At 43.5% G+C, this 72,089-nt stretch overlaps 1 long non-coding RNA gene across 1 annotated transcript; it reads left to right on the plus strand.

The window, feature by feature from the left end:
* The first annotated feature begins 16,569 nt into the window (after window positions 1-16,569).
* On the plus strand, window positions 16,570-29,755 carry LOC140595287 (uncharacterized). The gene is made up of 3 exons (XR_011996786.1): window positions 16,570-16,695; window positions 27,070-27,302; window positions 29,096-29,755. It is a non-coding gene; the product is annotated as an uncharacterized lncRNA (long non-coding RNA).
* Window positions 29,756-72,089: the final 42,334 nt, after the last annotated feature.

The following is a 72,089-nucleotide window of genomic DNA, read 5'->3' on the forward strand; positions in this document are numbered from 1 at the left end:
CACTTAAGTCCAATATAAAACCAAGCCTTTTGAAAGCTGGGTTTTCTTTTTGCTTCAAGTGTTAGTTTTGCACTCCTATGTAGCAGCTTAAAATAACCCAAATGTATTAGCTCACGGTTGGTATGGGTCAGAAGGCTGGTATAGCTTCAGTGGATTCTCAGCTCAGGCTCTCACCAGGCTAATATTAGAGTCAGCAGAGCTATTATTCTCATTTGGTGCTCAGGGTCCTCTTCTAAACTCACCAGTGGTTGGTAGAATTTATTTCCTTATGGTTGTTGGATGGAAATCCCTGTTTTCTTGCTGGCCATGAGCCAGTGGCCACTCTCTGCTCCTAGAGGCCGCCCACATTCCCTACAGCATGGATCCCTCCCCTTTTAAGTTAGCAATGCTGCACTGAATCCTTTTTTATGATTTTACTTATTTATTTGAGAGAAAGAGAGCGAGAGAGCGAGAGAGAGCATGTGTGTGCATGCACGTGTGAGAGAGAAGAGATAGAACAAGAACACAGGAATAAGGGAAGGGGTAGGGGCAGAGAAAGACGCAGACTCCCTGATAAGCAGGAAGCCCAAGGTGGGGCTAAATCCCCAGACCCCAGGATCACTACCCCAGATGAAGCAGTTGTTTAACCAACTGAGAGCCACCCAGGCGCCCCTGCACTGAATCCTTCTTGTGCTTCAAATCTCCAACTTCCTCTTCCATGATGCTGGAGTAAACACTGTTTTTAAATGGCTTGTGTGACTAGGTCAGGCTCATTGGATAATTTCTCGATTGACTAATACAGGACCTTGATTACACCATCTGCAAAATCTGCAAAAATAGCTTTACAGAAGTGACTAAATTAGTGTTTGATTGAATGACTTAGAGTAGGTACATATCAGGGGCCAGAGATCTTGGGGGGCCAGCATAGATTTCTGCCTTGCACTCCTTCTCAGAGCATTCCAAAATGTGGATTTCAGAGAGAACATGTAAGCTGCTTTTCTACACTTGCCCTGAGTTTTCTCTTGTGTATAGTGGTTTTCTACAATCTTTGCCTAAATGTCCCACAGGCATGTTGACGTCAGCATGTTCTCATTTCAGCTGTGTGCTACAGTAGAATGAGATGAATTTGGAGAGACAAGGCAGATATAGCAGAGCCACGCTGGCCATATCAGATTGCACCTATGTTGTACTGGGATGGTATTAAAGGGTTTCAGGTAGGCATGTAATGTGGGAGGTAGCCATACCATAATCAGGTGTGCTGGGAAGGAGAATAAGTGCATGTGAAGAGGTCAGTGTGGAACTGTCACGGTGCCTAGGTAAGAACTGATGGTGACCCTAAATTAGGGTGGTGTCGGTAGAGCAGGAAAGAGTCCTTTCCTGCTGGTACAGCCTAACTAGACATTCACCTGGCATTCTCTACACTCCTCTTTCGTGTTACTCATTACATTATTTGGAAGTGTTGCTTAGCTTGTCTTTCTCCCTCTCCTGACTGCACTGTATCCCTGACACGGTGTCAGGCACATGTAGGCGATCAATAATGGTCCTGAATCATCTAATATGTCCTCTATACCATAGCGAATCCCAGCCCAAAATTCAACTGCCTCCCCTTGAAAACCTCTGCTGGCCGTGCTCCTGCTCTCTCTGCCTCAGTTCCAGGGGTGTGCTCAGCCTGACCCAGTAGGAGCTGCATTTCCCTCTCTTTCCCTAGTGTAGAGGGCTAGCCCATTCAACCCAGATTAGAGTTCTCTCCTCCCGGCTCATGGTGGCTCTTGTTCACTCTCCAGGACTGGACAAGCTTCATCACACCTCTGGCTTAACCGAATATTTTATTGTCTCCCGGTCCCCCAGAGGTTGTATCACAGAGACCACTTTGCTCCACGTTCCTGGTATCTGTATCCACTTTTTCCCCAATGCGCCATGCATCGTTGGCAACACTGCCTCTCTTAGCCTTCTGAACCAGCTCACCAACAAATAGTGGCAGGAGTTTCCATAGCCCCAGAATCACCAGGACAGAATATTTCCATTTAATAGACCACTGCTATCCTATCCCAAACACACCCTTGTGAGTTCTGACGAGTCCAGCTGGAAGTGCTTCCCCTGTCCAATCCTCGATAGGACTGCTCCTCTCTGCTGGGTAAGTCCTGTGAAAATTACTTTACTCATAGACTTAATTGACTTCACTTGGGTTTTGCTTTCAGTCCTATTAGAAGACAAGCCATTTGCTCCCACACTCTATACCCCACCCCCTTTGAATGAGTGTCAAGGGGACTGTTTGTGTTTTGTTAGTAAGAGTGTTGTTGAACTTCAGGCTCCAGTAAGAGCAAGACCCTCTTGAGTCTTGGTAACCAAATCCCACATGGCCTCACTCCGTTGGTTTTGTCCTCACAGCTCTGTTCCCTGGTGGACAATTTGTAAAATTAGGAAATTAAGAAAACAGAGACTGAAAAAGACCTGGGAAATGCTTAGTAAGGAAAATCCCTTCATAGAGATGAAGCCTCAACAGCAAATTTGCTGAGGGAATTTGAACTGTAGGCTCTCATCGAGGGTGCTATAAACAATGAACGTTCTCCCCCCAACACACACACACCCTCTCTCTTCCTACAAAACACAGTAGATGCTAGGTGAACATTCATTTATTTTCCCTAGATGCTTGGGAGAGTAAAAGTACCTTTGAGTTCAAAATGACAATTTATGGATGAATGGCTTCCACAAAAGACTGGGACTCAGCTGGAGAATTGATCCAAGCTCTTTTTTGCTGTGAGTTTTCTTAGAAACCCATATCATACTCAATCCTTCCCTTTTCTGGGTTCACGGATTTCAAACTCCCAATCACAGAAATATGAGGCCTATTGCTCAAACGAGGTGGAAGATACCTCTCTTCATGCCATTGATATGATCCTTCTTTCCACGTGTGAAATATCACACTTGTAAACATTTTATCCACAGGTTTATTTGAAAGGAGAAACTCTTTTCAGGAGACAAGATGAGGCCCTGGTTCTGATTTTCTCCATGAATGTTCTGAGTCAGCCAAAAGGATACCTATACCCAATGGGCATCAAGAATGGGAGAGAAAGGAATTCCATATAAACGTTTCTAAGGCAAAACACAAAGACGGGTTGTATCTTCAGTGTGACCACAACTTTCACTTTAAATAAGTTTTACTTAAATCACAGCGTTTGAAATTTACATCCAGGGTCTGCCAGGCATTAAGGCTCTCTGATTTTATAGGAAGACAGTTCCCTCTTAACTGGCTCACGGGGTACAAAGGGAGGCATCTGGGCACCATGTGAGGCATAGACACCCTTTAATGTCACCTCTCCCGGGCTGAGAAGTCAGCTCTGCACTCTGGCACGGGTCTTGATTCCACCTCCTTGGCTGTGAGCTAAAGAAAGAGGGATCACAAATTGCTCCCAGTCTGTGGCCTCAAAGAGACCATGAGCTCTTTCAAGGCAGAAGGTTGTATCTTATTTGGTTGTATTCCTTGGCCTTGTCCCCATTGTCTAGAACTAGGGCACAGAGACCAATAATGAGAGAGAGAGAGAAGAGAGAAGAGACAGAGAAAGGGGGAGGGAGGGAGAGGAAGAAGGCAGCAGGGAGGAGAGGGAAGAAGAGAAGAAAGAGAATGTGAAGGTTAAGGAAGAGAGGGAGAGAGGCAAGAAATAGAGACAGAGACAGAGAAAATCCCTGCAGAACATGCCACTGTAGAGGATGTGAAAGTAAGAAAGGCACAAAAACAACCTCAAATATGAAATTCCCTAAATCTCCAGCAATATGTTGCTTCCTTTCTTTAAGCAAATCGGCTAGAGGGGGACTGTCACTAGTAAAGCCATGGGACCTACCCTCCTTTCCTTGTCACTAGACGTACCCCGAGGTCAGAGGAGGCCCATAGATCATCACCACCTCCTCCACCGCAGAGGCAGGGGCAGTGAGAGCTGAGCCTGTTACTTCAGGGGGAAAGCAGCGATAAAGGAGTGATTATGTATGTATGTATGAAACGTATGAAATGTAATTGTGCATTTAGGGAACAAATTTGAGACTTCACATATTTTGTTAATTTTTGCAACTTATTCTGAGAGTTGAGATTGAGATGTTTTGTGGACATTTTACGGAGCATGACCATAAACAGCTCCCATCAAAAATACCATTATTCAAGCAAAAGGTCCTTAGGTCTCCAGAAAGACTTCAGGTACTTATCCTAAGTTCCCAGGCAGCACCCTCATAGGGAAGAGTGGATTTGAGCTATTGGTGCTACGTGGAATCCAACAAGTTATCTTCAGAGTGTGTTTTATGGGCTGGGCACTATGCCAAAGCCTCCCGCCCCCCTTCTTTTCTACACTAGATCACTGGACATACCCAAGAAACCTATTTTCACACTCAAGTGCCTGGATCCAATTTAAAGATGAGAAAAGAGATATTAACTACTTAGTTCTGGTAAAGCTGGTATTTGAAATTAGGTCTATCTGCTTTCAAAGCTCATTCTCTTTCTATCATACCAGGCAACTAAAAATAACCAATTGGAACTTAATTAGGTTGTGCTTTTACATGACCCAGTAGTGACAAAGACTGTTCTGGAGACAGGGACTTAGAAATTCTGAAAGTGCTAAAAATGTTGATCATCCTAGATGATTGAACTTCTTGTTCACAGGCCCATGATGTCACTGCTGGCATGGCCAGTGTGTACTGTGAGAACCACTATTCCTCTGCATAATGCAGTAGAAACTCAACATGGGAGCCTAGGAGTAGAACTGATCTTGATGCAAAGTGATCCTGAGACAAAAATAACTATCTCCTCACCAGCTTCATTTTCCTTTTCCTTCCTTTCTTTTTTCTTCTGCCTCCTCTTCCACTTATCCCCCTCCTCATCTTCATCCCCTCCTTCTTCTCCTCTCTACATCCTTTGCTTCTCCCTGTACTGGTTGCTTTGCCTCCTCCAGCTAACTTCCTCCATTTATTTAGACAAGAGAGAAACCAAAATGGCTACAGAATGCTCCAGACTTATGTCACGCCAGCCTTGCAATGGCAGAAGATGGAGACATTTCATTCTTCTATTATCAATACAGGAAATCTTCTGGAATTATCTCGATGGATCCTTTTGGATCAGAGGCTCACCCTACGTACTGATCTCTGTGGATAAGGTCTATGACTAGCGGCCCACTCTTGTGGTCTACAGCAGTCGGAACATGTGACTTGTCATTTCCATCAGAGCCATATGGAAAAGAAGAACGGTTCTATCTCAGGAGGGAAGGTAGGCTTTTACCATAAAAAGGGATGAAGGGGTTAAAAGCAGAAGGTAATTGACAAATATCCACAAAGATTCATTTTGACCTAACCTCACTTAAATTCCCAGAAACATGTGTCCTTCTCTTCTTCCTTGATTTCCAAAATTTCTAGTTCTCTTCCAACTTTGGAATTATTCCTTATAACTTATTCTAATATCATCTTCTTATAGCTGATACTAAAACATTGACGTACAAACTGTCTAACAAGCCATGGAGGCCCTCACTATTTGACTAGCGGTCACAATGATAACGACGAAAATGGTCACAGATACCCCTTACTGAGCGCCTTCGATGTGGTAATGAATCTGGACTCTGAAGTCATAGGTAGATAAGGCTGGTTTCAAACCAACTAATCACAAGTTGTGGGATCTTATCGCTGAATTTCAGTTTCCTCATTGGCAATATGGTGGAAGGGGTGATAGTAGCATTTCCCTTGGAGCACTTCAGTCAAATTTAATGAGAAATGTGCCCATAAGAGCGTCGGACACAGTGCTTGGCATGTAGGAAGTATATCAATTAACCACAGCTACTATTTGTATGTCCCAGCCACAGCTCTGGACACTTTATTTGATCCTCAACAGTTGAGGAGAAGGGAACTTATTGCCTAACGGTATCCCACAGGTGAGAAAACAGAGGTTCAGCCAGAACTGGATTATTTGCTCAAACACCCGTAGCTCATGAGTGACAGCCTGGGATTTGAAGACAACTCTCAGGCTTCAAAGCCTTAACCATTAACTGAACCATTTTGGTTCACTTTTGAGCCAAAATTCAGGTCACAATCTGGTAAGGGACAAAACATTTGAAGCTGGTTCTGTACCTGAATATCCAGAGTGCCCAGCGGCCGGGCTAGATGGCGGGAGTCCCTGCAGGGCTGTGCACGGCTCCCCTGGCACTGTCTCACCCTCCCTCCTTCTGTAATGTTCCACTGCTCATCCCATAGGCAGCCTACAGGGTGGTTTCGGAACTGCTGCCAGGCGGTTGCTGCCCAGAGGCTCTGGGAAGCAACGGAGCTGCTGCCCGGTGGTGTTATGTCTTTGACACTCCGGGAGCATTTTGCAGGACGGGAGGATTGAGAGGAGGACCCAGGCCAGAGGCCTGTCAGAGAGGAGCTCGGTGGGGTGCTCAGCTGCGGGGGATGCTGCTGCTGAAAACAATTCTGTTGAGCAGAACCCGGAGCAGGGGCCGGGCCGCCTCCATTCTCCTTCTACCGCCCTTCCAATTTACGTCCGATCCCAGGGTAAGTGTTCCCATCTGTGTTATTCTATTAACTGAAAAGGAAGGAATTAGCGCATGAACTTGTCACATCTTGTGACCTGTTGAGCGCTGAGATGGGAGGTGGGGCAGAGCAAACAACATTCTTTCTCTCAGCGCCTTTCAGGCTCTTGGAGGAAGAGCCGAAGGGCCCTTCTGCCTCCACGAGACACCCCAGCATCACCCCTGCAGTCACACGAGGCCTGTCCAAGCCGCACCTTAGGGAGAGCCGAAGGGAAAGGGTGGCAGCACCTCAAAGGAAACTTCGCCCTCTCTGCCAAGCTGCAGGTGGAAGACCTGCCCATGGAAATGCTTGCTGGAGACGCTTGGCTGACACACAGCGCTGCCAAGGGGAAGGACCTCCTTTGTCACGGGGGCACCTAAGCCTGGGAAGGTGGCACAGGCCCTCTGGCTACATCCCTTGGTGGAAGGACCCTACGGGAGGGTCTCAGGGAAGTTCTGACCTGGAGCTGGTGGTTGGCAAGGTGGCTCCTTGCGCAGAGCTTTTCAATGTGACATGACAACACTTTGAAGGTGTCTTTGATCCATGTTTTCTTTTCACAGGGCTTTTACAGGAATCCATGCCTGACTAAGTGTTGGATTCCGATTTAGGAAAAGAACACACTCGGGTATGAAGTGTTCAGGAGAACTGGGCTCCATCTCGAGATTTCCTGATGGCGTCGGTTTGTACCAGTTTGCCTTGGCAGAAGCTCAGTTGGGAAATGAGAGGAAGAGGGAAAAAATAGAAGAGAGAAATTCTTCTTTTTGAATTCAACCCAATGGTGCCCCCTGTGACTGGCAGAGACCAAGAGTCAGAACCATCATAGGTTCTCCCTCCAGAGAGGGCAAAGGACAGGACCTATCTCATGGGCGAATTGGTCAAGGCTGAGAGAAGAAGGCTCTGTAGGCCCCCAAAGAAGTTTTGCCCAGAAGAAGGGGCTCCCTGCCAACTCGGATTGCCACCAAGAGGCATTGTCTGCTTCCTACTTCCCATGTCCTCTCAAAAAAGAAACACTCTGCTACATGAAGACAAACATTGATTCCAGGATCTCACAGACCCAGCCTATGTCATGACCTCTAGAAATAATTTCCATCAGCAAGAATATAAAAATGCTTTTTTTTCTCTCTCTCTTGTTGATTTCCTCTGTTTTTTATAATTTTAAGGCACATACTGGGAGACACTGTTGAGGTAGTTCCAGGCAGGCTATTCTCTGCGTTACTCCTCACCAATAATAAGCCGTGAATCAGTAAGTCAGGGCTGAGACCAAGGAGTCTCATTTTCAAGAAACCTCTGATCTACAGGACTATCATGCAGATGGTACATGGGCCTGCTTTGAAACCCTTTGCACTGGGGACTCCATCTACCCCCAAACCCACAGATGATACCTGATTCAGACAAATCCTCCAAACCTCAACTTGAATCCTCCTGCTGAAAGGATATATTGGATCCCAACACCACTGATGATAGTAAACAAGACAGAAGAACATGCCATCCGCACCTTTGGGCTCCTTTGGTACATAATGTCCTCAATACCGAGGGCTGTTCTAGATTTTAGATAAGCAGTGATTAATTCAATAAGATTAATTCAAAGAACATTTTATCAAGCCCCCCCTTTTTTTTAATAAAATACTGTGATTGCCATTGGTAATATACAGATGATCACAATGAATGGTGGTCTAGAAGGAGTTACAGCCTTGTAATAAACAAATATTTTCAATTGAATATAATAAAGATATTAGATAATATCTATTAAGCTTTTAATATGACTCAGGGGCTGTAAATATATTAAAGCATTTCATCAACTGTATGAGATAGGTGCTGTTATTATCCACATTTTACTGATGAGGAAACTGAAGGTCCAGGAGGTTGGGTAATTTGCTCACGAATATTCTACTGGTGATGCTACACTGGTGCTCAACCACGCATCCAGCTCCAGAGGGCATATTCCTTAAATGTGGTTATAGTTCTCTGGGGAACTGATGAAGGTACAATGTATCTGACTGGGATGGAGAGGGCAAATTATGATAATTATCTCACACACTGCATTTTCCTCTATATATTATTTGGTCTCCACAAAGCCATGACCCGCAGGTTCACCTCTTCTGCCCGAGCTTCACTTACCATGCCCAATGTTCATTGCTCATCTGCACCCATAGGGCCAAAGCCACTAGGAAGCAAACACATCCCCACATAGACTAATTATCCTTTCCCCTAAATCTCTCTCTCTTCTTACACTTTCTGGCCAAGGAGACTTAGATTTTTCCTTGAAAAGGAAAATCGAGACTACCAGCTTTGGCCTATCTCCAGCCTGAAAATGAATACATCATAGGCTAGAGCATCAAGAAAAGGCATTACCATTCTTCCAATAAATTTTCAACTTACAATTGAAATAAAATAATCACACACACGTTTATTCATTTCAAGTCTGTTTGGTCTTGAAGGTAGGACTAGGCCTCGCTTTTCGCTATATCCACATACCTAGTATGGTGTCTTTAAAAACTTAATAAATATTGTGAAATCAATAAATGAATCCCTACACTGGATCCTGTATGTTTGTTGATTCTTCAAAAGTTGATGGAACACCTATGTACCAAGTGTTTTCTTGGTCTTGTGAATGTAGAGCCAAACAAGACAACAACCTATTCTTAAGAAGCTTATAGTTTTGAGGCACCTGGGTGACTCATTCTGTTCAGCATCTGCCTTCAGCTCAGGTCATGATCTCAGGGTCCTGGGAACAAGCCCCACATTGGGTCTCCCTCCCCTTTTGCCCCTCCCTCCACTTGTTCTTTCCCTTTCTCTCTCTCAAATAAATAAATAAAATCTTAAAAAAAAAAAAAAAAAAGCTTATAGCTTTGGAAAGCCACAGTGGTCTTTTAAATCCTAGATCAACTTTCTGGTCTGGCTGAGACTCTCCAGTGGCTCCCCATTTTAAGTATGAGTAACATCTGAATTCTTGCATGGTCTACAAGGTTCTCTCTGACCTGGTGTATGCTCCGTACCTCATGCTGCCTTCCTTTTTGTTGAAAATGTGCAAGCTACATTGATTGGACTTTTGATCTTTTTCTACCTTGAACCTGCTAAGCTCATCCCCCACTTTGGGGCTTTGCATCAGCTGCCTCCCTGAATTCTCCTTTCCTGATCTTCACCTGCCTCTGTCCTTTCGGCCATTCATTGCTCAGCCTTAGTAACTGATCCTTGGAGAAGCCTTCCTAGATGATCCAGCTAAACTGGTCCGCTAGCTCTTTCCTTTTTTTATTATTTTTTTTAATTTTTAATTTTTAAATTTTTTATTATTTTTTTCCCTAGCTCTTTCCTACCATCCTGTGTTAATTCCTTGTATAGGGCTCCTGGATAGCTACTATCTTCTTGTGTATTTATAAGTTTATACTCTGTCTCTCCTGTTAGCATGTATACTGTAATAAAAGTAACACCCTCTGACTTGTTCACTACTATATCCCATTATTAGAATAGGACCAGATACTTTGTGGATACCCAATAAATAAGAAACAAAGAATTGAATTTTTGAATAAAATAAACTTCCAGCCGAGGTGCTGGACATGGCCTTCCCTTTCATCCTATAGCAGGTTAAAGGAGTTTTGTTTGTTTTAATTTTCAAGAATCTGTTATGTTTTCTGATCTCTCCATTACTTTATGGTTTTGTTGCATTGTGTTCTGAACTGTTTGTCAAAGCACTGTTTGTCCTGTTCAGAAAATTAGAGGGACTTTTTCATCAGTGAGGACTGGGTAAATAAACTGCATTACCTCCACAAAATAGAAAACTATGCCATCAAAAGAAAGAAAGAAAGAAAGAAAGAAAGAAAGAAAGAAAGAAAGAAAGAAAGAAGAAAGAAAGAAAGAAAGAAAGAAAGAAAGAAAGAAAGAAAGAAAGAAAGAGAAAGAAAGAAAGAAAAAGAAAGAAAGAAAGAAAACCCTGCCATCATTAAAATGCTAACGTATGCCTTTATTTATTGATATGGAAAGCTTGTCATATATATTATTGATTGAAACACTTATAAAACATTGTGAATAAGTTCACTGAAATTGTGTACTTTCAGAGAGCTCTTCGGTGAAATGTTCGTGGCTGTTTCCTGAAGGTTGTGAGCTTTTAGGTAATTTAAAAATGCTATTTATAATTTTTCTGTAGATTAGTATGCTTATAATAATTATTTCACTTGCTGGAAGGACATTTTTAAAAGACTTCTTTCATTTAGAAAATAAAGTAAAAAAGCCATATTTGGAACAAAACACAGACTGACAAAAGTATGATTTATTATGCTTAAAACCTTCTCATGATCCCTAATGCCCACAGAGGAAATTGTGAACAACTTCACGTGGCCTAAAGACCCTCCTCCAGGGTACCATCTTCTTCTCCAGGCTCCCTTTGCAAGAAGGCCCCCCACGAGGACTCTAAACCCAGGCATACCTCTTCTTTTGCAGTTCCCTAAGATGGCCATGCTTGGCCATGCTCTCATTTCACTGCAGCTCCCTTTAATGACAGTGCCCTTCTCCACCATGCCCTCAGGAGCACACCTGCGCAGCTTTGACGACTCCACGCCATGCTCCCTCCTCTGAGACCTTTCTTTAACCTTCGCACATGGCTGTGTCAAGCCCTCCTTCTAACTTCCACCCACATCTTGGTATCTGCTTGTTCACATCCAGGTCCCATCTAATAAATAGCCGGCACTATGTCCTGGTAAATAAGACATGCCTGGTAAATAATTGTGGGAAATGGCCTTGTTCTTAATTCATCACCACCCTGCAAATCCTGGCATCACCTCCATCTGACAGTATGGAACATTTAAGCAAGTTTCCCAGTTTCACAGTCGGTGAGTCAGTGGTAGTTCCAGGATTCAGATCCAGCCAGTTCTGCTCCACATCACGTGCGCTGAGCCATTACTTTCCACTGTGGTCCACCTGCCACAGCACAAGACATGTTTTGAGACTTTAGATTTGAGGAATGGCCAATGCCATGGAGTTAGACATTCTCTCGCTGGGATGAGGCTCCATCCTAAGTACAAGAAATAAACCTCAACAGTTATATGTCCATGCCTTTTTGTGATTTAAATTATTCATCTTGTGTTATAACTCTTAAAGTTTTCTCTGAAGCAAATACCCTTTGTAGATGCATCTTCAATTAAGGCCCCAATCCTGATACCTTGTTTTTATTTGACATTTTAGTTAATCCCTACACAAAGGTACAGTGTAGTCTGTTACTAGAAATTTAAAGATAAAATTCAAGGGGCGCCTGGGTGACTCAGTCCATTGAACACGTGCCTTCAGCTCAGGTCGTGATCCCGGGGTCCAGGTACTGAGTCCACCACCTCAGTACTCCCCACTCAGCGAGTAATCTGTTTCTCCCTCTGCCTCTGCCCCTCCCCCTGCTCGTTTGCTCTCTCTCTTTCTCAAACAAATAGAATATTTTTAAAAATAAAATAAAATTTGGTAACCAATAATATAGGATGCTATTCGATCGGTGGAATACAGTACATAAGAGCATAAGAGCTCTGGACTCCTAATTCTCCTTTCACCTCTTACTCACTGTGGGCCCTTGGGCAAGCCACTTCTCTTTTCTATTCTCCTTTGCCCTATGAAATGAACATGCTAATACTACCTTCCCCATACTGTTATTTTTAGGATGCCAAAGAAATAATACAGGGGAAATGCTTCGTATGGTCTGGAACACAAGTGCTCAACCAAGCATCAAACCCAAAAATTAGCTATGGTTGTCATTATTTTCCACTCCAGTGACCATATCACACTGAGAAGAGGAGAGGCCAGGTAAGACGCTCTAAGGGTTGAAGTCCTGAAGAAAATGAACTTTCTTTACTAATCTCCTGCAGACATATCTTATAAGACTAACAAATCCTGTACTGCTAATATTTCTTCTCAGACTATATTCCCCTGCATTTTTTCCCTAACAGGCTTGCTGCTTCCTTTTTTCTGTGTTTTTTTTTCCAGTAACACTTTTCTCTAATTTTGGCTTGCAGACACACTAGCCCTAAAGGGTGGGGGGTAGACAGGTAAGCACTCTATCCCAGAGAAAGGGGAAAAGGATGAAGATGAAATCTCTACTCTGCCACATACAGAACTTTCTCTTTTTCCACCTTCTTTTGGACCACAATGCCAATCAAGTGGAGCCAATCTAGCAGGATCTCAGAGTGGGAGCCCAAAGTGTATATACCTTGAATATTCAGACATGTCCGGGAATGCCTGGAGGGTTAGCCAGGCAAGCAGGGTGTTGGCCAAGGAGTCTCGTGGGTGGGATCCCAACCTATGATTCTCTCCCTACCTGGTCATAGCCCTGTTAGAGCAACTGTACTCTTACAAGTCTTAGCTTGCCTGTTGGTTTTTTCCTAAATATTATTATTTTTTAAAAATATATTTTATTTATTTATTCATGAAGGACACAGAGGAGAGAGAGAGGCAGAGACACAGGCAGAGTGAAAAGCAGGCTCCATGCAGGGAGCCCGACATGTGGGACTCGATCCCGGGACTCCAGGATCATGCCATGGGCCAAAGGCAGGCGCTAAATCACTGAGCCACCCAGGGATTCCCTACCCTAAATATTAAATTCACTGTGGCCTTCAAGGATATCTACATTATTAATATTCATCCAACACCCAACAGAGGGCCTGGCTCACAGAACACACACACTAAACATGTATGGAATAAATGAGTGAATGAATGACAAAGAACTGAAAAGCTTGTGAGTCTGACCCAAGGAAAATAGTTTCCTTTATACAGGAGAGGCCATTTTTTAAAAGATTTTACTTATTTATTCATGAGAAACACGGAAAGAGAGGCAGAGACACAGGCAGAGGGAGAAGCAGGCTCCCCGCCGGGAGACCGATTGGGACTTGATCCCAGGCTCCCAGTATCATGACCTGAGCCGAAGGCAGATGCTCAACCACTGAGCCACCCAGGTGTCCCCAGAAGAGGCCATTTTGAATAAAACATAGCATAGTGAGTTTTTCAAATGGAATTTGGCTACCTCTGTCCCTAAGAGCTAGTGACAATATACCGTAAGAAAACAATTTCAGGTGAAACAAATGCTCACCAATCTCTGTAAGTGAGAACAACACCGAATGTTCTGACTTTAGGTCTGTTTCCCAAGAGCACATAATGAGAGGGTCTGGGTAATTTCTCTCATGAATGCTTGATCACTCGAGGAGGACATTAAAGAACAGAAATAAGGAGACACTACAAACATCCTGGAAGACATCAAAGTGGGAGACATCCCTGAAATGATCTGGGGATCCCTTTAACTAGATTGAATAAGAATCCACAGGAAGAGTCACTGGAGAAAGGACATGTCAACAGTAATAACTTTGCTATGCACTTGTTCTAGGCTTTGAGCATGATATTTATCACTAAAGTGGAAGTTTTAATGGTATCCACCTTGAGCATTATAGTAAGATGAAATTATATAAAAATGCACAGTGTTCTGCATGGATGATAATTCCAGCGTGTGATAATTTAGTAAGCATGATGAAGAGGAGAATGATGATAAGGAGGCAAAAAAGGAGGAGGATAATGACAAATGATGAGATCATGTTGCAAAGCTTATCAGAAATACTCCATTCTGCTCAGGGTAGAGAAGTCTTAAGGGAGTTTTCCCAATTCTGGCATGTGGGTAATGAGCCAGAGTAGGGCTGTTTTATTACTATTCTGACAATTCAAAGGTATCTTAAGACTATTGTGGTCAGGAGAAAAAAATCAAGGATTGCAATTTTGAGGACTTATCCAGATGTATTTAGCAAGTGCCCATCTGGACCATTAGCCAATTTTTACTCCTGGTTTTAGAGCCAATTCATCCTTTGTGAGCAACGTACCAGAGAGTTCACTGATGTAAGAGACTACCGTGTGCCCTCACAGGTTTCTTTTAGCGTGGGTGATGTGAATGAGTTCCTCTAAAAGTCTGTGCAGGAGTTAAGTCTTGGAAAGATGTTCAATACAACAAGACATTAAAGGGCAATTTTCCTAGAGCTTTCTGTGAAGATAGATTAAATTAATATTCTTAAGAGTTTACTTGTAAAATGGGAACCTAGAGAGTCTGTGAATCTCCAAAGAGTCTGCCCTTTATTTGTAGAAAAAGAGAGGAGACGAACATATATGGGAACACAAACACAGTGCTGAGTCCTGAATGTCATCCGAGAAGTGTGGCCACGTGGTAGGACAAAATGGAGAAATAATTTCATATTCTAATGATAACCATACATCAAGGGAAATGAAATTGGTCCTAGGAAGAGTTCCTTGAAACTCAGAAGGAAAAAGATCAGATCTGAAACATAGCTGGCCCAGATGATATTCATTCTCTAGGTGCAGTGTACAAGTTTGTGTGTTCTTATCACATTAATAAAGCTTTACCTGTCCTTATTTTTTTGTTTGTATGATGTATCTAGTTGGGAGTAATGAATATAATCCAAACAAAAAACTCTCTTTGAGTTTCTAGAAGATTAATTTACATATTTATTTAACTCACTTATTAAGACTTAGCAGAGAATGTTAGTTAGTTACTCTCAATAGGATATAACTCCAAGTAAATTAGCTCTCATCCTCTTTGTATGTTTTTCTACCCAGGAATCTGCTCTATCTGATATTAAAACTGACACACCTATGTTGTTCTTATTTGCATTTTCCTGGTACACATATTCTAAATTCTGTGTTTAAACCTTCTGAGACATTTTTTAAAAACTGTATCCTCCAAGAGGTGTGTTTTTGTTTCTCATCTGAACCAGCAGTTTCTAAATGTTGTGGTGTTACAATCATTTACATTTATTGTCATAAGAGATAATTTCCCGCTTCCTTCTGTGATCCTATGTTTTCTGTATTTCATGCTTTCCTACCATTTCCCCCTATTTCCTGTCTTTTGCTAGTTGAACTCTGCTTTGATTTCTTTAATCTCTTGCAGTAATTTGGGAGGAATCATCCTGTTTTTGTTTCTACTAAATTTTGCAAAATAACATACTTGATCTGATATTCCTCTAATTATCAAGGTCAAGAAGAAACAATAGCCTTTGACTCAATCCTATTTTAGTCGAGAAATTTAGTACATTTTATTTTTTTATCCCATCTCCCATTTCCCGGTATTTCATGGTATAATATGTGATTTTAGACAACTGCTATTTCTAAAATATTTTACATTTTGATTTATAAATATTAACTTTAAAATTTAGAAACTCCCCCCCTCGTTTCTCTCAGAAATGTTCTTGGCCTTGTTCTCTTAATTTCCACCTAAATGTTCTTGTTCTGTTTGCTTTTCCATTGTCTCTTCAGGGTCTTCTCAAATGCTGATGGCCCCGGGTCTCTGTTCTGTGCCTTTTCCCTTCCAATCTCTATAACCTCGTAGGTGATCTCAGATACTCTCAGGCATCTATCTGGGCATCATCTCTGTGCTTATGACTCTTGACTCTCTGTCCTCAGAGCAAACTTCTTTCCTGACATGGAGATTTGCGCACCCAACAGCTAGCTGGATATCTTTTCCCAGTCTGGAAGGGGTGGCCTCCTGTAGAAAATGAAACTTACCATTCAACCTTGTCCTAACTCTTGATTGTCTCTTGAAACTTCATGATTGTCTGAGCAGCCTATTTTACTTTTAACAGCTTGCAGTTGCAGAGGGTGTGCCAAGACCTGTCAGTGTCCCCAAAGGTGGGAGGAGGGAAGCTTTGTCAGTACTTAGATTCAGGCTGATTGGAAGCCAGATCCTCAGGCAGCAGCTTTTAAAGTATGCAAATGTATACAGGCTGTCGACCAAGAAGACAACAAGACTGTAAAGCAACCAAAAGCATTTATTTGGGGTTCTAGGGATTGCAGTCTGGGAGACTGCAAGTGGGGAGTGCAGGCTTATAAAAGCAGAGACCAAAAGGTTACATAACTTGTTTTAAAGGAATTATGATTGGTGCTGAGCAATTAAAATGACTCTCTAAGACACCATTGGCTCTTGAGCTAACAGGTGTTACGTTATCTCTATTTCAGTCCCAAGCTGAAGGATCTGCTCCAGACTGTGGTCCAGGTGCAATTGACAAGTTACAACTGACAAAAGTCAAAAGTCCATGGTGTTCTAATAATTGAAACAGTATTGAAACAGGAGACTGGCGCAGGCTTTGCTTCCTCCACATCCTCCAGACCCTGTTTTTCATGACTTTTTAGCCCTGCTTCCTTCACTTTGGAACCTTCTTTCATGAGGTATACTTCATTTTATTGTTTCCCAGATACTGTGGTTCTTTTGTTATTGTTGTTTGTTTAGTTTTTTGGGTTTTTTTGTTCTACCGATCAAAGATTTGTGGCAGCCATGTGTTGAGCCAGTCTTTTGGTGCCATTTTTTCCAAGAATACTTGCTTACTACTTCATGTCTCTGGGTCACATTTTGGTAATTCTTAGAGTATTTTAAACTTATTCATGATTGTTATATCTGTTATGGTGATCTGTGATTACTGTTCATGAAAGCTTAGATGATGGTTAGCATTTTTTAAGCAATAATGTATTTTTAAAATTATGGTATATATGTTGTTTGTCTTTTAGGTTTTTACACATAATACTATTGTACACTCAGTAGACTACAGTATAGGGTAAACGTAACTTCTATATACACTGGGAAACCAAAAAATTCATTTGACTCACTTTATTGTGAAATTCGCTTTATCACGGTGGCCTGGAACTGAACCCACAATATCTCTGAGATGAGCCTCACAGTGCTGTGGGACTGTAAGCATAAGCCAGGCTGGCCACCCGACCAGGTGATCTGGAGGTGTCCCCTGGGCAACAAGCACAAAAACCCAGGGCTCCCTATGAGAATCTGAGCTCCCTTCTGGGGTGGGGGTTGCCAGTGAGCTCTGGGAGGCTGACAGAGGATGCCAAATGGCACCTACCAGTTGGGGAATAAAAACGGTACCTACGGAGAAAGACAAAAAAGAGAAGGACAAAAGAGAAAGAGAGAAATAGGAAAAAGGGCGTGGGGAAGGCGTCCACTGGATTTAGTAAGGAAGGGGGAGAGTGCAGAAGTGGTACCCGCCAGCACCTTCTATCCTGGAGATTCTCCCAACAGGCTCAGCCCCACCAGACAGCTTTATATCAGCAAATGAATCACTCTCAAGTCTGGATGCTTTTCAAGTGGCTGCTTCTGCACCGGCCCTGGGGGTGAGTGAGTCCACATGAGCCTTTAAGAGGTGCTGTCCAGTTAGTCGAGCTTGTTTGGGTCTCAGGGATGCTGCCCCCCCTTGGTTTTCAAAGCCAGATGTTTTGGGGGCTTCATCTCTCGGGTGCAAGTCTTAAAAGTTGGGGTGCCTGATGCAAGGCACAAAGCCTTCGCTCCTGAAGGAGCTGCTCCAGGTTTTTGAGTTCCCTCCTAGTTGTGGGTCTCCCCAGAGTTGTGGGGTAAGGCAAGACTGCATCTCAGCCTCTCCTGCCCATTACATGTTTTCTCCATGGCAGCTCCACAAGCTGTCAGATCTTTTTCAGAGGCAATTATTCTATATGTCTCTGCAGATTTCATGTATCCTGGGAGGTGAGTTCAAGGTTTTCCTAGGTCGTCATCTTGGACCAGCTTTCCTGGATATCTTCTTTTATATCTCAGAGATACACAAAGATTTTCAATACAACAATTAAAGAAATAGACTTCTCACGTTATTTTATTGTTCTCGTTAGGCCAAGGGAATGTGGTGTAGAGAGCTAACCAGTGATGAAGACCAGTTATATGCCTGGCACTCCATGAGGCATTTTTGTACTCAATTCCCATTTTAACACTCTGATCTGAGGACTCGGGTGTCTAATTCTAAAAGTGGAAATACTGAGTCTCAGGAAGGTTAAGAAATTTACCCAAGATTCAGTTTTGGTTTTATTTTTATTTTTATTATTATTATTTAAAGATTTTATTTATTAGAGAGAGAGAGAGAGATAGCAACAAAGAGCATGAGCAGGGAGGAAGGGAAGAAGCAGGCTCCCCACTGAGCAGGAACCCAATGCAGGGCTCAATCCCAGGATATGACCTGAGCTGAAGGCAGATGTTTAACCTTCTGAGCCATCCAGATGCCCCTCAGTTTTGGTTTTAAAAGCTTGATTTTTCTATTTTATCAATATCAGAACTTTTTCTCTATTGTTTCTTCTGATTCTCTTTATCTTTATGGCTTGATTTCCTTTCTTTAAAGAGACAAATATTAGTCATTTACATTTTGACTCACCCTTTTAGACTGTCCATTCCTTTCCGAGGCTATTTCCAGGTTTGGTTCAGCCCTGAAGGGGGAATAGGTTTATCCTACCATTGGCCAAGAAACCAGCTTCACTCTGTAGTGCGGTTATGGGATGTCCTAGACCCTAACTCCTATGACTCTGGTGGAGCAATCTACTTCCAGGACTCAGACTTTGAGATGAATGGGACCATGGGGATGATATCCTATAGGATGCTGCCTAAGAGATTCATTGGCATTCAGAAATATTTGGCTTCCAGTTCTTCCCATTTTACTTAAGAAGATGGGTGTAACTAGAAGAGCACACAGTTTTTTTGAAAATGGACTACTGTGTTTGGAGTGCCATGTGGAGGCTCTGATTTAGTGTTAATCCTGGAGGATTCATCCATTGGCCCTATTTGTCCACAGCCAGATTTCTTGTCTCTAGCACTTCAGATCAACCTAAAACATGGCAAAGTATTACAGTGATCAAGCTTAAGGGACTCTCAAATTTCCATGTAAATGGAATGTAAGAGTGGAGCTTTCCTACCTATACTTTGGGTGGTACAAAATGCCCACATTCCTGTAGTCCTGCTTCTGCCGACCAAGGCAAACAGATTGTCCTTTGAATGTCTCAAAAGCTCTTTTTTTTTTCTTGTAATGCCAAATGCAATATTTGTTTGAAAAGACTACACCAGAAGTTTCCCAGCTGAGAAAACAGGCTTGTGAAAAATGGTTTCAGAAAATGAAATAAACCATGCAAAAGTTGTTCAGGGTGTGTTTGAAATGAACATCTGGATATGAACTGCTAAATTATCTCCTTCCTCCTCCTCCTCTTTCTCACAGCTGTTTGAAAGAGTCCTGAGGGCAGGGAAACAGGTCAATGGACCCAATTGCACCTTTCCCCCCTGCTTCTAATCCCTTTTGCACCTATGCACGGAATCTCGCTCACATGTGTGTTTAATAAGTGGGCACAAATACAAGAAAAAATTATCTCAATTCCTGTTGACTCTCTATAGCAATACCAAAGGAAAATAAACTCTGGATTTTAAAATTTCTCAAACAAAACTTATGGTTCTAATAAAATATCACTTTCCAGTTGACTTTTTTATATCAAGAGCTGAACAAACCACTCATTTCTCTTCATTTCTTCAGAAAGAAGGAATGATTATTACGTCACACTTTCCCCAAAGTTAAGAAAATCCAGTCCCCAAGGCTCTGCCTTTTAACTTATAATTGAGAAACATGAACAGTTCTGCTTGTTCTTACTGAATTTCCCATTGCATCTGTTTATCACACACACCCCCTCCATAACCACCACTTCAACACACACATCCAAAGAAGCACGTTAAGTACATTGGGAAAGAACAAGTTGACATTTATAGATCTTCATGAGATTATCAGTGGTCACAACTAATGCAGAAAATATGAAATAATTGCCTCATATCAGAAGAACGTGTAGGCAAGTCTTTGGGGAGACATGATAGATGTTTTCACATAAAAGGAGGCTGAATGGTCAACTCTGTACTGTCAGAGGCCAAGATGAGCCTAAAGAGAAAAGGAGACTCAATATTTAAAAGGTTTTATCCTCTGTCTCCAAGTGTCTGTTTCCTTTATCAGCCTCTCATCTTTTCTAGAATAGGAAAGGAGCCTTGCTCATCCTTGGATCCTGGTGCTGTGCTGTCAAGTGTACATAGTGCATTGCAGATGTTCATTTGATGGATGAATTCCTAACTGACCGACTGAATCCAGTTCCTGGTGTAGGTTTCTCAAAAGAAACAAGAGAAAACTCCTTTAAGAAGAAATGGCTGAATGCTTGCAAGGAAAGTTTGAAGAGTGTGGGGAAGAGGTTTCTTTCATTAAATGGACTCCAAGCCTCTCCCATTCTTTGGAGTATGAAATTCTAAGTTCTTCTTCCATATTGTTTACAGAGAGATTTCAGTCCACATGCCAGGACCATGTCATATGTTAGCCAGTCCCCCTTCCTCATATCTCCCAGGCTATACTCGAAGACACTAAACTGGTTCTTGCTAGGACCACTGTAGAAACAGTCTTTGAACTCGACTCAAAGCTGCCTGCCTCTAATCTATGCAACTCTTTCCATCTGATCTTATTTTGTTGTTTTGACCTCCTACTCTGCACCAAGCAAACTGCGTAGCAGTGGATACCTACTGGGGAGCTGTTGAACTGTATGGCAAAGAAAAATCACCTGGCCCAGGAGATTAGAGAAGGCTTCCCTAAAGAAGTGATGTTTGGGGCAAACAACAGCAAAATAGATGAAGAAAGCATTCATGAGAAGAGTCTGATAGTAGGAAATATGCACAACATTGCTTTGAAGCAGGGGTACTACAAAAAGCTGTGACTGGAGAGTAGAACTCAAAAGAGAGAATGTGTGATGGGAAGTAGGGAGCGGAGGTCATGGTCCTATATAAGTCATACTAACTTGAACTTTATAATAATCCAGCCCAAATGTTTTACATGAGAACCAACACATTCATTCCTCAGGTCAATGCCATTCACTAGGCTGTGCCATCTACCAGGCATAGTAGTCTTCTCATTTCTATCTGTTCAGCATTTCCTCTCTTCTCAGAATGGACCCTAGGGCTCCCTTCTCCAGGAGCCTTTGACGATTTCCTCAAGTGAGGACACTCCTCTCTATGGGTATTTGTACCCCTCAGAGCACTTCTACATTCTGCCTCTCTGCTACCTGGACTTGTGACATTCCATCCCAGACACTGTGAGTTTCACGATAGCAGAGGCTGTCCCCTACTGCTTTCCCTGCCCCATTCGACTTGGTAAATATTTGTTGATGAATTGTATACGACATTCTGCTCAAAATAGAGCATTAGTCAGGAGGAGCACGGGTCAGACTTCTTAGGTTAGAATCTGGACACTGACCTATTCAATGTGGAATCTTGGGCAAGTTGCTTCACCTCTTCCAGTGTCATTTTCTTCAACTGCAAAGTAGGGGTAGTGATAATACCTATCCTCTAGGAATTGCATGAGCACTAAAAATAACACGTGTGAATAACTCCACCAAATGCTCAGAAATGTTAGTCATTATTATAAAATCCCGAGGAAAGATTAGAGAGACTGAACTGTCAAGCCTGATTCACACTCACTTTTTCCAGTGAAATCAAAATCTTCAGAGGATTTTGTATAGCTTATGTCCCACTCTGGTATCCATGCCCTTAACCACCCTGTAATAATGCCACTTGAGAAAAATTAAAGAAAAAAGATGGCCATATATTTTTAAAAATTGTGATATATTTGACATATAACATATTAGTTTCAGGTGTACAACATAATGGTTTGGTGTATCTATTCCAAAGTGATTACCACAGGGAGACTAGTTAACATTCATCACCTTATGGGACGCCTGGCTGGCTCAGTGATTGAGCATCTGCCTTTGGCTCAGGGCATGATCCCGGGTCCTGGGATTCAGTCCCACAATGGGCTCCCCGCAGGGAGACTGCTTCTCCCTCTGCCTGTGTCTCTGCCTTTCTCTCTGTGTCTCTCATGAATAAATAAATAAAATCTTTTTTAAAAAAAACCATTCATCACTGTAATTACAGTTTTTTTTTCTTGTGAAGAGAACATTTAGGATCTTTTTTAGCAACTGTCAGACATGCAACATAGTATTATTAACTGTATCACTGTGCTGTACATGATATTCCCAGGACTTAATATTTTATAACTGGAAGTTTGTATCTTTTAATGATCTCACTTATATGTGGAATCTTAAAAGTCTGAGCTCATACAGAGATTACACAGATACAGAGAGTCCAAGCCATGCTTCCTCGCATGCACATACAGACAGACAAAAGTTGGGCGGAAGGAACCAGCTAAGTGAAATCACTTAGTCAAAAAGGGAAATAATGCTTCAGGAATGGTGAAAGGCACTTCCTCCTTGAGCCCTCCCACTCTGCCTCCTGTCACTGTCTCATACTGGGTCTTCCTCAAGTGACTGGTTTTTTCCCCGATAGATCGTATCCCATCCAGTCTCCTATTGTACTGTAACTAGGTGTGTAAATTGCACACTATGTAATTTATTGTCCAGCCAGGACGCTTCTGGGAGGAAAGGGATGCTCTGTTAAACTTTACACTGGGATTGCAGATGTGAATTGGATACAATTCATGTTGTGATCATCTAAGTTAGAAGCAGCTGTCATGGAGCACCTGGATGGCTCAGCTGGTTAGGCATCCAACTCTTAATTTCAGCTCAGGTCATGATCTCAGGGTTGTGAGATGGAGCTCTGCATCAGGCTCCATGCTCAGTGTGGAGTCTGCTTGAGATTCTTTCTCTCCCTCTCCCTCTGCCCCTCCTCCTTCTCTCTTTCTCTCTCTCAAATAAATAAATACATAAAATCTTTAAAATACAAACAACAACAACAAAAGACCCAGTAATCGTGCTGATTGGGTTTCACAGCTTTCAGTGTCTTTCAAGTTCAAACCTTCAGCTCCCAGCCAAAGAAGAGTAAAGGCTCTTTCTGATCCAATTTACTTTTAATTGTATCAGAACATTTTTAACTCAGTGTTGCACATAGGTTTCCTGGAAGGCTATGTCAATATATTGTGAAACATCTGGATCTTTGGGTATTAGGATGTTGGAATATAATGAGCAGTTTTCATCCCAAATCTTTAGAGTCATGTAGATAAACCGATTGGTTTCGATTCAGGGAACTTAACTGCCAGCTTCAATTAGCCCGGGTTCTTTAATATATTCTTTTTCTAACATAGTAGGCAACTTCAATAAATTATTATTTATAGAGTACTTATTAAAATGCTACAGGGAAATCGTTCCTGGAAACATCTCACTGTGTAACTGTAAATGATCAGGCCCTTACTTGCTGATTGAGTGTTTGAGGACTGAAGTCAGATCATAGGATCACAGCTACTCATGCCTAAAGACCTCAGACAGCATCCATGCCAACTCTGCATGCAATCTCTGAACCCCTTCAGCAATATCACTGCCATGTAGGCACCCAGGAAATATTTGATGTCTTGGTGATGGAAGGACTCATTTCTGCCCAGAGTAGCCCTTTCCTTCACTGGGTAGCTTTGTCAGATAAAAAATCTTTCCTGATTTTAGGTGGAAATATGCTCCCCAAATTTCCATGATTTGAGCCCCATTCTCTAATATGGACTGAATTCTGTGGGGGGGAAAAAAAGAAAAAACAGCGAATCTCTTTCAGCCCCTTTCTTCTCTCATGAGAGGTAGTGCAGACTCACATCATCTGAGCCAGTAAGAAGCAAGCACAGTACAGTACAGCAAAGTGGTTTATCCCGTACACTAGGGCCAATGTGCCTGAGTTTAAATCCTGGCCCCAGCTTTAATGAGGCAAGGCATTTAACCTTGCAGGATCTTAGTTTTCCCATCTGTACAATGAGGAATGTTGCTGGGTATCTACGCTAGGCATTTTTGAAAGATTATAGGAGGTGATGTATATAAAGTGCTTAGAAGAGTGTCTCCTGGTCATGGCAAACACTGTATAGCTATTATCACATAGAATCCTAGCAAATAGAGTCTGGAAATCATCCTTAATTTGTAAAATCAGGGCTCATTGTGCCAGGAGTTAGTATAGGGAACTTTGTAACCCCAAATGGAGCCATCTCAAGATACCCTTGCAATCAAGCATTCCTAGTTCTTTGGCTTGAATGCTGAGTTACTTTTTGGAGGGAATAAATCCTAGTAATTAAGAGTCAGGGCCTGGGAAATTGTATTCAACACTGGATATACATTAAATTGATTGGACAGGTTTGTTTATTTTTTAATAGCAATAAAATAAGAATTATTGAGGGTTCAGAAATGGATATTTTCTCAAAGCTCCTCAGGAAATGTTAATGTGCAATCAGATGAAGAACAGTAGATTTAAAGTGAGTCTTTATGGGTCAGAATCTGGGTTCCTTCAACAACCAGCTGCACAACTTTGGGGAAATCTCTAATCTGTTCAGGCCTCTGTTTTCACATCTGTAAAATGGAGGTACAAATAAAGCTGCAATAACATTTAAATGAAATAACACATATGGAGAGAAGAGTATTCAGTGGGTATTTGTTCTATTTATCTCCCTTTAATAAGTATCTTTCATTCTTAATTCCCACCCCATCTCCATCTGTCACCTTTGCCTCAACCTGTTAGCAGGTGTCAAGGAGTGCTGAGCACCATCTTGGCTATAAGTACAACCCAAGGTCCTAGACACTAGGATCTATCAAGAAACCCTTTCCTAACCTGGGTACATCTCAGGCTGATGGTGGCCCAGTTGTATTTTTGAGTAACTAAGAATGGCTTGCATTGATGGAGTGTTGGGATAGACCTGGGTCCCCAGTGGCAAAGCCATCAGGAGAGATCACAGCAAACTTATCATCCTAGGTGATGGCTTATATCAGCATTGGAATTATCTGGGTCATATCACTCACTTACGGATCTGCTCCAAGATTGCTCTACATAACTGCTGCTCAAACTGCAGAACCCAAACCAGCAGCAAGGCCATCACCTGTGAACTTGTTAGATCATTGGTGTTAACAAAGACCCACTGAATCAGGAGGGGATTAGTTAACAGAATTCCCAGGTGATCTTCGTGCATGTTAAGTTTGGGAAGTATTGTTTTTCATCAGCATGAAGAGGAATTCATCCCCAAGGGTTATGAAATTTTCCAGAAACAATCTTCATTCTGCTACCCACCAAAAATTGATGCCTAGATAAAGCTCTTAACATCCCCTTGAATCAAAGCCCTCTAAATTAGTAACTTCTATCTCGTCACTATTCCTGTACCACTGGCTTAGCATTTATATAAATGCCTTCTTTGAGTTATTTTCTCATTTGGATTTTCTAGCTGATTCTTGATCCTTGTTGAGACACAACACTTGATATTTGGCTTACTGGGGCCCCCCAAGACCAATGCCCTATTTTAGTCGTAGAAAGAGGGTCTGCTGTTGGCTCTTCCAGCTTTTCCCACTGATTGATATTCCTTCTCTATGATGTTCCACTCTGTGGGCATGCCATCTTTAGAACCTTAGGGGCTGTTGGAGGCTGAATTTATATAGAAACAAAGAGAAGTCTGGCCTTGGGTAATATGTGCTAAAGGCTTTCACAGAACAACAAAAACAACAAAAAATCCCAGAGCAAAGTCAGAGACTAGTTCGCCCCAATTATCATCTGACTTTACATTGTCATCAATATATAATGAAATCCCTGATTTCACTGGATTTCAAATAGCTGGAGAAAAGATGGAGGGACATTAGCGAATAAGAACCTGGGGTAAGTTTTGGGGTGTAAGAGGCGTCCACACACACATGTACACATATTGAACATCTGTCATTACACTGGACAGTGTGGATGCATGGCTAACAACACCAAATCCTGTCTCCATCTCTCATCCTTGGCCCCTTGTGGGGCTTATACCTTGGAGGAAAATAATAGACATGTACCAAATAACCACCAAAGTGTATGTTGCATCATAACAGAGATCACCACTCATAAAAGAGAGGTACCCATACCAAGAAAAAAAATATGCAAGAACATATAAGAGAAGACAGATCTATTCAGATGTTTCCTCTGAAGAAGCAACAAAACTGAAGGGTGGGTAGCATGCAACAGGCCAAAGCGGGTGGGCCAGGGAGGGGTGGCCCAGCTGGTGCTAATGTCCCGTGACCAAGGAAATCCGTTCCTCTGGAGGAACTGAAACAAGCTGGGCTGAGTGGAGCCCAGAGGAGGGAGGTAGCGGAGGAAGGGAGGTGTGGGAAGCTGAGGCTAGAGTAATGGTGGGCATGTTTTAGCTGTCATTCTGAGAGCACCGGGAAGCAATGCAGGGGGCAGGGGGTAGGGGGTGGGGAGCAACAGGGCCTTATCTGTGTTCCTAAAATAGTGATCCTTCTGAGACACAGAGGGACAGCTGGGACCAGGACAAGAAAAGATGAGAGAAGCAGACCAGTTAGGATTGCATCGCAGCCCCCAGGGTGGGAACATGGTGCCTGGATGGTGGCGGGGCTTGAAGGGGGCAGTGGAGAGAAGTGGGATGTTCTGAGAGAGAGGCGGTAAAGTTGAAAACACTCAGGTTCATTTAGTGGGCAGCAGCAGGGGAGAAGGTGGTGTTAAGCACCATAGTTTGCAAAACACCCTGGATGCTGCTCTTTTGACTGAGGCAGGGAGCATTAGACAGATAAGCAGATGGGGAGGTTGGGGTGGTCATGAGTTATATTTTGAGCGTTGTGAGTTGGAAGCCTTCCCTGACCTCCCCAGACAAAGATATGCAGAACTGGAGTTTGGATGGGAGTTCTAGGCTGGAGGGGAATATTTTGTAATAATAATTTAAAAAGTAGAAATAACAAATGTTACCATTTATCGAAGAGTTACTCAGTGCCAACGCTAACCATCTATTATCTAATTTGATCCTGCAGGACTCCATGAGATGCTGGATCATCCCCATGCTTCAGATGAGGAAGAGGAGGCCCAGAGGCAGCAGCAGAAGTTCCTAACCACTGTGTCACACTGCCCCCTGCTGAGCACCTACTAAGTGCCAGGCTTAGAAAACAATGGTGTTTGAGACATGCCCAGGAGTTTCTCCTCTGGTCGGGCAAGCTCATGGATTTGTGCCTCTCCTGCAACCAACTGAGGGAGGAGATGCCATGAGGTAGGGAGTCCTGCTATTTGTCAATGATACTGTCACTCGTCTGCAAGCCACACCCCTCTTGTACTCACTTGCACAGGTACACAGCACACCCACGCACAACTTTCTCCCTAGTCTTCTCACTAAACTTTCCAACCAGAACAATTTTTTTTCCCTCCCAGGTTTTAGGTGGCCCATGGACAGGTAAGTTAAATAAGTAGAGTTTCACCACACACCCACCAGGCAATACACCCCATTAGGCTTCAATTTCAGGGTCTCAGACAAACAGGAGGGAAGGGCAGCCCAACAGGGCTCTCCCCTTATAAAATCCACTAAGGCTCTTATTTGCCATAAGCAGCTTCTACTGTGTACCTGTCTGGGAATTGTTCTGCGGACTGCAAGAATGATGCCCTTCAAACTAGCTCTGAAGCAAGAGTCTCACCATGGCAGCTAAAGGAAGCACATGTATACAAAATGACCCCTTCGAGCATGTTCTGCTTTGGCCCAGACATTGAACATAACATAGAAGATTTTCACTGCTTCCATTACCCAGAAGAGTTTGAGATTTGAAATATTTCCATAGTTTTTACATGGAGCAGAGCATACAGATCAGCACTAAAAACATAAGTCACTCTTAAACTCTTGTTTCTTATTATTTTAGTAACAACAGTCTGGTTGAAACTGAAGGAATCCTGCCTCTGTGTGTGTGTATAAATAAAAATAAAAACATTTTCAGTGGTCCCATTTGGATTTAACTAAAATTCAATTTTATATATTGTCAAGTGTGTCTTTGCCTTTGAAATACTATCAGTCTCCTAATTTTTTTCTTTAAAAAAAAGCTGTTTAAGAGTAGCACAGATGATGATGATTAGTGCCAATTCTATCATGAAGTGAGAAATCTCAAGCAATTGGGTCTATTACTGTGTCTTACTTTTATGCACTTTATAAAACTTTTCTCTCTTGGACAGTCATGCCTTTCATATTTTGTCATTTTCATTAAACGCATATCCCAGATCATAAAAGAAATTATATTTGGATTATCCAGCACAAAAATATTACTATGATTTATTTTTACTCAGAGTAAAATATATTCATTATAAGTCATTTGACTATTAGAGAGAAATAGAAAACAGTCCTATTGCAATGAGGGTGGAGAAATAGCTGTTAGCTATTAATTATCAATGGAATTATCAATGCTACTTGCATGTCAGAATTCTCCAGCAGTTTTCCATTGTTCTTAGAATCCAAGGATTTATATTAAATCCAGGTGCTTCCATGGCATCCCAGAGCAGAGTTCAGGATAACTCATATCTCCCCAAAATCCTATAATTGTCCACGCATTAGTGTGCAACAATAGTAATTGCACCAAGTCCAGATTCTAAGAATTTCTCGATTTCCACCTGAAGGTGTTCCTTCACCTGTGCCCTGGATTACATTCATTTCTGCTTTTTCAATGACTTTGCCCTCTCTGAATATGGATCTTTCCAGAATATCATTTGCTCAACTCTCTCTATTCTTAAAAAAAAAAAAAAAAGAATCTTCCTTAATTTTACTTCCCCCTTAACTCTTTTGCTGCCTGCCCTCTGTTAACAGCAACATTTCTCAAAGAGTTGTCTACTCTACTGACATCCAGTTTCTAAAACTACTCATTTCTCCAAACTTACTCCAAATTTGGCTTTCATTCTTATCAGTCCAGGAAAATGTCTCTTTTCAACACCATGGGAGGTACCACACCACTAAATAAGATGGATACTTTCAATCTCTTTTTCATTTGTTTACTCATTCATGCATTTATTGACTGTCTGTTGTGTACATAGGTTTTGTTCCAGGTATTGGAGATACAGCAGTGAAGAAAGCTGACAAGAACTCCTGTTCTTTTGGACTTCATCATTGGAATGAAGGTCACAGATAATAAATTTAATTAAGAAGTAAAGGTGCATATTCTGTATCAGTGAGGGATCGCTCACCAGACTTCAATTAACTTGACCATTTCCTGCTTGGGACACTCTTGGCTTTGGTGATCCAACACTCTTGCTTCTCTTCTTCCCAATCTGGTTGATTTTTTTTTCTTCAGTCCTCTTTGTCAACCTCCCCCCCCCCCTTTTTGTTGGTTACTTCAGGTTGAAGTCCTTCAGGATTTTGCTTTAATTGCTTTTTTGTATTCTTTTCATTCATTTATTTGGCCCTCGCTTGTGTATATTCTATTTTATTCCTAGATGAATTTTTTAAAAATATTCCTTATTGTTTCAACCACCACTAGATCCCAGTGATGCTAAAACTGATGAATCAAACCCCAGAGATGGGTTTATTGTAAAGCTAAGGAGGTTGTTGTGGTTGTGCCAGGCCACTCTCTTCATGGACTTCTGTGAGTGTTGCAAGTTTCCAGGGATTGATTGTACAATGTCTCAGATGTGGAGTGAAAGAGGAGCTACAACCAAGTAGCATTTCCTTGGAAGCATTCCTGGTAAATCACCTAAAGAAATCTTAGAAGGAAAGAAACTGAGTCTTTAGGATTAGAGTAATTTGTAATAACTTCTTTTCTCACTATAAATAAATACTACCTTTTATACCTATGTTTGTGCTTCCAATTCTGTTCATTTATTTCTAAAAGATGTTCCCCCAAATTGCATAATCTTCAGGCATAAAGACTGGATCCTTCTCTGTCCATAACTGGCCTCTTTTCTGAAGTCTAATTAGTGCCAAAATCTTTTTAAATTTCTACTCATTCCATCATTAGCCTTTAATCCATACTTGAGAATTCCTTCCTTTCTTTCCAGATTATTATATCTGTCTACCTGGTCTTTCCAATCACAGTGAAGCTCTCAACTGTCCTCTCTATACTTTGTCAGCTAAATACATTCATCACAGTGTTACCAATATACATTTTTATAAACAGAAATTATCAATGCTACTTGCATGTCAGAATTCTCCAGCAGTTTTCCATTGTTCTTAGAATCCAAGGATTTATATTAAATCCAATATTTTTAACACTGCACCCATATGCCATAGGATCTCACCCATACTTAGGTTCCCATTATTATTCCTGGCTTCCATTCTATGAACCTGTAGGCCTCTCCTCATTTCCTTAAAAAGATAGCACTCACTTCAACATCAGGTTGTGCTATGTGATCTTTCGCTTGTTGAAATTCTCTTATCCAAGATTTTCACCTGGCTAACTCTTAAGGTTTGGCTAAAATATCTTCTCTTTAGAGAGTCCCTCATCCCCTAGAAGCAGGGATAGAATTTGCTTCACTAAAAATATATGGGATAAAGAAGAGGTGAGTTACATCCAAAGCAGGATCAGCTTGCCACTGTCACAAGAAGGTAGATGAATCCAAGGTAGAAAGACTATAATAAAGACTCCTGTGGGGATCCCTGGGTGGTGCAGCAGTTTAGCGCCTGCTTTTGGCCCAGGGCGCGATCCTGGAGACCCGGGATCGAATCCCACGTTGGGCTCCCGGTGCATGGAGCCTGCTTCTCTCTCTGCCTGTGTCTCTGCCTCTCTCTCTCTCTCTCTCTGTGTGTGTGTGTGTGTGTGTGACTATCATAAATAAATAAATAAAAAATAAATAAAAATAAAGACTCCTGTGTGTTTATAATGTCCTGTTTCTTCTTCATCTACGGTATAGAGCCCTATGACTGAGGTCTCATCAGTGGAATGTAAATGGTTCAGATCTGGCCCCATGCAATCCTCCAAGTGCATTCTCTCTTCCCTTGTCTTCTGGCAGGATGCAGGAGATCTAGTGTGGGCCTCTGAGGCCCTAGAACTGCATGGAAGATACCCACTTGAACTTTTGATGATCAAGAAACAAGTTTCATTAGATTAAGCCTGTGAGATGTGGGGCTTATTTTACTGCAGTTAGTATCACTTGTAATAATGCCTCAAACAACAAATTAAGAAATAAGCACCCACCTATGTCCTCATCCCCAAACCATTTCACTTGCTATTCAAGCAGATTTTTTTTAACTTTCCATACCCCTATACGGAGATGGAGTGGCTAAAAGAGTTCACTTGGAAGGCCAATTGGATTATAGTCCTTGCAGCAACCTCAAGATTCAAAGGATTGTTAATTTTGATGGGCAGTAGACCTAGTGGTTAAAAGTTAGGACTTGAGAATCTTTCAAAAGTTGACTTACTGCCTTATGGCCTAACTGTATGCACATTCTTTGTCCTTTACTTTGTAGTCCTTTCCCTTGTCAACTCTGGGTTCAACCATGTGACTTCCTTGGTTATGGAGTTGTTTGCAAACCTGATGCAAGCAGCATCTTGGAAAGAAAGCACACTTATGTTTCTCCTTTCTCCTTCCTCTTGCCTAAGTGGGCTTCTTCATCCTCATACTTCCTCCTTGCCATAAGAATGTGCTATTCTAAGCTCCTAGAGAAATGTGAGAGATGCATGGACAAAAGTCAAGGTCATCTTAGATGACCTGACAGCCAGATGACTCCCTCACCGGAAAAAGAGAAAGAGAGAGAGAGAAAGAGAGAGAGAGGGAGACCAGCCAAGATTAGCAGAACCACCTTTCTAGCTCCCAGTTGACTTCAAAGGCATGAATGAGCCAGGCAAGACCAGAAGAATGTTGCCTACTTCAGTCTTATTAATGATAAATTATTATTGTTTTGAGCCATTAAGCTTGGGGGTGGTGGGCAGCCCCGGTGGTGCTGCGGTTTAGCGCCACCTGCAGCCCGGGGTGTGATCCCGGAGACCCAGGATTGAGTCCCACGTTGGGCTCCCTGCATGGAGCCTGCTTCTCCCTCTGCCTGTGTCTCGGCCTCTCTCTCTCTCCCTCCCATCCTCTCTCTCTCTCTCTGAATAAATAAATAAATAAATAAATAAATAAATAAATAAATAATCTTTTAAAAAAAGTTTGGGGGGTGGCTTGTTGCAGAGTATTACGGAGGTGATAGATCAATGTGAAATAGTTCAAAGTAAAAATCCCAGGGCTGACATTTGTTAGCTCTGGGAACTTTGACAAGTTTCTTAATGTCTCTATGCCTCAATTTTTGCATCCAATAAATTGGATATAGTGGTATTTATTTCAAAAGATTGTTTTGAAGAGTGATCAAGATGATAGATGAAAAGCACAAAGCTTAGCTATTGGTGTATTGAATAGATCAGTAAATCTTAGATATGATGAAGAGGAGAGGTGAAGGAAAAGGAGAAGGGAAAACAGAAGGGCAATGAAGTTTTTTTGTAAGTTAAGAGTTTGGGTTCATATTGTCCAGCATTTTGGACACTTTACTTTGTAGTGTAAGTATCTAAGAGGAAAACAAACATTGAAGAAATGAAAACCCTTAGGCAAGCCACTCATTCATCACTGTGAATAAACTAAATTCTGTATTTTATAAGATGCATCACTGGGAGATTTGTATACTAGGTGTATGTGAGTTCAGTCCCTTGGAAGACATTCTTCACCAAATCCTGCTTCAAGATTTTACCTTTGATATTTATCAAAGATATTTTATCAAATAATACCTTAAAAACCACTCTTGTCTTGGTTTCAATGTTTCTATAAGGGTATTTTCCATTTTACCTATCAATACTCCCATTAGAAGTTGTCATGTAACACGTTTCTTTTAAAATATAGCAAAATACAGAGAATGAAATGGAATCTATTATTTCTCACTAGGAATCAATCTGTGTCCTTTTTGACAGACTTTTTTTTAACCCTGACCACCAGGAAGCTCAAATATATTTCCCATTTCCCATAATAACAACTGCATTGCTCTTAAGTTTAGCATATTTATTGAATTCTCCAAAGATTCTGGATCCCTGTGAATACACCTCTAATGCTCTTTCTCACATGCCATATGATTTAGCCACCTCAAGTCATGCATAAGCAAATGGGCCTTTTTTAACGCGTGACAACAGTCTAGAACCAAATGTTCATAAACATTTGTAAATCTAGACCAGAAGCTGTTTCCTAAGGGCCTCAGCTCAATCTCTGAAACCTGTTTTACGGTCTTTCAGCCTTAGTTTTGGAAAAGTCATCAGGTTGCTAACTGCTTTGGCGATCATAAAACAAGGTTTGCTCCTAAACAGAGGAAAAGACTCTATAAGAAGGGGAACTTGTTCACAGAACACAGAGTGAGCAAAGGCCCCTCAGAAGCTTTGCTGGCAAGAGTCCCAAGCTCATGTTACCAGGAATATTTACATTAAAAATATATCTCCAGCTTGACCAGCAGTTCTGAGGTCAAGCTCAAAATCCTGCCTGGGAGTTCTTTGGCTTTATTATCATTTGTCAGCTCAAGCTTTGGCTATGATTTCCCTGCCTTCTGAGGCATGAAGGCAAATAGAGCAGAGGGAAGGCTGGAAATAGCAGCCCTGATAGTGTGAGGTGGGGATGAGGGGCTTCTGAGGTGTCTCAGCAGGAAGTGTCTACTGATGCCCTGGTGGCCAAGAGTTTTTCTTTTACATACTGGTCTTTTTATATGCAAGGAAATGCCTACCAGGAGGTCACTGGGACTCTCTCTTGCCTTCTTTTCTGGGACATGCTCCTAGAGATAAACTTATTTGGTCCCCTTTCTCTGTCCCCTGGAGCTCCCTAAGAGGCTTGCCAGCTGCAGGAGGGAAAAAGAGAGATGTATGAAGCTTCCATTGTAATCGTAGCTAAATTATGATTTTCACTAGGTTGCTACTCAGTCTTAAATATTTTATCCTAAGTCTGACATTGCTAAACACCTGTCAGGGAAGCATGTAAAATATGATCTTATTATCCACATTGTTTTGTTTTAAAACAATACACAGATTTATGTTTAAAGAAAAATAAAATGAATAAGCAACTCCAATTTCAATCTCTCTCAATAACAACACCAGCCAAAGTGATTCCATGAGAGACTATATAATACAGAAGAAAAATATCATGGTTACACAGAATTGAGGTTAAAGAATGCCATCACATTGCAGCAACATATAAATAAATCTCCAGCTCTCATTCACATGCTCAGTTCTAATTACGAACATCTTGTCCCAAATCATGCTTCGTATTTTACTCAGCGCACCTTTCAGGTTTCTTAGCAGATTGCTTTTTCACCAGTATTAGTTACCTTTTGCAGTTTGGACTTGACCTTAGGCACTAATGACCTTTTTTCTTTCACTTGCTGCATTTAGATCTGTTTTCCAGTTCATGGATTCTCTCTTCGGCCATGTCTATTCTGGGGTTTATTTGTTCACTAAGGTATTTTTTAAAAATGAGTTTGCTTTATTTTTTTAAGAAGCACTATTTGGTCCCTTTACAAATATCCTAATTTTTATACCATATTTTCATTGTGTTTTCTATTATGCCATTTAATCTTTAATTGCATTTACCATTATCTTATAGAATATTTCAGATTATCATAGTCTCTTCAAACCTTGGAGTTACATGTGTATGTTGACTCATTGACTCTCCCTTATGAATTTTCAGGCTGACTCCTGGTTCTGCCCCTTCTCTGGGTATCCCATATGAAAAACACATCTGGGGCACCTGGGTGGCTCAGTCTGTTAAGCATCTGACTCTTGGTTTTGGCTCAGGCCATGATCTCTGGATCTACTGGATCAGGGTCATGGGATCAAGAGCCCCACATCAGGTTTTGTGCTCAGTGTAGAGTGCTTGGTATTCTCTCTCTTCTCTCCCTCTGCCCCTCTCCTGTCCTCATGTACTTGTTCTCTCTCTCTCTCTCTCTCTCTCTCAAATAAATAAATCTTACAAGAAGAAGAAGAACAACAACAACAACAACAACACATCCTCTCTGGGTGGTAATAAGGAGACAATATATGTACAGACAGCAGACAACCTAGATCCTTCCAGTTCCAAGGCAGCCTTCCCATAATAAGCAAGGAATCTTTCATTTTACAACGTCACAATTCCTCTGGTCTAGAAACTCTTTAGAGCATACAGCCTCAAGTTAATTGTTAAAAACAGAAATCGTGGTCTCATTCCTTGGTGTGCACCAGAGACTCTTCCCCAGTACATCCTCCAGGGGGTGCTCACCAGACTCCAAGTGCTTCTTCCTACCATCATTCCCAAGGATGGATGGTAAGAAATCTATTCCTCTGTTTCCATATATATGGAAACTAAGGGTCAGAACAATGAAGTAATTTTTCAAGGTCACTTAAGCAAGTAAAAGAGCTAGAATTTGAACATTGTTCCTTCTGATTCCAGGGTCTGTGTTTATTTTCCCAAGAATACAAGTTGGAGAGGAGTGGACACATTAGCCTACTGGATCAGAAGCCCTCTCCAAAATGCAGAATAAAGGCAAGTTTGCTTTATATCTTTTATTTCATGTTAAAAATTAATATGAATCTTGTATATGCATAAAATTTAGTGTCAGTTTTAAGGTGAAAATGAGAAGGTTTCATATTTTGAGGTAAATTACCTAGTTGTCATTTTAATCCCTTTGCTTCTGTAGGTATTTTTCTCCCTTTTGTTGGCTAGCTGTCCACTAAGAATCCATGCTCCCTCACCATAATGGTGCTGTGGTGGGAATGTGGTTACCTGATCAGGAACTAAATAAACTTCCTAGCCCTTTTTGGGTAATATGACTAAGTTACTTATATAATGGGATATGGGTAGAAGTGAAATGCATCATTTATAATCACAACTTGTAAAAATGCCCCAACTGTAATTCTCCATTCTCTCCGACTGACATCTGAATGTAGATGCCCAAAGCAATCTCAGAAATTATATAGTCAAGATGGCCAAGCCTCTCATGGAACAGAGAAGGACTTGCCTCTTCCAGTTTCCCGTGGCTTCCACCCTTCCTTGGCTCAGAACTCATATCTCTGCCTCCATCTTCACATTGTTTTCTCAGTATTTATCAGATCTCCTCTCCTTCCCTCTTAACAACAGGTGGTTAGATTTAGAGCCCTCTTGGATAATACAGCATATTCTTCCCAAGTCAAGATCTTGAACTTAATCACATCTGCAAAGACCCTTTTTCCAAAAATAAATAAATAAATAAATAAAAAATAAAAAAAATAAAAAAAATAAAAAAAAAAAGACCCTTTTTCCTTACAAGGTAATGTTTACAGGTCTGTTTACAGCCCCAAGGATTAGAACCTGATCTCTTTGGGGGCCACTCTTCAGCCTTGTACACCACCCAAGAGGGCGGGAGCGGGTCCAGAGCCAAAGATTATGCAGGAGGAAGGGGCTGTCAAAATGGGGAGAATGGTGAGTTAGGGCTACTATGATCTTTCATTAACTTCTTCAGTGACGATAAGAAGATATATTTTACACATGCACAGACATGCACACACAGTGAGGAGAGACATTCAGAAACTCTCAGTAGGTGCTCGAGCCATGCAGACTCCCACACAGTTACCTGGTTTGCAGACTGAAGCCCTGAGGAACATCATTGTAGGGGGAGTTGCAGGCTCATCTCCAAATTCCCCCCTTTTATTTACTCACTCAACCACTATTATTCAGCACCTGCTGTGAATCAGACTCTGTTCTATGTGCTGGGATACATCAAGGGAGCAGATGAAAGCAAGAGTCCCGGTCCTTGCAGTGGGACTGACACTTAATACACTTCATTAATGACTAAATTAAGTATAAATAAGAACATTCCAGTTTCCAATCTTCTGGCATCTCTCCTGTTTCCTTGACTCCCCAAAGATTAAAAGTAAAAGCCAATAAGTCATCGCTGGACATGCTCTCATCACTCGGGCTGCATTTGGTTTTTCTCTTAGAAGTGTTTTCGGTTTGTTTTTACTTGAGGTGGATCTTTTTCAGCACCTAGTAGGTTGTTGCATAATTTCCTACTGATTTGTAGGTGGGAATGACTTTCCAAGGGCAAAAATGTACTCTGTGCCTGACAGCTCCAACTGCACAGCTTTGCGTCCTAGTGTTTATACTTTTGTTCATCTGTCCTTGCATTGGTGCATCGCCACCCCCACCCCACTCCCATTCTCCCATTTAAGCTCTGTACAGGCTGCCGAGAGACAGACAAACAACCTGTCCCAGCCCCACCAACACTGCAGCCTCTCCTGTCTGGCCCTGCTCTCAGCACAACCCGATGAAAACATGTCACTGCAGACAAGCGCTTCACCTTCTCACCTCTCCCCTTCGCCCTCTGCCTTGTCTGAGCAGCAACAGGGGAAGCTGGGAGTGAGCAAAGAGATTAAATCAGGTGGTTGAAAGCTAACACCGTCTCTAAGCAACCCTCAAAGCGAACCTAGGAATTTCGACTGTAATTTTATCCCCCAGGAAAAGGAGCAAGAAAATGAGAAAGTCAGTGCCTTGCTGGGCTCAGCATTGGGGTGCCCAGGCCAAGCTGGCGACAGGGAGGGGACAGCAGCCTGGTCTTAGCTGAGGAGCATCTGGGGACAGAAAGAAAAGTGGGGCTCACATAGCCATTCATGTGGGAGCAATCAGGAACAGGCCTGCCAAGGCCCCGGGCTCTGGGAGACGTTCAGAAACTCCAAACAAGTGTATGGAAAAGATATACTTTGTTCCTCCCCCGCGACACACAGTGAGAAATGCTGTGTGTTGTGTTTCCATGGGAGGCTTTTGTGGCTAATTTTGAAAAATGAAGCGAGCAGGTAAACTGGAGCTAATGGCCCCAACCCCGGGGGCAGACATCTGGGGCGATGTTGACTTTGCTGCTGGAGAGCAAGCTGGCCTTTGCACTGCTGTCCCCTCCAGCTCCACTCCCTGCCCACCTCCAGGGGGGGCTTCAGCTCCTAAGGAGCCCTCTGCCCAGGTCCCGATGCTGGGTTATTGCTGCCTCCCAGCCTTTCGCTACAGTGCCAAAAATGTTTGTTTTATTACTGAACTTGGCCTGAGCATACCTTGAGGGTGCCCTCTCCCTCATCCTGAGAGGCAACAGCTTTCATGCCAGGGGAAGGGATTCTCAGATCCAGGGAGAGCTAGACTTGGTAGAGCTTGCAATATGAGCTAGTCTTAGGGACCAAGATGGTGGGGAGAGAAGTGACCTATATGCCAGACACTGTGCCAGCTAGGTGCTCTGCACACCTCCCCCTGACAGCTTAGGGCATACATTTTTTTTTCTCATTTTATAGGTGAGAAAACTATAGTGTTATGCATGTAACAGAACTAAAACCACAAAGTAACTAGTGCCCGGGTTTAAAAGATAAGTGACCCTTGCAAATAAATGCTCAAAAGGTATTTGTTCATGGTATTGGAACATCAGTGATCTTTCTACTGAACCGCAGTTGGTTTTTAGAGCATAGAAAAATGCTTGGTTTTTCAATACATACAGAAAAATCCTAAGGTATGTGTGGATATCCCAGCTAGGCTGCAGTTGATGTGATTTAGATGGTCCCTGCTGGGTGAGATGAAGTGGCCTTCCCTCTAAAGCAGGGTTTGCTTCCTACCCCTGAATGTGTGTGTGTAAAGGGACTGGAAAGGGAGGGTCAGAGAAAGGCTTGCCATACCTGGTCTGAGAAGTGAGGTCTGACTTCCTTACATCTCTATGCCTGGGTCTTTTCCATTTTTGGCAACAGGAGTCAGGCCCATCAATACCCGGGAGTCCACAAGACTGCTGGAACGGGGTTTCCCAGTGCCTCTTCTCTATCCTTTGCTTAAGTCTGGTGTCATGGACACAAAGAAGAAAACAAAAGTTAGCAAGTACCTTCTCCCTGCTAAGTGATCCCATTCTTTGATTATTCATTCATTCAGCCAGCCACCCATCCATTCAGCCATCCATCCATCCATCCATCCATCCATCCATCCACTCATCATCCATCCATCCACCTTTTCAAATTTTCTTAACATTCACCACATACCAGGCATGGTGCTAAGTGCTTCACATGAACAGAGAGGAGAAAAGACACCTACAGCGACACGTGGATGTAAGTTTACTGCAGGAACAGTGCCCAGCCCCTTCCCAGGGGGTAAGTCCAAAGTCTGGATATGTACAGAGAAGCTGGGATGAACACACAAAAACAGCACAAGTACAGAGAGGGGAGCATTCTGCTGATGTAGATCTGACGAACCGTCTCATGTTAGCCATACACAGACTCTTGTATCTGTTTTTACTCGTCCGCTGCTGTCCTTGAGCCTCCTAATCTCCCATCCAACACTCTGCTGCTCTTCTTTCTCCATGCAGTTGTACTCTGACTGCATGTCTGAGTTTGCAGAGAGAGAATGTCAAGCAGAGCTCCGGCGTGGGCTCCCGTGCTTTCACAAAGAGCAATCCTGTGTTCCCTTCATCCAAGACATCAAACAAAATGTCTCTCCAGGCCTCTGCAATCCGTGTTGCCACCTCATTAATGACTATCTGGAGGAAGGTTTTATGAGGTATTAGGGCAGATGTGAACAGATATGAGAGAACAAATGTCTTCTAGCCTGCGTCATGATGGGGTAAAAGCAATGCTGACCTTTTTGTATATCTCCCCAAGTCATCAGCAGGCATTTACTGGGCTTTTGCCCTGTGCCCGCCCTGTGTTGATGAGCCTGGGGAGACGCAATCAAGCAGGGGTACTTTGGTGGAGAAGTGCGGTGGCTTAGCCTCAAAGCGTGCAAGAGATTCCTGTGAAGGCTGGGTTCCACTCGTTCCTGCTGTCCTGGTAGCTGCAGTGGGAAGTCACAGTGTCATAACATCTAGAAAAAGGTGTGGATAACTCAGTTTCCAGTAGTGCTATCTGGTGGCGGTAGAGAGTACCTTGCATAAAGCGAATGGTCCATAAATATTAACTAAATGGATGATCCTATAAATAAACGAATGAGTGGGTGGTGGGAGAGTTGTAGCCTCTGATGTTCCCAGACAGTGATGGTGTACATAGGGCTATCCAGAGAGAAGATGGAAGGTGGGCAAGAGCTACACCCAAGGAGATGCTTAGCACAACTTAAATTAAGTACTTCAGATTCTGCAAGGGGAACAGGACTTCAGGGCTGGTTTTTAATCATTGTAGAGAAACTGAGGCACAAACCCAGTCATCAGGACTGGTTACAAATGGCTGGGATGATAAAAGAACTAATAATAGTAATGGCCAAAATATACTGAGCTACTATACGTCAAGAACTTTCTTTTTTTTTTTTTTAAAGATTTTTTATTTATTCATGAGAGACACACACAGAGCGAGGCAGAGACACAGGCAGAGGGAGAAGCAGGCTCCATGCAGGGAGCCCGTCGTGGGACTTGATCCCGGGTCTCCAGGATCATCTTCGGCCCTAGGCTGAAGGCAGCGCTAAACCGCTGAGCCACCCAGGAATCCCCTGTTAAGAACTTTCCAAATGCTTTACATTTACTCTTTGTAGCCAAGCACTGTGACATACACACTGCATTTATTCCAAATTTGCAGAAAAACAGAAACAAAGATGGAGGTTAAAAAACCTTCCACTTTCTGGGTGCTAAGATTCAAATCCGAGCAGTCTAATTCCCGAGGTGGCATTCTGAAGACAGTTACCAGGGCGGGGGAAGAGTTCAGTTGACTGGGCAGGTGGGTGTCTAGGGCTCCACCCAGACAAAAGAGCAAGATCATTCTGGACTCCACCTGTTGGGGGAACTAAAGCAGCCCTGCAGGGTGGCTGCAGGGACTGGACAGAGGTGTGCCTGGGGACACACCTTCCTTCACCAGTGGGCAGGCACCAGGCTGTGACACTGGTAGATGTAGTCTTGGCGCACGTGCCTTAGACCTCTTTCTTTCTCTCTGTCTGTAGTCTGCAAGCCCACACTCATGCATCACAGAGCTGCAGGTCCCAGCTCCATGCAGGTGGATCCCATGCAGGTGGTCTCCTCTCCTAATTTATCTTCAGGTTTCCACTGCACGCTCCCAAATGCCTTCTGGTGTGTGCAGCTCAAACCTCCAGCAAGGCCACAAGGGAGCCATCTTTGTCCAGCTCAGCCTACACCACCTTCCTGCTTCCTCTCTTCTGCCCACACCACTGTCATTCCGTTTCCAGGGGCTCGAGCCTCAGAGGCTCCAGATGGCTCTCTCTCTCTCTTCATCTCTCTCTCTCTCTCTCTCTGCACGACATGAAATCACTTATGAATCCTTGTCAATTTTCCTCTTTTAACTTAAAAAAAATTAATTAATTTTCATTAAATTTCAGTGCCTGCAGCTGCTTTTCTCATCACCATTCCTACTGCCCATCCCTGAGTGCAGTTGCTTCGTGTTTAAAATAGCGTATGGATTCTTGGTGGATTCTTGCCTCCAGTTTGTCCCTCTTTGGTTCCATCCCCCACACGCTGCCAAACCAATCTCCCTTAAGTGCACTTCTGAACATGTCACTCCCTTGAGCAACAAGCTTCGACGGCTCCCCATTGTCTGCCAAATAACGTCCAGATTCCTTATCATGGCTTTTCACATCCACTTAGATCTGGTCTCAACTCAGTGCACATTTATTGAGTCCTGCTTAGTCCCAGCCCCTGCGCTAGGCATTGTAAGTGTAAAACTGAACCCAGGATGCTTCCTGCCCTTGGGGGAAGAAAAGAAGAGAAGCTGGTCCCCAAATCTCCAACCAGTGTTTCTTCCCACTCATGCCCACTGCTAAAGGTATGAAGGTGGATTTCTGCTGTTCTCCAGAACTTCCTTGACTCTGTGTCCAGGAACTTCCTCATTTCCATCTCCAACCAATCCTCTCCTACTTTAATATCTCTTCCCCCTATAGCCAACCATGGGCATCCCTTTCAAAGAGGAATGCTCCTAAGCACTCACTTTTGCACGCCTTCCCCTGATAGATCACTGTCTGCTGCACTTTACAGATTTGCATCCACCTTTATCTCTCCCCTACCTTCATTCCCCAAACTCGTGTTCAATAGCAGGCTGGTCCGCAGAGGATTCATTTATGTATGTTCTTGGAAGAAAAAAATCAGCGACCTTTAGAACTGTTTTCATTCAACAAAATTTGACAGTTTTTTTTTTCTCCTTCATGGCTTCTCAGAGAGCTTACCAGTTCTGTTTTTTTATGCATTCAAAATCTGTGAGAGAAAGGTGGAGTGTATGATGTTTTCAAAACATATGGTAATATGGGAAATTTTCCTCACATTTATTTTTTTTTTGTAAGATCAATTCACATCTCCCAGAAATAGTGTTCCACAAAACACAGTTTAGGAAACCCTCCCTTAGAAAGTAAGCCCTTGGGGCGCTTGGATGGGTGGTTCAGTCCATTAAGTGTCTGCCTTCAGTTCAGGTCATGATCCCAGAGGCCTGGGATCAAGCACCGCATTGGGCTCCCTACTCAGCAAAGAGCCTGCTTCTCCCTCTCCCTCTGCCACTCCCCCTGCATCTGGTCTCTCTGTCAAATAAATAAATAAAATCTGAAAGAAAGAAAGAAAGAAAGAAAGAAAGAAAGAAAGAAAGAAAGAAAGAAAGAAAGAAAGAAGAAAAAAGAAAGAAAGAAAGAAAGAAAGAAAGAAAGAAAGAAAGAAAAAAAAGAAAGAAAGAAAGAAAGAAAAGATCTTTGAGTAATAATGAAAATAGTAATGCTAAGAAAAAATTGTTTTTTGAGCATTTGCCCTGTGGTAGCCACCACACCAAGGGCTTTTGCATGCAGGTTTTTATATAATTTTCAGAAAAATCCAATGCACAGGTGCTAATTTTAACCCATTTTGCAAATGGATCGGGAAACAGGCTCAGAGCTCTTGAGGGACATTCCCAAGGTTATTATTATCATCCAAAAAGTAGTTGGCTTCACTGTAGCATGAAGCCAACCTGGCTAGACCCAGTGCCTATGCTCCTTGAGGGAGGGGGCCTGTTTTTAAAATCTCTGTGATCCCTTTTGCCCCCAAATTCATAACGGTCTGTGACTCTTCACACACTCATGCCTTTGCTTTTGCGGTCTGATTTCGCATTTGTGCTTTGATGCTTTCCAACAGAGAGTAGAAAGAACACTGCTACACTGCTCCTTGGCTCGGAAGACCTGAGTTTTTGACTCCAAATCTGCCTTTAATTAACCATGTGTCATTAGGCAAAGAATTTCTTCCCTCTGGGGCTCAGTTTCCTCAGCTGTAAAATAACAGTGAGGTTGGACTCGTTGATATCCGAGGTCCTTTAACCTCTTTTGACCATGCTCTTCTTTTTGCCAAGTTTCTGTGATTAATAGAATTAGATGAGCTCTTTGTTGCCCATTGTATCTGCCACCAAGACAGCTGGAACCATCTCTCAAAGGAATCCAGGACGTGGCCAATTCACTGTGTGGACTTGGAGGCCACTTCAGTGACCCACAGTCACTGGCAACGTGAGGAGCAGAAACACTGCCTTTTACTGAACGTGTTCTTCCATTACGGTATTTTTTGTAAATGTGAAACATCAAATAAACTTCAAAATTGTATTTGGATGATATTAGTATAAATGGGTAAAACAAAACAAAACAAAACAAAACAAAAAAACAACAAAAAACAACAACAACAAAAAACCCCAGATGGGATACATTTCCCCTGCAATATATATGTGATTAAAAATGGAGGAGAAAAATGTTTGCAGCAAATATGTTTTGGATTTTCTGAACCAAAAGCTCTTGCAGAATAGTTTGAGGCTTCCAGAGCACCAATATGCAGCTGCTTTGGCCAGCCTTCAATGACCCATCAAACCCCAGTTGTCTTGGAAACCCGCCTGCATTCTGGGATGTGCTCTCCATTGAGTGGCTAAAATGGCTTAAAGTCTTCCAGAGTAACATAGTTTGACTGTAGTTCACCCCTTGGGAAACCTTCATACAAACAAGATGTCTATCTCCTGACCCCAGAGCCATAAGTGGCATAGCTTGAAGAAATAAAACAACAATAGAGACTAATGTTTGTTTGGGGGTTTTCCTGAAGCAAAGCCCAGAATCTCAGGGATGGAGGATTTAGTCCGAACGAATGGCTCCCATTTAATTATCCTTACCCAGAGCATGAGGAATTAAGGGTTAGCCCAAAAGCAGCCATCATGGTTGGAAGGGAGAAGGAGAACAACCAGACAGAAGCCTGAAGATTCTCTTGTTCATTAAAACATTCTGAGGCTTGGACTCACAAGCCTTGGATATTCGTATGGATTCTGTAGTAGCTATGATCATGCTAATTCTATAATTTTAATTATGACAGTGAGCACTTGCAAGTGCTAAATCCTTAAATGGATCATTTTATGTATCTTTTTAACCTCAGGAGCAGATTCTGCTGGTGTCTGGGCCTATCTCATAGGTCACCATCAATACTAAAGAGAACTGAGTCTCCTTACCTCAGAGTGTCCTCTGGCCACAGGAAGAGTTTGGCCTGCTGTACTGGACAGCCAGAAAGGCCAAGGTGTTATATGAACCAACAGTGACCCCCAGATAATCAGGGCTATAAATTGGTCAATAAACACCCACTCAGCAAGATAATTCTGAGATATGTTCTGTATGGGTTTTCAGACAGTCCCCAGCAGGATCACCAGGGGCATTACATGGCATGTTCCAAGAACATTCAGCTATCCAGTGAAAAAAACACCCCTAACACATTGTAAAGGGAGAAGCCCAAGACGATTTGAAGCATACTGACCTGAATACCATGAAAATTGGAGGTTCACAGAGCTAAGGCAGTGCCTGTTCTCACTTCGTTGATTCCTCCGTACAGGCCCATGTGCCATAAAGATAACCTTGAAGCTTCGCAAAAGAGTGGGCTTGGGGTTTGGTATATCTCACATTGAAAAAGCACACTTCCGGTTTCCTCAAAAGGAGTAAAACCGAATAGTTTCATTGCCTTTAAAATACCATTCTTTTATTTCTGATTATAAAAGTAAAATATGCCCATCTCGTAAAATTTGAAAAATAATGAAAATATCAGGAAATATATATCCATAATCTCTAACCCAAGGACAAGTACTGGTGGTTAATGCTTTAAAAAAAAAAAAAGATTTATTTAGTTAGTTTCGAGAGAGAGAGAACATGTGAGGGGGTGGGAGTGGGAAGGAGTAGAAGAGGGAGAGAGTAAGAAAGAGAAAGAATCTTCAAGCGGACTCCCCATTGAAAGTGGAGCCTGGTGTGGGGCTCTATCCCAGGACCCTGAGATCATGACCTGAGCCAAAATCAAGAGCCAGCTGCTTAACTGACTGAGACTCTCAAGTGCCCCTTAGCAGTTAATGCTTTTTGAATGGATTTCTTTATCCATAAAATGGGGATAATAAGAGAACACACCTCATTGAGTTGTTAGGAGAAATAAATGATTTAATACTTATATTTTTCTTAGAAAATTTCCTGATAATTATTAGCTAGTGTTATGATTTTCAAGACATTCCAAACATTTTCCTGTGCACTTTATATGACATCTCATTATATCTTCTCACACATTCACACACACTCACACACACACAAAATCCATGTGAGGTGTTTACCAGATTACCCATGTTATGGCTGAATTGAATGCATAATCTCAAAATAAATTGTTTTCCTATTTCACAGCAAAGATATGGCAAAGCCAGGATTTGAGCTCATGTTTGCTTTGCTATTTTTTCCTGTAACATACCACGTATGTAACAACATGAAAAGATTCTTGAACCTTTGTTACTCGCCTGTGTCTGTTAACCAGTTCCTTTCTCAACATTTTTCTCTAATAAATAATTAGTAGGAAGTTTACCACCACAAAAATGACCAATATTCTTCTCATTCTTGACAACAAGACACAGGAGAGCAGAGGATCCTGTTCTGGTCGCTTAATTCTGTGCCACAGGAAACTTACTTTAACAATTATCCACCCTTAACTTCTACACCTTGTGTATTAGGATAGGAAACCTGCAAACAACTCCAAAATCTCAGGGATTTTATACAGTAGCAGTTTCCTTCTTGCTTATATCAGGGTACACAGCAGGCCAATGTCGAGAGTCTTGTGCCATGCAGTCATTCAGGGATCCAGGGTTATTTTATCTTGCCGTTCTGCTCTAGATCCTTGTGTTCCTCTTCATTCTCTGTGACTGGGGAGATCTCCAGTGAATAGGAGAAAGAAGAAATGGAGAATCTCCAGTGAACAGTTTTATGGCCCAAGATTGTAAGTGAGGCACATCGCTTATGCTCATCTAAGATCGATCAGAAATAATTATTTTGTCCCACTTATGTAGGGAGGTTGGAGTATGTAGTCAAGTTGAGTGCCAAGGGGTAGAGGAGACCCCAGAGAATATGAAAAACCATCTGTGTCAGTCATGCCTCACCTCTTCCTATTTTTCCCCTTCTATCATTTTTGAAGGAAAAATAAAAGTTATTAACCTCTGAACAGCAGTTCTCATTCTCCCTAACATTTTACAGTTATGAGTCAGCTCCCCGACCTGATTCACTGCTCTCAAAGCACTGAAGACCAACTCCACCTATGTCAAAATCTAGTCCCTAGAATAGAGCCTGACACAGATTAGATAGGTATTTAACTTTCATTGCATGGATGAATAAAATATGTAACTTTGGTGGTGTTCAACTTCTTTATTTGCACAAAAAGGCATCAGTCTCCTTTGATGTGTCACATTTTGTTCTAGATACAGGGCAGTGACTGGCTGAGCCCTTCACAAGCAGATGCTGAGACAGAGTTTGACATACAGCGTTGTGTTGGAGATTAACACTTTTGGAAGGGGGAGGCAGGAAGTAAGATTAGGCAGATGAAGTCAACTTGTGGTAGAGGGCTGACAGAGACTTGGGCTACCATAGGAGAAGTTCTGGAGTATGTATGATTCATCAGAGTTCTTCCAGTCATTGGTTATGGGCTACCATGGGAAGGGCATACCCTTGGGCATGGTGGCTTTCTGCAACTGAGCAAGACTTTAGGAGTTGACAGCTGAGATAAGTCCTTCTGTGAAGGGTAATCTGAGTGGCACAGGTCTCGGTCCACAAATGGGACTATAAGAAATAAATGTAATATAGGTTTTGCTCCAGTATCTGCAAGAAACATGATTATACACACTGCCCATTTCAAAATACTATAGTAAGTGTGACAGTAAAGATTTGCAGAAGTTGCTTTGGGTGTTCTGGGGAGCATTTAGACATACTTGGGTGATAAAGTTGTGGCAGTCCCCTATGTGAGGCTTCAAAGTTAGGTTTCCCAGAACATATGGCCCCTGTTCTGACATTTGAAACATGCACAGGAGTCAACAGCAAAAGATGTGGGTAGTGTGTTTTCTGGACAGTGAATGCAGCCTGAACAACAGCATGAAGACGGTTTCTTCTCTTACTCCTTGGCTACTCCCTTCCTTACTAATAGAGTAGTTTCTTTATTTTCTCTCTTGCTTCCTAAATATTACATCTACCTAATCTTTTTTACTTATGCTCTCTTTTGCATGAGTTCATCATTTTTCCCAATGCCTCACTAACCCCCCAGTTCTAGCAGCTATTACCGCTAAGGTCGCCTTTCTCAAATGGGACCATTTGATGACTTGAATGACTCTTCTCAATTCTCTCAAGGATGGTACATAGCTAATATCATTTTCCATGCACAGGAGGAAAATCAATTCATTGTACATAATGGATACCTCAGGACACCTGGGTTCAATTCTTTTGGAACCCTGGTTGAGAAAGGCTGTTATAAACTAAAGACCCCAAATTTATATCTCCATCCTTACAGCCTCCTAACTGAACTTCAGTGTGGCTGAGTTGATTTCCAGCTGTCTCTCGTATATCTCTAGTACCACAGATTCCACATGTCCTAAACTGCCCCCTTTCTTGCCCTGCTTACACTTGCTCCTAATTTTGATCTTTCTCTTTCAGTCGGTGGTACCACCATCCATCTGGCCACCAGAATCCTCAATATCCCTTAATAGCCAACATGTTCAGGGGGACTGTCCGGTCCCCTCACATGCCCTTCCATTTTCTCATTCCACTCCCAAATCCATGCTTTATAACTATTTAAAAGTTATTTCCTTTTATGCAAACTCTTATAACAATCTCCTCAACACCACACACACACACACACACACACACACACACACACACAGTTGTTCTACTCTAGAATCTTCCAACTCCAGGCTTCCCTTGTTACCACTACTAACTTGTTTAAGGGAAAATCTTAACATGTCATTCCCCTGATCAAAATCTTCAGAGCTTCCTAGATTCCTTCACATAATAGTCTTTTCATCAAAAGCCAGGGGGGAGTTAGGGGCTGCTACGTTGTCACCATGGCAATATTCTGTAAAGCCCCCAAATAAGAAGGATGATTCAGCACCATCTGAACAATAAGTGCTGTCCTCAGTCACTCGCAGCTCCCATTCACACGAGAAATATATCTAAACTGGAAACCATTCATGTTTTGTGATTGCACCTAGAGATTTAGTAGGTGTCCAACAAGTGTCCTATGAATATTTATTGATGAATACAAAAGTGAATAAATGAATAAACAAATACATAATATCAGGTACGTACAATTCCTCATCTATATATTCAGAGTTCTCTACCTTACCGTTGTAACTTCCCGCTTTCTGCTCAACCACCGCGATATCATGATTTATCATCTACAGTCCAGCCCAATGCCATGCCTGGTCATGCTCTGAAATCTCTTTGTTCTAGGCATTTGTCAATACCATCCCTTCCCCCCTTGAAGTCCTGGTTTTATACTTTTCACTTGTCAAAATCCAACCCATCCTATCATGTCATATTTTTCATGATTTTCCCCCCTGATTTATCACCAGATGTTAATTCTCCATTCCTAGAAATAGTACAGCACAGGAATGTGTGCCTTTATCATCTTCTTTCTGGTAATATGATTGTCACTACACAGGTAATGAGGCCCCATCTGCATATCTACCAAGAGAATTCCGGCGTGAGATCTCAGCTGAGGTTGTCCGAGTTTCTGCCTAAGAACAAAACTCATGAGCCTTGTAGAAAAAATGCTGCTGCTACTGCTGCTGGTGATGATGATGATGGGAAAGAGTTCAGGGCCCTCTTTTCAAGCTTTCTTCGAGTCTTCTGTGTCTGCGCCTTACCTGTAGTTTGGTGTTTAGTTAGTCCCTTATTACATGATGCAGTCCTACATTTTAAACATACATTCTAGCTTCAGCCTGAGCTAGTGCGAACTGGATTTCTGTCCTGTAAACAAGAAATGCTCTGCCTAATATCCAGATTCGGACAATGTCACTCCTCATGTTGGCTTTTGAACAAGACTTGAACTAACTCCATCCTCCCTACCTACCGCCCTTCCCCTCCTATTCTTCCTCTCTGTCTCTCCCTTCCTTCTTCCCTACCTCTCCTCCTTTCTCTATTCCTGCTTTTAACATTTTTGACTCTTCTCTGAGCTTTTGAGCAAACACTCCACTATTAGGTCCTAGAACCACTCTATTACAAGCTCCCTGTGAAGAGGGTAGTGGAACCCAAAGGAAGTACGGCTCAGTAAAAGAGCATTCGCTGTCATAGGTCTGGGTTTGAAATCTAATTCTGTCGTCTACTCTCTGTATGACCCCCTAAAACATACTCCCACCCTCTAAGTTCCAGTTTATTGGTTTACAAAGGTTCACATGATTATGAGGATTCCACCCCCACTACACTCATAGGGTGGGGTCGGGACTCAGGTGAGGCACACGGGACACCTAGGGTGACATGTTTAAGGGGGAACTCCTCCTTCAAGCCCTGACAGTGAGCACCTCCTTGCATTTTGCTCCTAGGAGCCTTCCTCGCCTCATCTTAGTCCAAGACTTGAGAGCTGTAATGAGCTGTTAGCACATAAAAGGATCATAGAAGGAACTAGTCCACAGTAAGTGTTCAATAAACACTAAGTATTGTAATTTCATTGTAATTACAATAATGGCCATTCTTCTCTTTTAAAAATAGTTACCATAGGGATGCCTGGGCGGCTCAGCGGTTGAGCATCTGCCTTTGGCTCAGGGCATGATCCTGGAGTCCTGGGATCGAGTCCTACATCGGGCTCCCTTGCATGGAGCCTGCTTCTCTCTCTGCTTGTGTCTCTGCCTCTCTCTCTCCATCTCTCTCTCTCTCTCTCTCTCTCTCTCTCTCTCTCTTTCTCTCATGAATAAATAAATTAAAATCTTTTAAAAAAATTTTTACATGGTCACTATAATTACCATTCTTACTATTTTACCAACACCACCACTCATATCAGGAATACACTTATGCTCATTTGACTTTACAATAAAACTAATTTGATTTTTTGGCAGGGAGTTTCTTTCCTGTGCTTTGTACCTTTTAAGCAAAACGGCAGCCAAACACACAGGTGGGCACAATGTAGCTTTAGAGGGGAAAACACAGTTACAACAAAACCATGAAGACTTTTTAATTAGTGTGATAGCAGCTCGGGCTGCTTGGTCCACCTGGCTTTGGGCAAGCTATTCTCTGGAAAGAGGGGACAGAGTGGGACTGATAACTCCCAAAAAGCAGAGTAATGTGATGGTTAAGCGCTCAGGTTTGGGTACACCTGGATTCAAGAATTGTCTTCTCCACTTCCTCACTGTGTGACCCTGGACAAGTCATTCTCTCTCTGAGTCATTTGTTCTTCCATCATAATAGGCCTGAGTTCAGTTGGCTGTGTGACAATGACATAGGACAATGCCTGTGAATAACGGAGCACAACCATCAGGGGCTGAGTGTCCCTATAAAGGAAGTATTTTGTCTTTCCCAATCTTCATGTTATTGTCACCAGTGTGGTACTGTGATGCTGCCATCCCTTGTCCCTGTACTTCCAACCCCAGTGTAAGATCACCCTCTCTTGGTGTGTGTGGTCTTGGAAAGAAACCATGAAACTCAAACCTCCTGCTTTGAATGGGACACTTTTCCTTGCAAAGCAAGCCTGCAGGTGGGGGAGACCTTACTGTGATCTTCCACCACTTGACATGTATGAGCCGGATTTTACAATCCAAGTTCTTCCGTCAAGGGAGAGCACAGTTGCTCTAAGATTTTGTTTTTTTTCTAAGCCTGTTCTACCCACATTCTTCTCTCTGTATTTTCTGGATATCTATTGGCCCTGCCTGGTGAAGTAGCTGTCATCTTAATGATACCTTTCCGTAGCTTCCTTCCACCCTGTGATTCAGGATGAGGCTACCTCCCATAGGCTTGCCATGAAGACCAGGTGTCTACACTGAATCCCTGGAGGAAGATACCTTAATTCTGAGCAATAGCTAGGATGTTTGTATACTTTCAGATTCAGACTGGGTGGAAGGGAAGGATGCTGGTTGGGTCTGGGCAGGACTGGATGGGATGCTGGGTAGGATTATCTCTAGCCAACAAGGACATCTGGTCCCCCTGCCCATTACATATTACCCCTTCCATGGCCACCTTAGGGAATTACCCATTACAGTGTTTGTAACAGATCTGTAATTGGGCTCCTGTCTTAAAAGATGTTGCCTGTCTTAAAAGAAGCCTGTATCATCAAGAGAAGCAGTCATGGGCCTGTATTGAATGGGAGATATCAAAAGTGGTCTCCCTAAAACCATCTGACCTTTCAGTCTGGAATACAGTCTCCTTCCCTGAGAGCCACGAGGGTGGTTGATCTGGAGCAAAGGCGGTGCTACCCCAGGCCTCTTGGCTGGGATTCCATGTATACGAGGCTGTTTCTTCCCTCCCACACTGCTTAGGGAGCCCACACAGAGGAACATCTGGCCAGATGCAATCTACAAAACATGCTGTGAAACATATTAGCTCCCTCAGGCCAGTGGGGACCCCACCTAGTAAATGAACAGGAAAGGACCCCATGGTGAATTCTGGAGGCTGAGATCTGTCTCCCACAGGACCTGTCTTTCTGTAAAGAATGAAATCTAAGCCAGCGATTCACACCGAAATCTGACAAAACCTGGAAGGCTATCTCAGGAATCAGGGCTCAGTCAGGACCTGGAGCCACTGCCTGCCAGTTTGTCTCAACCAAGTGGAGCAAGAAGAAGGGAGGAGAAGCCCTGTTTTGTCAACAGCAAAACATCCACAAAGAACTAGCCTTAATTCGGCAATTGCTGTGTCTCCAAGTACCGTGCTAAGCACTTCAGATGCAAACCTTTGTTGGATTGGCACAACAACCATTGGGTCTATACCCATTTTGTGGATTGGGCATGTGAGGCCACAGGATTCAAAACTTGCTTGAGGGCACAAAGCCAGTGAGTGCAGAGCCAAGAAGAAAACCAAGTCAGCCTGCCTTTGAAGCATTTGCTTGTAGCCATGCTGGGAGTAAATCAGATTTTCTGTCTGTAGACACCTCCAGCTTCCTGCCATAGCCTGAGATCCTCCAGATGAGCGAGGGATGATGGATATGTCACAGCCTCTCATCTCAGAATAGCCATCTCCCAGGGCAGGGACAACATGTGTGTGTGTTTTCTGGGGTGACCGCAGTGGTAGACAGGCACTGCTGACTTCTCAGGGTGAAAGGTGAGCATCTGCATGCAACAAGAGCCCTTCCCTTGTTGGCTGTCATTCAGGTGTGAAGGCAAAAAAGGGGGGAGGACAAGGGAGGAGTTGCACATAATTAATTGAACGACTTAACAGGTTCCAAACTTCTGATTCCAATTAACCTCTGGACTTAGTTCTCTCTCGATCTGCTGACTCTCAGCATGATAGACCCAAGCCCCAGAACTTGAGAAGCGTTTTTCTAGTAGCTTCCATGTGATCCTGGTGAGGAAAGGACTGACTGGATTCATAACCAGGGCTTCCGTGCGGAAAAATAAGCCAGTGATTACAGGGAAAGAGCTCAGCCTCGGGGAAGCTGATACTGGTCCAGCACCTCGACCGCTTCTGAGCACAGAACATCGGAAGACAAACAGATGACTCAGACCAGCAAGCCCGAGATCTGAATCAGCAGCACCTGCAAATAACCACCTGTCCATTTGGACCGTTCGCTCCCACTTAACTGCTGCATTGTCAACATCCCACTTTCCATATCTCTTATTGCTTCTCATTTACCGAGGCTGATGGGAAGTGAATGCTCCTCGGAGTGACTCCACTGGATCTTCTCTCCCTGAGCTTCTTCAGAACTGCAAGGTCAATCAAGCCACAGGATTGGGCCCTGGGCTGGCCTGATACAAATCCTTACTGCACCTCTTCCCACCTTGACAATGATACTTAAATTCTCTAGGCTATAAGACTCCACTTCCTTATCAATGTAATAGGAATATTAACTGCACCTGCCTCACAGGTGTATTTGGAAGGACAAAGTTAAATAATGTACATAGCAGGACCTAGCACATAGCTGCTGCATAATTAGCATTCAATATAGTTTTGTTTTTATTATTACTACTATTATCAAGAGTAGAGTTGCAAGTGTATTCGTTTGCCAGAGCTGCCATCACAACATACCACAAAATTTTTGGCTTAAATTACAAAAGTTCTGGAGGCTAGAACTCCTAAATCAAGGTGTCCTCAAGCTTGCTTCCTTCTGAAGGCTGTGAGAAAGAATCTGTTTCAGGCCTCCCCCACAGCTTCCGGTGCTTTGCCGGTGATCTTTGGCATTCCTCGGCCTAGAGATGCATCACCTAATCTCTGTCTCCATCTTCACATGGCATTCTCCTGAGCACATGCCCATGTCCAAATTTCCTTTTATTGTAAAAACATCAGGGTTCTGAAGGATCCAGGGTTTGTCCTGCTCCAGTATGTTTTCATCTCAACTAATTATATCTTTCATGATCCTATTTCCAGATAAAGTCACATTCAGAAACACTGGGGTTTAGGACTTCAACAGAGAATCTGAGGAGCAAGGGTGGATGAAGAGGGAAAAAGCCAGAATCACAGGTTAGTGCAACACATGCAGCTAGACCTAGTGAATAAGTGTGAAGGTCATTTGTCCAGTGGAAGGTTCTCAAAATGATGTTGCAAAATCAAGACAGCTTCAGATTACTGTAGCTGCCCAAGGCATTCCAGTGTAGTGGACTAGGTCTGTGAAAAAGAAAGACCTAGTAAGAACACTGTGACCAGTGGGTACTTCTACCATTCTAGATGAATGGATCCAAGTTTAGCCCCAGCTAGGGAATAGAAATAGGTCAAAGATGTTCTGGTTTCAGGTAAAAAGAAGGGAGCTCTGAAGAACTCTTTGCCTATCCAGCACGCCCATAACACAAGGAGGGAGATGCCCTCATTTCACTGCTTCCTCACAGTTGGTACAATATCTGAGTCTTGCAATTTTACAATGGGCACACATTAAAGGATGCTCTTAATCTGGAAGCTAAATATGTCATTTCAGAATTATACTGATTTCTTGTTTTTGGCTCTTCCCCTTCTTGAGGATTTTTGTGTGCACACACTCACAGACATGTGAATATCTCAAATAATTTTCCGGAATCTTTATTTAATTTATTCTTCACAATACTCTTTTTATAAGGTTCTATTATTGTTACCATTTTATAGATTTGAAGACTGAGCTACAAAGATGTCCAGAAACTGTCTTTACGTCACATACATAAAAGTCACATACAGGAGGAGACAGAGGGGAATTAGGAAGAAGTGATATTTCATCACAGTTAGGATCCTGAACTCTTGATCCACTAAAAATGTCTAAGCCAGGGGTGAGCAAACTATGACCCATGGGTCAGATCTGGTGCACTGTTTGTGTAGGTAAAGATTTATTGCAACACAGCAATGCACACTCATTTCTGTGTTATCTGTGGGTGCTTTTAAAATGATGTTGGAGTTGAGTAGTTACAACAGAGACCATATGGCCCACAGAGCCAAAAATATTTACTATCTTGCCCTTTACCAAAAATGTTGACTGAAATGGACTTAAATCAGCTCTTAATGTCTAACTTTCAAATCCATTCTGTGTAGGTACACTGTGAGCTCTATTTGAGCACTGAAGCTGGATATGCCCTGAAAAAAATCCATATTTTTACTGTCATAGTCTTTGAAATTAAAATATGCCACAGGTAAAATGGTGTACCATGATGCAGCTAGTAGGGTAGAAAAATGCCAACTGGTCTATGCAACTGTCCAGCCTGCCCCCTTTAGTCCAGTGAACTAAATACGAATCCAGCCACACTGCAGGAAAAATCACCATTCCAATAACTGACACCATTGGCACCTCTTCCACAGTCAATAATTCCCATCTAAATTTCCTTTTCTAAAGATTGCATAAATTATCACCTATATGCAAATATGATTATGACTTAATTACTAGGGCTGATTGGTAATTAATTTTTTGATTATGATCAATCACTTCTCACGAATTAGTAAAACATTCAGGGCAATCGGCAGGATGCTAATAATGCAGCTTTCCTTCAAACTTTGTAACAACTCCCCAAACCAGTCAGAATAATCTCTTTGCTGAAATCTTCATTTTGGAAAGAAATGATCTGAAGGAAAATTCATAGGAGGGAAAAAGTAAATAAAACTATGAAAAACTCTGTATTTTCATAGTTTATTACTCATAAATAAAGAAATGCAGTATAAAGAGAGTGATTTTAACTCATCAAAATTACATTTAAACATTAATACTAATGCCCAAGTATGGAAGCAGATTTCAAGAAGCAGACCTTCGAAACATAGATGTAATAGTTTTGAAGAGAACTTATCAGATTTGTCCAGATTCAAAATACACTTATTCTTGACCTGACTGTACCACTTCTGGGAATTTCTCCTAGAGAGTTTTTACAAAGTTTGTAATCATCTATCTGTCTATCTATCCATCCATCTATCTATCTTATAACACATAAATATAAGATAGGTTTTTACATTTTAATTCTGCTTATGATACTGAAGAAAGTTTAACAGACATGGATGTGGATTTGTTTAACGAAGTGTGATGTATACATACGACAAAGTCTTGGGTGGCAGTTTAAATAATGCATCATTTAAATAAATATATATACATGAAAAGTTGCCCAAGGTTTGTTAAGTGAAAGAAGTGAGCTACAGAATTGTATGTAAAATCAGACTTTATTTTGCAACAATCATCTAAGGGTTTTGCTAAAACAGATATTGCTGGACACTTTTTGGGATTTCTGATTCAATAGGTCTGGGTCAAAACCTGAAATTTTGCATTTCTAACATGTTCCCAGGTAATGCTGCTGCTGGTCCTGGGACCACACTTTGAAATCTATTGATCAGTGAATGATAAATTGTATGTCTGCTTATATATGAATGGAGACATTCTGGGAGAAAATAATATTATTTTTTTAAAAGATTTATTTATTTATTCATGATAGAGAGAGAGGCAGAGACACAGGCAGAGGGAGAAGCGGGCTCCACGCGAGAGCTTGACGTGGGACTCGATCCCAGGACTCCAGGATTGCGCCTTGGGCCAAAGGCAGGCGCTAAACCGCTGAGCCACCAAGGGATCCCCAAAAATAATATTATTGATCTTGGAGCATAGGACTGGGGAGTGAAGAGAGTCTAAATTTTACTTTATAATACTTATATTATCTGAATTTGCACTACTAACATTTATAATGTAACCGTATTAGCAATACTTAACTGTTTTTAAAAACAACCTGCCACTCACTTGATTCTTTCTTACTTCCCTTTTTATGCTCAATACATGTTTCTTAAATAATTTATAAATTCCATGTATTATCCTCTTGTCTGAGAATAGAGAACACATTGTTGATATGGACTATATTTGTTATCTATTGCTGTGTAACAAACTACTCCAAGCTTAGTTTAAATTTGGTAACAGAGACTTATTATCCCACACAGCTTCTGAGGTTTAGAAGTCCAGAAGCAACTTTGCTGGGTGATTCTGGCTCCCCTAAAGTCTCATTGATGCAGTCAACTCCTAAGGATCACCATCTTTTCAGGCTTCGAAGTAGGGCTAGAGAATCCAGTTCCAAATTTACTTATGTGGCTGTTCAACAGGCAGGCTGTTTTCATTCCTCACCAAGTAAGCCAAGTGAATTCTAATTATAACCTGAGCTCCCAAACACCTTCAAATTGGTCACATGATCGCTTGTCACTAAGTATTTCCTGTTAATACAAGTCTGTTTTTTCATTGCAAATTAATCAATCACCATTCCAATAGATAAGAAGAAAAGGAAGGACTATAGGAGAGAAAAGAGAAAGAAAAAGAAGGGAAGAAGGGAGAAAGAAAGCGAAAGAGACAGAGAGAGAGAGAGAGAAAAGAAAAAGGAATAAGGAACAAAAGCAAGGAATACAGAGGAAAGCAGTCCCCATAGTTGAGGCTAGAACTCTTACCACATTTCAGATAGTAGCATAAGCAGGTGATATGCTAATGTTTAACTCACGATTAGAGTGAATCCTTTGACTTTTCAACATTCATCAAGCAGTTAGTTATCAAGTGCTAGTCCTTGCCTCTGCAGCTCATGATACAGAGCTGTAAAAGACAAGGCTCTGCCCCAAAAATCTTCACAGGGAAGACTGACCCCACAGACAAAAAAAGAAAAACAAACAAACAAAAAAACAGCCAGTGCATGTTCAGTACTAGTATGCTGTGATATGAATTATTCTTGCATTTATTTCATGTAATTACAATAGCTCTGGAAAGGAGAACGTTTTTGCCTATTTTATACAGAAAAAAAAATGGAGGCACACTTAGGTTAGGACATGAGTTAAACCCAGCACTGTGGGCCCTCAGAGCCTGAGCTCCTCATCACATTAGCCTGAACCTCAGGCACTTGCAAGGTGTCTTTGAGATAAGTCCTTAAGTAAGTCCTTTAAGGTGATTTCCTACTGTGCTATAAATAAGGGGAAATATGAGAACACAGAGGAGACTGGTTCCAACCTAAAAGCATCAACGAGGGACCTGTGACCTTGGGTCTTTAAGGAAGGCTTGAGGCTCACCATGGAGAAAAGAAGATGATGGATGTCTTGGCCAGCCGAACAAATATTGCAGAGAGAACCACGGAAAGGCATTTCTATAGACATGGAATTCTGGTTGGTGCCTACTATACAGAAGAAAGCAAGGGGTGGCCTGGAGGAGAGATCTGGGACAAGGCATGAAGGACTTTGTGTACCAAGTAAATGATTTGAACTTGGTGTTATAGGAGATGGAAACCAGTTAAGCTCTTTAAGCAGAATGAGTTATTAAGATTGATCTTTTAGAAGGCTCCCTCTGGACCAAAGTTTGGGAGTGATCACAGGAAGGGAAATTACTGGCAGGGAGACTGGGTCAACAGGGAGACAAGCGATGTCGGGCATGAAAGTAAAAGTGTTGAAAGGGACTTATCATTCATAAAAATAATAACAGCAATAATAGCAGAGAATACTTCTTGAGTGTTTCCTATAGAGTACACACTGTGCTAAGTTTAATATATTCTAAGTAGTATCTCGTGTTTATTCTGAGAACAAGATAGTCATCAATTTTACCAGAATTTTGCAGAATGAGGAAACTGAGGCACAGAGGTTCATTCATTTTTTTAGATTTTATTTATTTATTTATTTATTTATTTATTCTTTAGAGACACAGAGAAAGGCAGAGAGATGGACAGAGGGACAAGCAGCCTCCCTGCAGGGAGCCCAGTGCAGGACTAAATCCCAAGACCCCAGGATCATGACCTGAGCCAAAGGCAGATGGTCAACCACTGAGCCACCCAGGTGCCCCCAGTCACTTGTTTGTCCACAGACAACTCACAAACAAAAAAACCATGAATCCACGGAAGTCCTTTAAATCTAGAGGCTGTGTCTTAACCAGTATGTCACATAGATACATTATTTCACCTTCCTTTGAACCAAGATTAGGGATGGGACTCTTTGTTGGAATGGCAGACAATCTTACACGCCAAGGAGATACCTAGTTCCATCACATATTTTCGGAGTAAAAGATGATGATGCTGTTCAGAAATGACAAAGTCAGAATGGCCTCTTGGTAGGGGAGAGTTGTTTTTCCTCCCCCTCCCACACCAATAGTAAAGATACATTTGCTCTGAACCATTAGTCCTCTCTGGCTGGGTTGCCCTGGTGACCAATGGCATTTGCAAGGCAGCTGGCTAAGGTCAGGGGTCAGGCTCTAGCTATAGAAAACACACCCTGGGTCTTTGTCTCCTCAATAACCAAGCTGGTCTCACCAACTGAGAGAGCTAATTGGCCCCATCTCTTTGAAATGAGGACCCAGCATAGCTGGAAGTTAATAAAATGCATCTAGAAGTGCACAGGATCCCGTCAAAATCACCAGGGAAGACGGAGACTTGAAGATTCCTGAGCCCCAGCCCAGACTTCCTGAATCAGGATCTCTTTAAGGGAATCCTGTGGATCTACAGTTTTTTCCTTAAGTTTCCCAGGTTATTCTTTTTTTTTATAATAAATTTATTTTTTATTGGTGTTTAATTTACCAACATACAGAATAACACCCAGTGCTCATCCCATCAAGTGCCCTCCTCAGTGCCCGTCACCCATTCACCCCCACCCCCCGCCCTCCTCCCCTTCCACCACCCCTAGTTCGTTTCCCAGAGTTAGGAGTCTCTATGTTCTGTCTCCCTTGCTGATATTTCCCACACATTTCTTCTCCCTTCCCTTATATTCCCTTTCACTATTATTTATATTCCCCAAATGAATGAGAACATACAATGTTTGTCCTTCTCCGATTGACTTACTTCACTCAGCATAATACCCTCCAGTTCCATCCACATTGAAGCAAATTCTTATGAACAGCTAGGTTTGAGAACCACTGCAAGTAGCCTCCTCTCTTGTGTCAGTCTGAGGATAATCAGGGGAGAATGGGGACTCCAGGTGCTGAGCTGGAGGAAAAGAATGGAAGAATTGGTATACTTGTCTCAACCTTGTCACTCTGGAGTGCTTATGACTGGTGGAATAGATAAAAATAGGGGCATGGATGGGCACAGGCCATCCATGTGACTTAATATTCCTGCTTTAGTAGGAAGGAAGAAGCTACTGCTTCTGGATTCCCCAAAACCCCCACAATAAGTGGTGAGAGTCTAGCGATGTTTACACCTGCAGAAGATACAGATCAGTTGTTGGGTAGGAGTGCCATCCTCAACTATGGATTACTCAATTTCCCAGCTGCAAGGGGTTGTCTATGGGGAAAACTAGCAACAGAGACTGGCATTGACTTAAGGTCTTTGCCCTGCATTCCTTTGGTGGGCAGCAATGGGGAAACCCAGGTCTCAGGACCTCCATCTCCTTGGAGAACTTGGATTCCTTTGACATCCTTGGATATTAGAAGATGATTGCCACTTTCCAAACTTGACTTCATATAGGGACTGAGAGTCTGGTCCCATTTCAGCTATTCCTTCAGTCAAGTCTATCAAGAAGCATCCAGCATCTCTTTCAGGCCTTTCCCTGTGTGTTGCTGGTACCTTCCTCTATAAGCACTGGTCTGGGAACCCAACTCTCACTCCTGAGGTGTATTGCTTCCCCTGAAAATCTGGGCAGACTGTGATGGCTATTACCAACCAGATGTAGCAAAAATGATGCAGAGCCAAGATCCAGGCCCAGGCTCTGAGAAGCCAACAGCTTTCACTTCCTGTCTTCAGAAATGCTTGCCTCCTAGATCCCTGGACAATCATGTAAGGAGGCAGATATCCTGCTAGAGAGATCACTGGAGAGTCCCAGAGAAAACATGAAGAAGAAGAGGAGCCCAGGTGAGCCTGGACAGCCTGCCGAGAGTGCCTGTCTTCTGCCAAACGTGTGAGTGAAGTCATCTTGGACCTTCGTACCAAGAAAATCACAGGCCAAATACCACTCAAGATGCCAGACAGCGCCACAAGAATAGCCCTACCGGGCCTTGCTTGAATTCCTAACCCATGACAAAATCATGAGGCATAATAAGATTGGTTTTGTTCAGAACCACTAGGTTTAGGGATCCTTTGCTAGATAGCAACAGACAGTTGGAATAGAATCCCAGAGTCTGAGTGAAGCCCTCTTTACATGGAGGGTGGTTAGTATTCCATGTAACATCTATCTCAAGAGCTGTAGTGTTGGCTACAGTCTACCAGGGAGAGAAGGTCAACACCTTCTGGAAGCAAAGGGCCCCTCAGCTCCCATAGTATTAAAACAATCACCTATATACACAAGGGACTAAATGAATCAACCTATTCCTAAGACTGCCCCTTTAGCACATGCTTGCCTTCTCCTTGCTCCCCTAGCAGGAGATGGGGCTTTAAGAGGAAGCTGTCAAACACTCCACTTCACAGAACTAGGTCTATTTCAAAGGTTTTTGTTGAAATAGGGGTCAAAATAAAAGAAAGTCCCTAGGACTCCGGGAGGAATGACTTGGAAAAGTATAATGCAGTGACCTCTATGGTGATGACTCAGCTGACCTGAGCCTGCCCTCAGGAGTAGATGGGGTCTGGGGAAGAGATGAACCCCTGGACCCCACAGCTGCAGAGAGAGGCTTTCAATCAGGACCATTACTAAAACACAGCTTCCAGCACCGATCATCCCAGGCAGAGAATGTTCAGGATTCTTCAGCAAAAATGCGCACACTCTATCTCTTCACCTCTGTCTCGGGGTTCTGCGCCCTCCTTGTTGGATGAAACCAGGAGCGCCTCGATCCCTTCAAACCTCAGTCCCAAAGACAAAGGCAACAACACCCTCCCCCGAGTCGTTATGTCCAGGGAAAACCAGATCTGTACACGCAAAGAGGAAGTGCCAAGGCAAGGGCCCTGCTAAGATTACGGGCTGTTAATAAGGAAAGACAGAAGCCAGGAGGTTTGATGTACAACTCGACAAGCAGAGGTTAAGGGGAGAGCCGGGGCAGGCTCATTTGCAAACTTGGTCCTGTTTCATTAAGTGAGAGCAGAGACAGCCTGTCTCAGTCCAGCAGAGAAGGACCTCATTATCCACGTAGGGAGCAAGAGATAAGAATCTTTTAATAATTGTTGGGAATTTTTTTATTATGATGTGGAATGCCAATTTAGGCCTCTCCTCGCAGACTGGATACAAACAGCCTCCTTGGGAGTTAAAGCTGCTCCCCCCCTGGCTGTGGTCATTAAGGACAAAGAGGAGAGAGACAGATGTTTGCTGGAAGAAAGGCTGCTGCTCAGGAGGCTCCCGTGGCTGCCAGGGGCCAGCAGCTTCTGGACTGCCTGTCCTGTCTCCAGAACCTTCCCAGAGTCCTCAAAGGCTTGTCACACTGGCCCCTGTTTCCCTACCTTTAGTTGGCCCCAAATTTCTTCAGGATATCCCTAGTATCTGCGAAGGGTCGGGCTGGTTTCCTCTTCACTTTAAAAACAAAAACAAAAACTTTAGGTACAAGGACTTAAACAGAACTTTGTATCATGACTTGAGAAACAACAAATACTTCCTATCCTAAGTAGCAGTTAAGCATAGAACTGTAATGAAAACCAGACACTGCTATTTGTTTTACCTGGATGCTCTCGCCTACCAAAGATTGGGCTCTTTGTTTGAAGGGGAGCTGAGGAAAGAGTTAGGGGTTCCAGATCTCCTAGAACTAGTCAGATGTGTTGCCCTTGATATAATCTAGGGATTGAGAGAGAATTGAAGAGGGAATGATTTTTCTCTTTCTTTTTTCTTTTTTTTTAAAAAAAGGTTTTATTGATTTATTCATGAGAGACAGAGAGAGATGCAGAGACACAGGCAGAGGGAGAGGCAGGCTCCAAGGGAGAAGCAGGCTTCATGCGAGGAGCCCGATGTGGAACTTGATCCCAGGACCCCGGAATCACGACCTGAGCCCAAGGCAGATGCTCAACCACTGAGCCATCCAAGTGCTCCCTTTTTTTTCCTCTTGATGGGATTTTACCTTGTGATCTGTGGGACAATCCAGATGTCTGACACTCCTATTGGGGACCCCTTGTAAGAAGGCTGTTCAGGCCCCATCGGAGACCCACATGTCCTAAGGCCACAGTGGCCCAGGCGGTGGCCGCCGTGTGCCCTCAAAGGACGAAGAGATAAGAACTCAAGGCCTAATGGGGCCTGCCGGGCGCTGATCCTCTGGCCCTGGGCTGCTCTGGGAGCCCCTTTTGATCCCACACAGCTGGACTTTCAGCCCCATGCCCCTAGGGGTTCCCACAAGTGGGTCCTTAAATCTTTCAGCCAGCCTCGGTCCCCCTCCTGCCCTTGCTCCGTGGGTCCCTTCCGTTTTCTCTCCCTTTCCCCCATCGTGCCCGGCGGGGTGGCTGCTGAGTGACAGTGATGGTGGGTTGTAAGTCCGAGGTGTCAGGAGCAATGAGGCATCCCCGCGTCAGGCAGGCCCGGCTGTTTCTATCGTCACAGGCGAGGGCACCGCGCCGGCCGGAGGCTCGGGGAGCTGCCTGAGCGTTAGCGCTACGCCTGCTCCTTGGCTGGGGGTCAGAGGGGCCCGAGGACGGGAGGGCTGGGCGGGCTCCCCAGTGGAATCTGTGCTGACAGCTGCAAGGCCAGGCCCGGGGCACAGGCCCAGGTGCGGCCCAGGCACCTGCGGCCCAGAGAGCTGCCCGCGCCTCCTCGCCTCCTCTCTGCTGCCCTTCTCACGTTGCCCCAGCAAGAGTGTTAGCGTAGAACGAGAGCTACCCAACAGGCACAGCGAGGGGCCACTGACAGGTGAGGGAGTGTGAAGCCCCCGTGTGAGCAGCAGCTGCAGGAGGGGCCTGAAGCATCTGGGCCCCAGTTCGCGTGTAAAAACGTGATCACCGTGGTGGTTGCCTGTCTGTGTGGAGAGTGAGAGGGGCAAAGAAGCAAAGTCCAGCTGTGACCTAAGGCCCGACTGCGGTCAGGTGAGGCAAGACGAGGGTGGAGCTCGGGTGCGGCGGGATGGGAGTCCACACTCTGCTGTCACCTTGTCTCACGTAGTAAATGGGGGTGATCGTACCTCCCTGGGTGCTTGGGAGGATTGAGGTCATAGCTGTGAAATCGCCCGTAGAGGGCATCGGGAAGAAGTCCCGTTCACACCAAAGAAAGACAAGGGAGGGGATGGAGGTGCAGGACCAAAGCGCTCAGACCCGGCTTGCCAGGACCCCGGTCATGGTACCCTCCGCTCATTCGATTTGCCTGAATCTACTTAGCAGGATGCTCTGCAACCAGCGATACCCAGTGCCCAGTGCCTGATGACGTGAGGTAGCCACTGCCCTCAGACAGCGGATACACCAGTGCAAGAGAATGCTGTGAGCACAGATTTGGAACACAATTTGGGAAATCTGAAATAAGGGCAGCAAAATGTCCAGGGTGCCCAGAGGAACAAGCAATCTCATTTCCTGGGCTAATCATGGAAAACTTCACGGGAAAAGTGCTTTTTGAAGTGGGTGTTGGGTCATAAAAAATGCTTAAAAGAGGGCATATATGAAGGCACAGAAGTGTATGAGGGCACAGCATCCTCCCAGGGAGCCGAGGACTCGAGCTAAACCTGAGAATTCCTATAGGTGGCATGAGAACAGGTGTAAGATTGGTTGTGCTTTCTTCTGCGGCCCTTGGAGCATCAAAGATGTTAGGGGCACTTGCTCAGGTTTAGATTGGAAAGGGACAAGAATGATAGCAGATAGAACATTCAAGAGGCTGGTGCATTCGCCCATTCTGGAGACGACAGAGGCTTGTCTGCACCAGGGCATCGGGGGTAGAGAGGGAAAAGCTAGAGGAATACTTGGAAGGCAGGTGGAAAGGCTTGGTAAACTGGTTGAGCAGCAGCAGACATCTGTGTGATGAAGGCCTCTTGACACAACAAACAAACCCAGTGGCACTCATCAGAATGGCCCTGAGTCCGCACCCCCTCAGCTGGGTGTCAGTCCCTGCAGGAACTCGAGGGAGCTGGGATGAGCCCATCTTACTGCAGCAAGCCTCGGATCATGGGCCTGGCTTGTGATCTGAAGCTCCCCTGGGCACCCCAGACATTTTTCTGCCCTTATTTTAGATTCCCTGAATTACTTTCCAAGTGTCTGTGCACACGGCATCCTCTTGCTCTGGTGCGTGCACTGTCTGAGCTCAGTGGCTGCTTTATGCCGCCAGGCACTGGGCACTGGGTATCGCTGGTTGCAGAGTCCTGCTGGGCAGATTTAGGCAAATCGAAGGGGCGGAAGGTATAACCACAGAGGGGTCACAACTACAGTGGATCGTTCAGAGGATTGTTCGGTGGTTCATCAGGGCAGGAGGCCTTTGTTTATCTTCGCTTCCTTCCAGATATTTTGCACACATCACCTCACCTAGTGGGCCAGAGACCAAGGTCCAGCTTCTGCTCCCTGTTCTCCTATGCACTTAGCACTGCCACCCTAGGACCCATGTCCTCATTGGTCAGACAGGATGACCAGTGGAACCGACCTCATCCAGTGAGTGGAATGATGGAGTAACCTGAAGACATTTCACGTGGCCCACGATAACTTCCCCACTGTTCTATTCCGCAAGTGCTTGTCGGACACCCTCTAGGTGCCAGCTGCTGAGAATACAGTGGAGAGGGACAACCAGGCAGTGTTTGTGGAACTTGCTTTCTAAATGGGGAGGCCGGTTATCAACAACAGAGAACTCAGGACACGCTGCATGGTAACGTGTTACGAAGAAAAAATACAACGGAGTAGGGCCCAGAGTGGAGTGGGGGTGCTGTTTTAGCTAAAGCAGCCGGAGAAGGCCTTTCTGAAGAGGGGACATTTGAGCAGCTATGGGTGGAGTGAGAGAATAAGCTTCACAAAGTTTGCAGGAAGAAGTTTCCACACAGAGGACATGGAGACACAAAGGTCCTGAGGCTTTTGGTGCAAGGAGCAGCAGGATGGCTCAAGGGGAGGGAGCGGGCTGAGTGAGGAAGATGAGGCCTTGGTGTTTATCCCGAAGGAGACCAAAGGAGTCTGTAAAGGTTGGCTCTGCCATGGGACTTATAGTTTCAGAGGGTAGCTGAGGCCCCCATGGGAAGGTGAAAATTGGGGTGGGGGGTGCCTCCTGGGAGCTCCTTGCAGTTATCGAGGGGAAAGGTGATGAGGACGGGGAGCCCCCTTCCTCCAGCAGTTGTCACTGGTACATTGCCTGGCACACGTTCGGACCAGTAAATGGTATCCATCCTCATTTCATTCTTTATTAACTGTCCCTTATTTGCCTGTCCCTTGCATTTCCCCGCTGTGGGTGGGCAGGCCCCCTGCCCCAGTCTTTCCAGTCCTTGAGTCTGGGAGCACTGGGTTGTCCTCCTCCCCTGGAGTCAGTGCTGCCGGGTCATCAGAGAGTCAGTCCAGCCTTAGGCGATATCCTCAGTCCCTGCGTGTTGGTGCTGAGACCTGGGGACTCACTTTCCACTGCTGTCAGGGAAGGCTTCGGCCCAAAGGCAGAGCTACTTGGGCTGCTTATCTATGGAGCATCTTCCTGCCTGGTCTCCTGGTGTTGATTCGCTAGATGGCCAGGCTGACTCACAGGTGGCCTGGAGTTGCAGGCCTTTCCAGGGGACATCGGTTGCTTGAAACTGCTGGGTTCTGAGCCTCACCATCCCCACCCCAAAGGAGATGCCACAGCCCAATTAATAACCAAAGGGCAAAGTGGGAATGGGAGCAACCCAGAGACAATATCCTCTGGGAAAATGGGCCAGCAGGCTGCGGACTGTTCCTTTAGTCTGAGCAGCCAACGTCCTTGGGATAGTTTCATGTCCTGGAATTTGCAATCCAGTCTGTAAATGGAGGGAATCCGGACTCTCGGGAAAAGCTGAAAAATGCTGTTGCCCCATAACCCAGGGAGTGCAGGGGCTGCAGACACTGCTCCTGGAGAAGAGACTGTAGCTTCTCTGTATGACCTCAGCCCTGCATCCCTGACTCACCCGTGAACTCAGCCCAGCTCAGCCTCAAGGCAAACAATTACTGCGTCACTAGGCAGTGGTCTCAGGTCTGCACTGTTGTTGATACCACTGAAGTCTCGCAGCTATGTGAGGTGTCCTCAAGGGGAGACCCTCACTTGGTGCCTGTGCTCAGGATCCAGGACCCAGGATCAGGATCCGGAACAAGTCCAGCCCATCACCATTAAGGCATGGCCAAGACACCTTTGTGTGTGTGTGACCTTGTGACTTCTACCTGTTTGTGGATTTCTCAGTCCCAGCTTGCCCTGCTCTTGTTGTCTAGGCTTCCTATATGTACCTTCTGAGATAGCCTGTGGTCTCACCCTTTATCTTATTCCCTGTGCTGCCAGCTTTTTCAGGTTTTCCCCCATTTCTATCTCTGGATCCCAACGAACACACAGACTTTGATGCCACCTCAGTCCCGGTTCTGATATCTTAGTAGAAATTCAAGGACCAATACTCAGATACTAGACGTTTGGTGTCGTTAACAGAAATTGCAGAGCCCGGGAACGAGGGGAGGGGTACGAAGGAGGGGTTCATTTAAAATTTAAATTATTTGCACACTTTGAGCCAGCACATATATCTTGGTATTGATCGAAGCTCTTTGGAAGCTATTTACGTTTTCAGCCCACCTATAAGGCTGAGATTTATACTGCATTTGGTGTTTAACTAGCCTCTTAATGCATCCTGTTGAGCCATAGTGTTGGGGGGTGTATTGTAAATTTCAGCCTTGGCGCTAAATTGATTTGCTTAGTGGAGTTGAATTTAGGCCATTAAAATAAATAAATAAAATGAATAAGAGGGACTTCCAGGCCCTCGTGTCATATTAAAATCAACCAAAGCTAGAGAGACACAACCTCTGGAGTCATGCTTGGGTTTTGTGTGCCAGACTTAGGGCATGAACGATTCCTTTCGGTACGGCCTTACATAGTGACTACCAGCAGTGTGGAATTAAGGGAGAGACACGTGGTGAACTTGCTGAGTTGAGGTTAAGAAGACCTGAGTTCACACTCTGACTTTATCTGCACGCCCATAGCTGGATCTGCTTTTTCCCAGTTTTTTTAAGTGAGTGGCCTGGCCCAGTGATTAGATGAAGCTCCAGTCTCCTCCCACGGATCTCATCCCCTTGGCGTCAACCTGCTTGTGTTCAGCTGGCTCTGACAGAGGTCCAGCTCCTGTGTTGGAACGAGAGGAACAGCTCTCAGCCATGTAGGGCTGACTTTGGAGGCATCTCTTTAGTGGCCCCTAAGAATCATGGAAGGTCTCAGATTTTTCTACATTCCATTGAATCTAACCACTTCCATGAGTCTTAGGCTGCCAATATCCAAGCTAATTGGAACATAGGCCAGATATTTTCCAAAAGATTCACTATAGATAAAAGGCTTATTTTGTCTTCTACAGATAGGCTAAAAAAAAAAAAAGTTCTGAAATCAGCAGACAGTTTAGCGCCAGTTGCTGTCCTTCTGGTTCTCTGAAAATGACAGCATTTTCCTCTGCTGTCAGTATAAAGACGGTGGTCATTTGAGTGGGCTTTTTACAATGACTCATAGCACACTGGTCATAAGCTACTGTGAAGAGTGAGTTGCCACCGAGGTTTTTCTCTGAAGGAGGAGCAGGTCTGTGAAGGCTGGGTGACCAAGGCCCTGGTGGCTCCCGGAGCAGATGTGTGGGGACGAGGGGACCAGCAACACTTCCTCTCTCCTTGGATGGGTCAGGCAAGGTCTTGGTCACTCTCATTCAGCCTGGGTCTCTTGATCAGCGATTTCAGCATTTCCCAAAGACGGCACAGTCCTCTCTTCACAGGGCATGGACTATTGACTCTGACAGTGCCTAGTTCTGAAATTGGAAGTGAACTTGGTTTATTCACTTTTTATCTGCCCTTACCTACCTTTTCAATGGTCTTAGCTTTAACCTTGACGTATATACTCATAGATTGCATCTGAGACGTTACACATTCTTGAAAATGTTGGGATCATGGGAACACAAAGGGCAAAAAGGAGAGAACATAAACGTGTTTGTGTTTGTGTACACCCTTCCTTGTCCCCTATTTTTTCAGTAGAGAAATATTTGCTGGGTATCCTCTCAACAAGATGAGTATATCTTTGGCATATAGATATGTTAGCAGTGAAGATAAATGATACAGCAGGCCCTGGTGATTCCTTCTACCTGAAATGTAGGATGCTGGGGGTATAGGATGCCAGGTGGACACAAACTGAACAGAATGTATAAAGGCCAAGTTAAGAAGTTGGGACCTTATTCTGTAGGACATTGGCTTACACTGAAGGAATTTTGGGCAAGAGAGCACATTCTATAAAATGTGTATTAGAAAAAGTTTTCATGTGAAATCTTTAGGGAGACTGGACCTGTGTGAGCTTTAAGGCACAGGGATTAATTAAGGCACAGTTACTCTGGGTGAGAGGTGGTAAAGCCCAAAAATCATGAGGAACTTGGAATGCAATTTATTAATAATTAATCACAAATGAGATGACCTGGGATCCCTGGGTGGCTCAGCAGTTGAGCGTCTGCCTTTGGCCCAGGGCATGATCCTGAAGTCCCAGGATCAAGTCCTACATTGAGCTCCCTACATGGAGCCTGCTTCTCCCTTTGCCTGTGCCTCTGCCTCTCTCTCTGTTTGTTTCTCATGAATAAACAATTAAAATCTTAAAACAACAACAACAACAGATGAGGTGACCATTTCCCTAAGAGGCCCAAAGTTTATAATCCCTCCATTTCCTATGCACATACCCATACACCCACCCACCCACATACACACATCCTTACTGCATACCCCACCAAACCCCTACCTCATACGCCCACATACACCCCACCTCACACCCACCCCACACATCCTATCTCGCAGCCACACACACACACACACACACACACACACACTCTTACTACACACTCCCCCACACCCCTACCTACACGCCCCCACACACCCCATCACATCCACCCATACGCACATCCCTACCTCACACCCACACACATACCCCTACCCCACACCATGCCGCCACACCACAGAGACTGCTCATTCACTTCTGAAATATCACTTTTAAAAATGCATTTCAAAAATTATAAAAGTTACCATGACCCTCTTTAATTTCTCTGAGAACATGATCTCTTCAAAAGCCTGGCCGTGGCCGAGGAACTAGAGAAAGGATCAATATTGCTGACTCCACAGCCCTTCAGCTTCCCTTCCCTCAGTCCAGTGGGAACATTGGGCTTCCTCTTTCCCCCAAGGACGTCTGCAGAGCAGGAGAGAAGTTGCCGCAAACCTCTTCCCTGCGGCTTGGGCCCTCTTCAAAGCAGTGATACTATTTCAGCAAGAAGTCCATGCAAGAGCTCACCCCGTGGTACAAATCCATTTAAACAAGCTCTGGTTTATTTACTGTAACCAGAGCAGAGTGGAACTGGGACTGGGATAATTAAGCCCTAATTCATCAACACTTTAGGAACAGCACGTTTGGAGTGGGGAATTCCAAAACAGGATGGCTGGACTGGGGCAGACTGGCCGTGGCCAGATTCTGGGAAGAGGCAGATATCGTCTTGGGTCACCTGCTAATTCTGACCTACACAACCATCATCCCCTCCTCTGGGTTCAGGGGGTTGGGGGCCAGCTGGGGCCTGTCAACGAGTCTGTTCCCAGGGAGGTTTCTGTGTACCCCTCATGAGGTGATGTAGGTGAGATCAGATCCTGGGAAAGCATGACCATCGTCTGTGTGCCTGGGACTGCGCTGTTTTTTAAAACTAAAATTAGGTTCTAGGTTGCATGCCAAGCCCCATTTTCCTAAGACAACATGCTGAGAAAACAGCCATTCTGAGTGTTACCCAGGCATTTCCCAGTATGATGACCTGCTCCCACCCAGGGTCTGGACATTTAGATAAGGACCCTAAGATCAGAGCTTAGGGTTCCTATTGTAGGTTCCCAGCTGGCTTTTCCTGGGGTGCCTTGTAAAATAGCTGGTTAGAGTGGAGTCTGTGAAAGATTAGTAACCACTTCCCCAACATCTCCTAAGTCATAAGTGCTTGCTGCTCTGCTCTCCACCTCTTGCCCGCTTGTGACCTGGGACAGATAGATGACTGCCTCCCCTAGCTCACCGCACCCCCATCCTGGAGCTTGTAAGCAACAAACCTTATGACTCTACTTCCTTTGAGTGTATGGAAACTAGGCCTTCAATCAAAAGGACCCTGGAATTTCACTTCCCCAAAATGGGAGCTCTGATGCTGAGGAAGCTACCTGCTGACCTCTCTGGGTGGCTTGTGCTCCTCATTCAGCAGGTCATAATCTGCATATTCTTAACTCAGCACACTGGCAGTAGGCCTTCAGCACAGAGGGATCTGATGAGATTTCTTTCCAGCCTACTCTCCACACACCATTTCTGGCCAGTGCCTCTGGCCATGTCTGTAGCTCCCTGGTTATTCAAAAATACCAGCAGTCTGGGGACCAGACATTCTGCTGTCCTTTGTATCTGCTCTCCCCTAGGCCCCCCGGCATCATTCACATGGCTCTACTCCTCCTTCAGCTTCTCTCAAACTTTACTTTTTGTGACTTCCACAGGAAGATTTATATCTTTTACTTGCTGTTAACTAGTTTTCATTCATTCATTTACTGATTCATTCATTTAATCAAGAACTATTTATTGGTGTGTTTAATTATATTGCAGACATAGCCTGAGGTCTGGAGTGAACAAAATAATATCTCTGCCCTCATGGAGATTACATTCTAGAGAAGGTAAGGGAAAGAAAAAAAAAGTGTATTTCAGACTAGGAAGAAAACGAAGGATAAGGGAAATAGAATGTGAGAGAGTGGGTGTTATTTTACATAGGGCGATAGGGAAGATGTCTATGACAAAATGACACATGAGCAGAGACCTGAACAATGTGAAAGAATAAGCTTTGGTGATGTTGACAGGAAGAGTTTAGGGTAGAAGGAGAAAAGCAAGTGCAAAGACCCTGGAGTTGGTTCATGAATGGCATATTCTAGGAAGACTTCTCTCTTATTTCTATTTCATATCCATAATGTATAACCCTGCTATAATTTTTCATTTGCCTTCTCCCTGGAATGAATTCAGGGACCTTGGTTTATTCATAAATATCTCCCCAGGGCCTACCACTGCTCTTGGAATATAAGTTGATGCTTAATAAATGCTTGTTGAAAGAAAAATATTCTTATTAATACTCCTAACAATCATATGAAAGAATGTATCATTGTAACTTGATAGATGAGGAAACAGAGAAATTGAATAATGCTCATGTTTGCACAGCTTGTACATGAGCAGTGTTGTCTGGATTCTGACCCATGTCTTTAAGGCCCAGAGCAAAAAGACTTTCACAACAGTCTTACTTGTGGAGTCAGAACAGATCCTCCTAGAAGCCTAGGGTCATGAACCTGCAAAGTGGAGTTTGTGCCATAAACAGGCATCCCGAACTGGCCTGACTCTGCCTATCTGCATACCT

Source organism: Vulpes vulpes, chromosome 14 (assembly GCF_048418805.1).
Source record: "Vulpes vulpes isolate BD-2025 chromosome 14, VulVul3, whole genome shotgun sequence".
In the NCBI taxonomy this organism is placed as follows: domain Eukaryota; kingdom Metazoa; phylum Chordata; class Mammalia; order Carnivora; family Canidae; genus Vulpes; species Vulpes vulpes.